At 42.2% G+C, this 72089-nt stretch overlaps 1 protein-coding gene across 1 annotated transcript; it reads right to left on the bottom strand.

The window, feature by feature from the left end:
* Positions 1–37138: 37138 nt before the first annotated feature.
* SYPL1 (synaptophysin like 1) lies at positions 37139–62720 on the bottom strand. Its single transcript, XM_067745959.1, has 5 exons — positions 62530–62720; positions 46588–46712; positions 45067–45274; positions 40156–40344; positions 37139–38579 (listed from the first exon to the last, which is right to left on the bottom strand). The coding sequence occupies exons 1-5, from the start codon at positions 62596–62598 to the stop codon at positions 38445–38447; spliced, it is 726 nt and encodes a 241-aa protein (XP_067602060.1). The 5' UTR covers positions 62599–62720; the 3' UTR covers positions 37139–38444.
* Between the last annotated feature and the right edge of the window lie 9369 nt (positions 62721–72089).

Raw genomic sequence — 72089 nt, 5'->3', positions numbered from 1 at the left:
GAGGTGATAATTCCCAATGATACTGCACATTTGGATCCAGCCAGGACTGAAGTCAATTCCATCCTTAGATTTTTCAATTACGTGAGCCATCCAATTCCTTTGTAAGTTAATTTGAGTTCAGTCTCTGTCACTTAAAACCAAAAGGGCCCTGACTAATACCATAGTGCACGTTCAAATACTAGAGTTTTTGGCAAGGCTTCAAATGGATTAAATTACATCCCCACTTATCAGATCATTCACTTGATTACTCTTCAAGCCTGTGTTTTCGTTTGAGGATAACTGTTATGGCCCCAATTGTGCTCTCTTCTGTACTCACGAGACCAAGTTTGCACACATCCTAGGAAACACGTGGTTCCTTTGTACATGCTTGTCATTATACTCTACCTCTGCCATCCAATGTGCCCGTTTAGGATTCTCCCATTCTACATGAAGCACTCCTCTCAACATTCTGTCTGAGGAACACTGTTGTAACAACATATATCCTCAGTTACAACAAAAGGTACATCCTCCAGCTTGAACACAATATGGTACCCACCTGTGAGGGTAGCTTCCAGCCCGTGTGCACAGGTATTTGGGTTCAGAACCACTGGTCCTGGAGCTCCCGCATCAGTGTGATTCAGTGACTGCAATCTTCACGCCCCTCTTCTAAGTGTATCTTCATGATTCTTGTCCTGCTACCAGCTGGCTCATTTTCTCTTTATTTCTAAAATCAATTCCCAAAGAGAGAAAGATATAATTTGATTGATCTCATCTGGGCAGGGTTGATTGAGCTGGACCACATCAGACAATACCAGTCAGCCCATACGTGGAGGTCCTGCGCAAGGCATCCGCCTCTGTCCAAACACTGGCCAAAGGAGGGTGCAGGTCATGTGGTCAAAACGCAGCAAAGTTTGGATGAGCAACAGCTTGGGGACGCTTCTCTCCTTGGGAGCTATGACTAGGGCAGTTTTCTTAGTCAGAAATGGTGTGTTTGATAGCTTCCATGTTCAATGTGTCTGGTACCTTCTCCTGTCCTATAAATAATAGAATAAAATCATGATGAAGTTAGGGATGGGGATGCTAATAATAATTGTGAAGAGCTGGCTTCAGGTTCAATACCTCCATTCTTCCTGCGTCACACTTACTGGATGTCTCTGAAAGTTGTCAGTTTTTATTTTCCTATAAGCCAAAGGATTAACTGGGTTTATGTTCTTTGAGGGTCTCTGACGAGACAGCATGGCTTTAAATACCACTTTGTGAGCTTCCCTGGTGGCACAGTGGTTAAGAATCCACCTGCCGATGCAGGGGACAGGGGTTTGAGCCCTGGTCCAGGAAGATCCCACATGCCACGGAGCAACTAAGCCCGTGCGCCACAACTACTGAGTCCATGTGCCTAGAGCCCATGCTCTGCAACTAGAGAAGCCACTGCAATGAGAAGCCCGCGCACCACAGCGAAGAGTAGTCCCCGCCCGCCGCAACTAGAGAAAGCTCGCGTGCAGCAACAAAGACCCAGCGCAGCCAAAAATTAAAAAATAAAAACCAACCAAACAAAAAACACCACTTTTCCCTGACACAGAGTACCCAGCTGCCACCCTCACTGTGGGTCAACTGCCTTTAGAGGCGGGAACATTCTCAACTGCTTTCCCTAAGCCTGATGAGAGCCTATTTCCCCTGTCACTGGGAGAGGGCTGTGAATATCCACATGCTGGCATCCAGCTTATTCCTAGTTTATTCTGTGGTATTGCATCAACCCTCTAAGGTCAACTCCAGAACCTCCAGCTTTAAGCCAAAGTACTTTCAACATAACAAGAAGTTCATACCTGGGAGGCCTGTCTCGGGCCAGCCACACACAAGGGGTGTTGGAAGCTCTACCATTAACTCATTGTGCAAGTTTTCAGTGAATTGAAAGATACTAGGATGCCTCCCCTGTTAGTAAAATAACCATAACCAACAGGGTTGGCAGTGGGAAGGAATCTGGTGAGGAGGGTGGGCTGTACCAGAAGCCCACACTTCAACTTGGAGTTTCCCCCGGTCAGGCACTGACCCTGGTTGGGCCAGGATGTTAAACTGGGGATGCACCCTCTCCCCCTGGGCTGACTCCTTCAAGGTCTAGAATGCCATCAGTAAAGTCTAATTCTCTTTTGTATTTGAAGGCGCCTAGAATCCTAAAGATAAAACTTCTCAAAACTCAGTAGCTAATTTCTCCAAAGTTGTGGGACCTTTGTTCAGGTTTATATATTTAATTCACCTCCTGAGGACTCTTTGGACTTTTGCTGCCAGACAGTGTCTCAAGACAAAAAATCGTCTCTAGTCTACGTGGACAAACCAAGGTGACCTGTTCCTGTTCTCGAGGTGACGTGGCTCAGTGGTTAAGGGTGTGGACTCTGATATTAAATACACTTGGGGTCAAATATTTGTGACCTTGAGTAAGTTATTTAACATCTTTGTGCTTTGTTTCCTACCGTGTAAAATGGGGATGATGATGACATAAGTCTGCCCCATGGTGAAGTGTGTATGTTAAATGAGATCATGTACATGTAAGTGGTAAACACCCACTGTTTTTTTTCCAGCTAAGTGGGATTTCCCAGGGACCCATCAGAACTTTCCCTTAGAAACCTGCTGGGGCTGCCTGCACTTTGGAGCCCTTCCAGGTGAGGGCGACAGAAACATCATAGCGGGCATATGGGGTCCTCCTCCCAGCTCTGTTCCTCCTGCCTCTCTGGGGGCAATGTCACTGGTTCCAGAGAAGACGGCCAAGGCTACAGCTGACATGGAACCTGCAAGTCTGGACTGGGGCCTCTCACTGCATGGAAAGTGTGTTGAGCACTGATGGGCGTGAGTGACCCACCACTCTTCGGTGCTAGATGTCCTTTTAGGCATATTGCTGCTAGATGTCACTGGGCCTATACTTCAGGTCAGAGGATGGGCGTGGGTGAGAAGCCCCAGCCCCTGCCAGCCTCCTGGTCTGTGAAGGTCACATGGCTCTTTGAAAGTGGCTCCACCGGACAGGCCCTCAAGTCCTGGCTCCAAGAAACCTAACCTGGGCTCAGCCAGGCTTTTGTTAAATCGCTGATCTAAGAGGCTGGCAAATCCATTAAGAACAGTAACTGAGGGACTTCCCTGGTGGCGCAGTGGCTAAGACTCTGCGCTCCCAATTCAAGGGGCCCAGGTTTGATTCCGGGGCAGACTTATGTGATCAGGGAACTAGATCCCACGTGCATGCCTCAACTAAGGAGCCCAGGTGCTGCAACTAAGGAGCCCAGGAGCCGCAACTAAGGAGCCCGCCTGCCACAGCTAAGACCTGGCACAACCAAATAAATCAATAAATATTTAAAAAAAAAAAAAGAACAGTATCTAGGAGGATTCCTGGACCAAGCAGGGCTCACAGACTCATCTTCACTAGAAGGGCTGGTGTGCCCAGTGCTTTTCAGTTTCCAGGAGCTTTCATGCACCTCGTGCCAGTCGCAGAACAATCCTGTGGGTTAGGCAGAGTTTAGAGGAGAGAAAACTCCCCATGGAGTCTTAAACCTGCAAATAGCTTTGAGGTCAGCTTCTTCAACCCCTTTGCCATGCAGATAAGGAGAGGAAAGTCCAGAGAGGGCTGGGTGACCGAGCTAATAGGAGCAGGGCCAGACCCACTGCCTGGGACCTCTGTCCCTCTCCCACACCAAGCTGCACCTGAGGCCAGGGAGCCCTTGCTTGGCTGGGAAGACAGCCTCCCTGAAAGCCCAGGCTGAGATTTAGGCTGCTTTGTGCCTGAGCCCAGGTCCCTGTCATTAGCACAGCTTCAGCAACAGTCCTTGGTCGGGGAGAGGGGACAAAGCCAGCCTGGGTGACTGCTCCAGCTTTCGGCTGCCCTAAGGAGCTTCTGTGAGTCTTTACAAGTCCCAGATTGGGAATGTCAGACCTCAGGCAAGAATTCTTCAACATGAGGATGAGTCAACCCGGGCTCAGGGAGCATTCCTTGGCCTGTCCTGCTGTTCCCAGAATCCCCTAAAGTGCTGGAACTTAGGATGGAACTTGAATGATTGACCCCTGGTTTTAGTCCATCAGAGTTGCTGAGCACAGACTATTTTCCCAGCACTGGACTGGTAGGTGCCACTCGAGGTCAGGGGCTGTCCCTCCCTCATTGAAGGACCCCGGAGTCCTCAGCACAGAGAGGAGTGGAGGGGGGAGGACAGGAGGGAGGAGGAGACTTCACGGAGGCGGCTGGGTGCCATTTACACTTTCAATTCCCCCAGAGAGGCAGCTGTGGGCACTCTCCTCCAGGGCCCCAGAGGCTGGCCGAGTCTGTGGTCTGTCTAGGCGAAGGGGGTGAGGTTACCCATACAAGCACATTTCCTCAGAAACATCTGCTCCACCGCAGGAAAAACAGCAACTCTGCTGACTTATTTAGCGTCCATTAAGTTCATATTCAAATGAACATGCAGGGAAGGAGAGGGGCGGGGTCACAGCAGCACAGAGGCTGGGAGAGGCATTTAAAACGTATGGAGATCTGTGTACCAGATGTTCGTTTCACCTCAAGAAAATAAAATGACGGAACAACACAGAACAAAACATCTCAACCAAACGTCTGACTCTGAGAGCAGCAAGGGAAAGTCTGCTCTGTCTCCTGTCCTGCCTTCTCCGGGTCTACTCCACGTTCACATGGAGAGGCTTCCAGTCACAGGGTTTCAGCTCTTGGTGTGAACGACACAGTTACGGCTGAGACCACTAGTGCACACGCAAAATCTTGAACAACACAGACCCTCTTTGCACATGGAGGGTCTCAGACAGTGGGCTGGTGTCCAGTGGGCTGTGCCAGAGGCCCATCTGAATGCTAATGAGCATGCAGCTGCCCCCGGGGTCGCAGGGCAAAGGGCAGGAGCATCGGAATGGGTCCCTGGAAGCTCTCTCTGCATCACTGGGATGGTCAGCTAGCTGGGACCAGGTCCCCTCTCCCTGCAGGAGGGGCTGCACCCAAGCTCATGTTCCTGCAGACCAAGGCTTTCTCCCCTGCCCCCATCGGTGCCCAGGGAACATTGCAACACCCCAGGTAATGCCTGCACATCTCCTTTGCCTGGAGCCCAGTAGCCTGTGTGTTCCTCCAGCAACCTGGGGGAGGGTCCTCCAGAGACATGAAAACCTACCCTGTGGGCCCACTCACCCTGACCCCAGGAATGATGACAGGATGGGGGATGCATGTCCGTCTGTGTCTTGGGGCTCTCCTTTGGCCTTGTGTGTTCCCCCCCACCCCGCCCCGGTTTCCTTAACCCATGCTGTGTGATGTTATAGAATTGCCTCATATCTCATATCTGGTTCCTGAGGGGAGGAATTCAGATAGGACCACATGGCAGGACACCTGGATAAGGTATCTAGTCACTCTGCAGAGCTGCTTCCATCGCACTTAGAAACACAAAGGCCCAACACAAAGGAACAGCACTTAAATGCCACCACCAAGCCTAGAGGCACAAAGCAAGGGAAGGGCAGGGTCCTCCAAGGAGCTCTGGGAAGGAACTTCTGTAAGCGTGACTGCACAAGGGAAAGGGCTGCGGCAGCTTCTGCCGATGCTCCTGGGACGGTCCTCCTCATCTGTCCCTTCTAAGAGCCCAGCCCTGCTTGATCTCAACACCCAGCCCATCACTGCCTGCTTTATGACTCTCAAAGTCTCCTGGAAATGGACGGCTCTGCAGGGTTGCTGGGATCTTTCTGAAGCCTTTGTAATAACCGGCATTTCTCACTGAATAAGGTGGATGGCGCTGTCTTCAGGCCAACCTGAGCTTGTGGCCCTGGGGAAATAAGCCTCTTTGCTCCCTGACAAACGGGGAGAAGAATGCTCTGCCCAAAACCGACCAAGCCCTGATGCGCAGTCTGTGTAAGCTCGGGCGGGAGGGGTAGCTGCGAGAAGAGCCACTGAGGTCACTTTCACTGAGTTTCTTTCGGTTCCACAATGCCCTGTGCTTCCTCACATCTCAGAGCGCTCGGCCCTGCAACCCTGCTGTCTGGATTCAGTCACTCATTCATTCAACACACATCTGCGGAGATTCTCGTACACACCAGCCACTGTCTCCAAGGTGCGGGGTGAACAAGCAGCTGGTGTGGTGGGCTGTGGAAATGACAGCGAGGTGTGGCCTGTGCCTTTGTCATCTCTAGTACCCCGTGTGTCAAAGCATCACGGTGAGGTTATCTGACCTGTGGTTCTCAGGGTTGATCAACAAAGAAACCCACAGGGACACATGGGTTGAAAGAGAAATGCCAGCCTCTGAGGGTGATCCAGGAGGGCTGGAAATTCAACCCCTCTTTTTCCCCAATATTCATCAAGGCAAGTTCTCAACTTTTTGACCATGATCCACTAGGAGAACCATCTCTAACATTACAACCCAGTATACACATACGTATATGTGTATGCATATGAATATATACACAGCTGCAAAATGTTATATTATCAAACTTGACTATGTATGATGAATTCTGATATATTTTTTATTCATTCTTATCTTATCCTATCCTATCCTACTCTACTCAACTCTATTCTATCCAAAATGCTGGTCATGAATTTTGCAGCCCACTAAAGGATGACAAATGTCAGTTTAAAAAACACCAAAGTAGGGAAAGGAAGGAAGGCAACACTTCGTGTCAGGAAGAAGTTACAATCAAATCTTATTTTAAATGCCTTCAAGGAACCTTAGCCTTAGATTCTTCTATAAATCAAATCAATCTACTCTTAATTTGCATTGATGAGGACCCAACCTTCTGCTTTGGGGTTTGCTTAAAGCAAAGTATGGCCTACCAGCCAGATCCAGCCCTCTGCCTGTTTTTGTAGACCCATGAGCTAAGAATCATTTTAAATGGAAAAAAAAAAAAAGAAGAAAATCAAAAGAAGAAAAATTTCCTGACACATGAAAATTACATGAAATTCAAATTTCAGTGTCTGTATTTGTTGGATCTCAGCCATACTCATTCGTTTGCATATCGTCTGTGGTGGCTTTTGCACTACAATGGCAGACTTGAGCGTGGCCTGCAAAGCCTAAAATATTTACTATGTGGCCCTGACCCCTGGCTTAAAGCATGGTATTTCTCATGCTAGGGATGGGATTACCCCTAAAGAAATGGTATTGCTGGCGTGGGGCCTTTAAAGGAGCAGCTGAATGAGACAAATTTGGCTTTGTTGAGGCTGCCTTCTCTGATCCTCTCCTTGGCCAGCAGGAGCATCGTCTTAACCCCAGGACTGACTGATGGGTGAACCGCCATCCAGCAGCTGCCCAGAGGCCCCAGCTGCCCTCAGGCACTGCATGGCCTGGCCCAGGGGGATGGGGCCAGGCTCAGGAAGGACAGACAGCCTTTGAAAAAATCAGCCAGCATTAGATTCAGACCTCTCTCTCCACTTGACCTTTCTTTTCCCTCTTGTCTAGCTAGCAACACTTTTCTCTGGTCCTTTTCTATTTTTCTTTGGGCTTACATGGACTCTGGGTCACACCTGCCCAGCAAAGTATATGGCAAAGTCGATTTTTTGAAATATTAATAAACACCTTCTTCCCCCCCGGTCTTTTCTTTTTTAAATATCTCCTCTCCTCAAACTCCCTGCCACTCCCAAGAGCCAGGCTGTTCTGCGCTCCTGTCTTGAGGCAGCTGGGGTAAGGGGGACAGGAAGCATCTTTGGCTTTAACTTCAGGGCAGGGAGGCCTTAAGAGCTCTCAGCCACAACTGTTTCAGGGGAACATTAAGGTAGAGATCGGGGCTTCCCCCACCATGTTCTCTGGGGTGAAGGGGGTGGAAATAGAGGGGGAGGCTCTGTGCAGAAAAATCAGTGGGGTGAGGAAGGGAGACATAGCCCCTGAAAATGCAGAGTCCAGCACTCAAGAATTGTCAGCAGACACCTTGACCATCAGCCTTCACTCAGGGCCACTGGCTGGCCTTCCCTCGTCTTGGTGGGAGTTTCTTCTACGGCAACCAGCATGTCCCCACAGGGCATGATACCATCCTAGCCTCCAGCTGTGGCTCTGTCCCCATCTGCCATCTGATCTGCCCTAGGAATTCATGCCCTGCAAGTTCCCGGGATCTGATTTAATCCCAGAGGGAGAGAGGGAGAGAGACTTGACATTTAGTGGATGGACCCACCTGAGATTCCTCTCTGACCTGGGACAAGCTTGGTGTGTCAAAGTGACTGATATAACAGTATTCACCACGGGGTGTGTGTGTGGGTGTGGCTGTGTGTGTGTGTGTGGCTGGGTGTGTGTGTGTCTTCCTGAACACTCATGAAAGTTAGTGTGTCTATGAGGGTGTGTAATGGGATTTGGGACTTAGTGGAGGTTGAGAATGAATGGATGGAGAGCAAAATAGCCAGACACATGTTGGGATGTTCAGAAGCAATTCCTGCTCTCCACAAGAGGCTGGGCCCCATGCTGCCACCCTGACTTTGGACTTTGGGACAGAGTCTCTGCTTTTTCTGCTCCATTCCTAATTTTTTTTCTTCCCGGGATGATCCCACAGTGGAGGGAGGAGTAGAGTAAGAAGAGGTTGAATTTTCTCATCTCCCCACATCTCTGACCCAACCCGGGACCAGTGGTAGCTTTGCCTAATTTCAGAGATGGAGACGCTTTCTCCAGCCCCTCTCTTGCTAATGGACAGCAGCAAACTTCCTTCCTCTCATCTGCCAGGGTTTGAAAGCTTGACCTTTCACAGAAGTCAGCTTGAGTTCATTTACAGTAGATTGCCTGATCTCATTTATTTTTTCCTGTATACTTGAAGTTAGGACAGCTATAATTTGAAATGGAAATTTATGCAAATACTATGTAAATCAGGTCATTCCCAGATTAACTGGGGGAAAAAAATCTGGTCGCCTTAGCAGGTACCATCTGTTCCCTCCTCATTCTTTCCATATCTGAACCCCAGCCCCCTCTTCCCAATCTACTTTGAAACTTGTTTTCCTGTGGCTGAGAAAAGCGATCTTTCAAGGGAAGGACACAAATCACCCATCAGTGTCCCAGGTAGGCCGTTCTAATGTCCATTCAGTTGTGGGAAGAAGTTCAGGTGAGGGGCCAGGATGAGGTTTAGGGTTAGCCGCAGGCTAATGGTGCTTCCTTGAAGGAGAGAGTCTCTAGGGCTGGCTGTGCTGGACTGCTCTGAGCTGTCTTGGAGAGACCTGCCACACACCACAGGTCCGTCATGTTCCCCCTCGTTCCTCTCTTTCCTCCTGGCCTCTGTTTTCCTTATGATTCTTCTTTCATCCTTCTCATTGCCTTTGCCCGAAGCCCTCTTATAGCACCCAGAAGCTCTCTTACTCAGTACTGTGGTAGTTGGAGAAGAAATGTTTAGGAGTTGTGCAATCTTGGGCACTTGTGGGTCCAGGTGTATGTTGGTTGGCAGTGCCAGGGGGGTGCTTCAGTGCCCAGGCCTCTGGTCCCTCCCCGTGGCTGCAGCCCATTCCTGCTTTGTGGCAGTGACAGCTTCAGTCCTGCTCTGGGAAGGCAGAGCCTAGTATCCCTATAGCCAGAGGAAGAAGTTTCTATTCCACAACTCTTAGCCCTCCTTTTCTCATAAAGGCTGTTAATGTGGGGGAAAAGGAGGGCTCCTGGCTCCTTTGTTCAGTGTCACTTTCGCCTTGAAGGGGGTAAAAGTGAGAGACTGCCTGGCAGGTCATTAGCTCCTCCAATCTGCAATGAAGAAGGCTTGTGGAGCAAAGCCACAGCTGACACCCAGCAAATAGGTAACTTCAATGTAAAGACTTTTGTGGCTATTAGCCACCGAGATTTTGAGGTTGTTATTGCAGCAAAACTTAATGAGAGCTGACCAATATACCCTCCATAATCTTCACTGACCTTTCCCCAAAACCTCCTCAAATTTCAAAAAAAAAAGTGCTCGTGATATTTTCTCCGTCTGAGGTCAAATGAGAATAAAAGCGTCTTCATAGTGATTTGCTTTTTCTTGATTCGTTATACCACATTTGCATAATTAGTTTCAAAAGCACACCTCCAGGCAGCGGGAACAGTCAGTGCAAAGGCCCTGAGGCCAGAATATAAAGAGCCCAGTGTGGTAGGATCAGAATAGTAGGAAATGTGGTCAGAGAGTTGGGGGTGGACAGTGGGAGGCTTGAGCTTGGCCCCAGAGGAGGTGCAATTTTAGAACAGAAGCACAAGGTGGCACCATGACATTCCTCACAGTCACGGTTGACCACACATGCTGGTAGCAGAGGAGGCGGACGCCCCCCAGAAAGGTTCCGCCAGGGAATCAAAGTCCAGTGGGCACTAAGTAATCATAAAAGAATCTTAGAAATGGAAAAGCTTTTGAGATCTCCCCATCCAATCGATTGCCGTGTGGGGTCCATGATGCCTATGGAGGGGCTCCAGGATTCTGGGAATCCCTTGAATTGCAAAATTCACTATACAGGGGAAACTTCCAAAGCTTTCATGCCAAGGGGTCTATAACCCAAAGAAGGTAAAGGACCTCTGGCTCCAACCAATGTTCCTTCCAGGGTCGGACTTGATGAGAACTTACTCAGCTGCACTCAGCCTGGGCCAAATCCACATGTTACCAGGTGCCCTGGACCCAGACCTGGGCTGTAAGCCCTGTTCTTTCTTAGTGGAGGAACCCAGAGAACGCCCTGAAGCTCCAGGCCTGAGGATACCAGGGCCCCTTCAAGAAACTAGGGCTTTTGTGAGGCGGCTGCAGACTCTCCACTGACTTTCCACTGAACAAACAACAAACCCTGTACACCTAGGCACTGGTGGTTTTCAGAGGTGCCTAGATGTTCTTTGGATAAATGTCACTAAATGTGGTTACTGAATTCATAGTCGCTGTGATCATCAGAGTTTCTCACCTACTGGATGTTCTCTCTCTACATATCTTACAAGTCTAATATAAGTCTAATATATATTGTATTCCACATGAGTCTATTATAATGGGGGGGTTGTCTGCCAAATATTTTGAGCTAAATGGGAATCTTTACACTCAAATGGCCCGTGGAAAGAGAGTGGAGACCCTGTGTGGGAAAGTCTGATGACTGGGGGGTGGCTAGGGCATGGACGCCCCAGTGGGAAGTCGTTGTGGGCGGCAGGCAGAGCGTGGAGGCAGAAGTGAGTCCTGAGCCATGGGACTGCTCAAATGGAACCACAGATGGAGACCAAGGCTCGCCCCTCTGACAGGGAAGATGCAAATTTTTAATTCAGCAGCTTGTTTAAAAAAAAAAAAATCCCCTGATACTACTGTATTTTCTATCGGTGTCTTAAAACACCAATTTAAATACCACATTTACTGGTGTCCCTTCTCAAAGCCCGACTTCCCCCTCCTTGCCTGAGAGCGGGGCTCAGAAAACCCAAACATCTACCTCGGGTGGTTAGACCTGCAGGTGGGCAGTTCCCCGGGGACCCTTCCAAACCAAACCCAGAACAGAAAGAAGAGCTGAGGATTGGGGTTCCTTTCAAGGGCTCCAATCATCTTTTCTCCCCTTCACTGCCTAAGCATGTCCTCCAGATGTGGGCCCAGGGGCCAGAGCGACTGAATATTTATCAAGGGCCTTCTGGCGGACGTGAAGACTGAGAACAGGAAAATCAGGCCCTGGTGGGTGTCTACGGAGCCTGCCTGGGTGCTGGTCAGACTTGGCCAGGTTCAAGTTGCCCAGGTGACTGCTGAGTCACGCCCTGCCCCACTGCCCACCTTGAGAGGCACGCTGTGGACTTGGCCGCTGCCAGAGTTTGCCTCTTGTTGCCATTCCCTACACTGACCACACTGCTCGCCCAGACCCCACTATGGCTCCATTGTCCACGGTGGCCTGGGCTGACCAGCTCAGCCTGGAGCCCTGCCCTGGGAAGATGCAGGCTACCACGGCGTCACAAAGCACTGCTTTGTGGCCCTGACAGGAGGAATTTGTCTTTAGCTGTGAGATGGCCCCTGGCAGATCCTGGCATGTGGTGAGCAGACAGCCCTGTGTTGGTCACAGTATTTTGAGAAGCCCCAGTCGGATGTGATGCCTCCACCTCCACGTGGACTCCTACAGCCTCGGGTCCACTGGCACCTTTTGTGCTGACCCAGAGTAGGGGTAGGGCTGGCACAAGAGCACGCAGTTTGTGCCCAGTGCCTCTCGCTGTGCAGGTTTGACAGCAACGGCGCCATGAAGATTGTGCCCTGAAATGCTGGTCCTCCTGGCATCAAGGCATGCTCGGAGCCCGTCCATCCCCCATGGGGCCTGGGCCCGGCTTCCTCAACAGTGGCAGCGTCCCGCGGGTGCCATATGCGACCAGAAGAGAATGGAAGCAGGTATTGTGGCGTAGGGAAGAATTTCTTAACCGAGACACACACACACACAAAATCACAAACGACAAAATTAAAGATGAATAATTTCAACTACTGTAAATTTGAGAACCTCAGTTCATCACAGGTGCTTTAAAGAAACTCAAAAGATAAGCCACAAACCAGGAAAACATATGCACACGTAAGTGACAAAGGATTCGAATATAGAATATATCAAGAGTCTGGTCCTCCTCGCGGGGTGGAGGCCGTAGGGAAGGGTCTAACAGTTCAGTAGAAAAATAGGCAAAAATGATGGGCATTCTACAGAAGAGGAAACACATAGGGCTAAGTAAACATGGAGATGCCAACCTTGTCAGGATCCAGGAAAACGCAAACCAAGACCGTGATGAGGTCTGGCTCCTCGGCTGAGGCACGAAGGGCTCCCGGCCTGGAAAGCTCTCTTCAGAGGGGTCTCAGCGACCCTGGGGCTTTCCCTCGGAGGGAGGCCTGGCCTGCGGGGCCCTGCAGAGTGTCTGCTTTGACCTTCCCCCAAGTACCTTCCCACCCAGAGCGTGAGTGGGACCCCTGTCCTTTCCCTTCCTGTCCCCACCAGTGGGGGTATGGGGGTGAAGATCCCCCAGTCTCAGGCAGATCCCTCCAGCCCCCATTCTCGGCATCTTCCCTTGGCTCTCCTCCCAGGTCTCAGCCTGGCCACCTGGGCTGCAAAAACATCTTTTCAGTCTGAAATTCAGACAGACAATCTGTGCACGTCACCTCACAAGCCCATGGGGAACTCAGGGCAGACTATTTATGACAATGTAAACATGCTGACGATGAGCACCTTCTAGGCTAAGTCCAGGTAAAAGAGGGCCTCCCTTGTAACCAAGCAAGGCCCTATGGGCCCTTCCTGGGGCACCCCCAGCCCACCCCATGTCCTCCGCCTGCCTCCTCTCTGTAGAAACACATGAGCCTCCTAGGCCTTCCCCAAGTTCCAAAGACTAAATTTAATCAGAGAAGTGAGAAAACGCAGAAAGAAGACCGTCAAGCAAGACAAAATGTAGCCATTAAACAAAGTCAAGGACCTTTAGTTCCTCCTCAAGGACTATAGATAATATTCTGAGCCATGTCCTTTGAGCTGCTCTGCAGATACTGAAACCCGCACCAGGTGGGAGAAGTTAACTGCAGGCTGCCCACAAGCACGTAGACCCCAGACTGACTGGAACCGGGCTGATGGTGTTGACTCCTGATTCCCTCAGCACTGAGCAATCAGAAGAACGTCCACGAGCTGGTCACGCACCCGGCAACCCTCTCCCTCATTCTGTCTTTTGAAAACCTTTCCCTGAAAGACCACTGGGGAGTTCAGGTCTTTTAAGTTCTAGCTGCCTGGACTCCTTGCTTGGTGCCCTGTAATTAACACTGCATTTTTCATCACCGCAACTCCGTGTCAGCAGATGGGCTTTACTGCGCGCAGGTGGGCAGACTGAGATTTGGCTGGGTGACACCCTCCGCTGTCGGTAACCCGCTCTCCTCCCTCGTGGGCAGCACTGCCCTGCTATTGGCTGAAGCAGAAGCCATGTGTGACAAGGAGCATGTGTGGACTTGGGCTGAATTTGAGGAGGCCCCACTCCTAACCACCGCTCCCTTGGTCTGCCCACTCCAGAATCTCACTTGCCCTTTTCATTTGGGGCTTGCCTGGCCAGCCTTTCCTGATCAGCCTTTAAGAACTAAACAGGCAGCTAAAAGCATATCCTGAAATCACAGGACCCGCGCCTGTATTGAGAACCAGATGCAGCTTAGCCTATAGAGGACTTTTGCATAATTATGTGTCCAACAAATAACCACTGAGCAGTGGCGGTTGAGTGCCACTTCCAAACTCAGTGCTCTTAGGAATGGTGAGACGTTTAGTCAGGTGTGACTGAGGGACTGTAATGGGTCGTGGGACTGCTCTTGGACATCTGGACCCCGGTTCCCCTCTCTCCCTCAGGGCCCGTGCCACGTGTATTCTGAGCCAGCCCAGGCCACCGTGGTTGCCATCCTTCGGCGTGGTCTTTACAAACACAGCAGGCAGGGTAGATCTTTGATCTGCAAAAGCTCCCCCTGAACAGAGCTTGTTAATTGTATTCCTAAGGAGATTTACTTCCTTCTTTTCCAGTCCCTCTTTTTCTTTTTTTTCTGTCTTTCACTCAACAAGCCAAGCTTTTATTAGGCACCAGATAGTCTTCTAGGCACTGAGGATACATGAGTGAACAACGTAATCACACAAATCCCTGCCCTCAAGAAAATGGTATCCCAATTCGGGAGACAGGACATAAAATGAAAAGCGAAACCCATGACATGTGAAGCGTGGTAAACAGCCCTGAGAAGGATTTCTACGTGCCCCGCACCACAGCCATGAGAAGAGTTCACTTCACTGGCCGTTGAGTGACAGTGAACATGGTTTGAGCGACCACTGTATACAGGTATAGCGCCCAGTGATTTCCATGCATTACCTCATTTAAATCCTGTAACAACCCACATGGTAGGTGCTATTACCGTCCCCACATGGGGAATCTGGCACACAGAGAGGTTCAGGGGCTACCTAAGACCACCCAGCTGCTAAGAAAGGGAGTCAGGATTTGAATCTAAACTCCGGGACTCTGCTTTCTTTGTTCTTATGCCTCCCAGCTCTGCCCTCACCCTATTCAGTGCTCACGCTGCAGCCTCTGGACGGCACCACAGTGAGGAGGACACCCCTGGACCACATCGCAGCTGGGAGGGGGTACATAGCCTCGGAACATGTAGGTGGGTCTCAAATGACCACTGTTTTCCTTCTGTGCCGAAGGCACTCATCCTGGCAGTGGCTGCCTGGCGGTGCCTTTAGAACCTGTGGGGTGTGTGGTCAGGCCCCCACCCACACCTGTCTGAGAGACAGCACAGGTCGGAGGTGCCTTCCGTGGCTTCTTAGCCCAGGACCTCAACAAAGCAGGCCCTGAGCGAGCCCCCGGGTCTGGGGACAGGCTGAATGTGCCCGGGGCAAGACTAAAGGTGTTCTCAGACTCCAGAGGTGCCACGAGGCCTGCAGCCCCTACATACTGGTTTCTTAAAGTGGGGTCTGTAGTATGGGGTCGGGAGTAACTTTCCATGTCCCTTCCCTGCCCATAGTGACAGGACGGTGAACCCAGGAAAGAAACAGAACGTGAGTGTACGCGTGTATGCAAAATGTCTTCCCAAACTCAACACACGAGGCTGAACAATGGCTCCCTCCTGCCTGGCCTGTGATAGGTGGAGCACTGAGTCTAGGGGGCATGAGTTCCAGTCCTTCCAGTAATAAGCTGTGTGACCTTGGCCAAGTTGCTCAACCTCTCTGGGACTCAATGCTTTTGTCTGTAAAATGGGGCAAAGGACTCCTTTCCTGCCTGCCTCGGGATTTGTGGTGACGATCACAGGAAACAGTGTACCCGAGTGTGCTGTGTAAAGTGACACGCACAACCATCTTCCTTGCAGCTGAAAGGACTGAAACACCGAATTCCACCAGAAGGAATCGCGGTGAGGCTTGTATAGGTTTAGGCCAATCAGGGGTTAAAATTCCTGCTCCCGGGAACAGGCCACACGTATTGAAAACCCTCCACTCTGTTCCAGAACCATTACTGGCAAGACTCATCCCTCCCCTTCCTCCTCAGGGCCAACAGGTGAGAAACTGGGGAGGCGGGAGGAGTGGGGGGCGTGGAGGGGGGAGCTGCGAGAGAGCAGAAGATGCCTAAGGACGGGGTTGCAGGGAGGCCCTTGTGCAGGGCGCCGGGCAACAGCCGCGGCATAAGGCCTCTCCGCAAGCTAAGTGCCAGCCCAGCAGATGTACCACGCGCTCTCCACGGTGTGACCCTAAAACCAAGAAGGTTCCTGCCCCGACAGGCTCAGCGGGCTTCACACCCTCCCTCTGGAGGTAAGGGAGCAAGGATTCCAGTCACTCAGAAAAAGAGAACTCTCATTTATCGGGCCCCCTCCTGCTTGCCACATGTTCCTTGGTTTAACGCACCCATCCGCTCTGGGAAGTATTAGCCACGCTTTACATCCGAGAAAGCTGAGCCCTGGAGAGGCGGAGACACCTCGGGCCTCACAGCTCCAAGTGCAACGGGGATTCGTGGCGCCCCGAGGCCCCCTCTGACAGGGCTCATTATTAATCAGGCAACGAATACTGCTTAAGTACCTGTTCGTCCGGGAACTGCTGAGGACGTGAACCTTGCAGGAGGCAAGATGCGGCCTCCTGGCGTGGGGCAAACCTAGGTAGGGGCAGCAGGGGTCCCGCAGGCGTGTTTCCCTGAGCCCAGGGCCGTGAGGGCCGTGAGGGCCGTGAGGGCCGCGAGGGCCGCGAGGGCCGCGAGGACCAGGGCGCTCAGGAGGCTCCGCTAGCAGGACGGTGTGAGTCCTCCGAGCCAAACCCCTCCGCGGCTGGAAGCTCCTCTTGGGCCCTGGGGACCCTGAGACACTAACTCGTGCTCCGGTGATGAAGCTCCTTAGCTGAGCCAGCACTTAAACTTCCAGCTCAGGGTTCTTTCTACACCCACCACTTGTGAGGTGAGGCTTGAGGCGCCGCTGTTTGAGGCGGCGCGGTGGGCGTGGCTGCGACCACTAAGGGACCAGAGCCTGGGGCTCCGCCTCCTGCCCTGGAGTCTGCGCAGATCTGCGCTGGCCAAGCCGGCTGTCCGGCTGAGCAGCTGTTTCCACTTAACGTGCGGCCAGGGTTCTGGGAGCCCCGCCAGCATTCAGAGCCGTTTCCCTCCCTTTCCTTTGTGTAAAATAGAAAACTGCTCAAGGCTGCCAGAGTAGGCAGCTTGCTCCCGGGGGGCCTTGCCCACCATTTGCCTGGACTGGAGAGGAGGCCTCTTGGGAGCCCCCTTTTTCTCTGGGGCTGGCCATCTGGGACCTTCCCATCCAGCAGCTGCTGGAATCCACTCTCCTGTAGCGCCTTCCCTCATGGGGCTCCCTTTTCCCAGTCTCAACCCCCTGCCCTTCGTTCTGAAATCAAGCAGTGTTACTGAACCAAACGTGAGTCCCATCACCTGCACACTGTAAAGCCAATCTCCTGATACCGGGTTGTGGTGAAGGAAAGGGCAGTGGTTTATTTTAAGGTGCCAGACAGGGAGTCCCAGGCATCTAGTGCTCAAAAAACCCCCAACTCCCAGATGGATGTCAGGGAAGCAGTTTTAAAGGCAAGGTGAGGGAGTGGGGGGTCGCAGGGCATGTGATCAGCTTATGCACAATTCTCTGGTTGATGGTGAGGTGACAGGGTGGTGTCACAGGGGTTAACATTACTCATCTTCAGGCTCCAGCCGGTCTGGGGGCTACATGCTCATGGTCATCGTGTAGTTAACTTCTTCCACTTGGTGGGGGTTTTAGCATCTGTAAAACAACTCAGGAAATGTGCATCAGATACTGTTATCTAAGTACTTCAGGGAGGAACTAAAGATTCTGTGACTGCAGTATGGCTGATACACTGTTTAAATTGTTACCAGTTCTCCTGGTTCAGTTGCTACTTTTGTCACTACATGTTCACATCCTTTCAATCATTAATTCTTGAGCCAGGTTTCTGTGACTCAGGGGAGGCCTGGGAGACTACAGCTTTTATACAAAGAAGAGGCAGGCAGAGGGCATGGGGGAAGGGGTCTGTCCCAGGAAGGGCCCATAGGGTTCTGCTCGGTTACAGCAGCTTGTTGTCAGTCTGACACCTCCAGTGGATGGGGATCCCCTTGGTGGAGTGTCCTGGAACAAGGTCTTGCTGGCCACGGTGACATGGGTGACTTAGAGGCAGCTTGACCTGGAACTCTGTGAGGTGTGTCTGAGAGCTGAGTCTGAAGCAAGGGGAGGGAAGCCTCATTCACCCTTGTCCCCCAGCCCCTTCCCCTTCCTCCAGGGCTGGCTGTTCCTATATGAAACCCAGTGTCCTGGGATGAGCAGGGCTCCTTTCCAGAATGATCTGTAGCTTGTTTTCTCACCCCACTGGAAGGCTTCTCCCAAACTCAAAGTTCCCCATGCCAACAGCAAATTATTCCACAAACACATGGAAGTTTCATTTACAAATCTCTTGTTTTCTTATGTGACTTTCTATGACTTTCCCTGGAGGCTTTTATCTACATAAGCTCTTTTTCTAGGTAAACAGGAAGGGAGATTGATTCACTATCCTCAGAAATTAGGAAGAATGCAATTATACAGGCTCTGACACTCCCGCTGACACTCCCATCAGTGCTCAGCCGCAACTGCCCTGCCCCAAGCTGGACTGTGCTCCCCAGCATCTTCCTGGCAGCCAGGCAGCTCCCTTGAGCCTCTCCCAGGCCCCAAGGACCCCAGCTTCCTTCATTCGTGACCTGGGACTAACCCCTGTCCCAGGGCCCCTCTGAGAGTTAAGTAGTGTGAGAGGAATTTCCATGCCTTTGAGTTGTTCCCCTTTGGTCTTGCAGATTTCTGGAAGTCACCACGAGACGCTGGTGTCACCTTAAGCTTTTTAACACTGGGCTACATGTGATTCTGGGTTGGTGTTAATTTAGCCTCAAGACCTATGATTATTTTCCATACAAGAAAGTTATTAAAGGCCGTGGAATTCCACAGAGTCATTTGAAAGATAACACTTTTTTTTTAGACCCTAGAGACAGTGTGAGCCAGGCTAGGATGTCTACTTGTGCTTACCCAGTCTCTAAAGCGCAGTATGCTGGAGGAGAAAAAGTCAAACTATCTGAGATCAAATTCTGACCCTGCAGTGTGACTTAGGGCGAGGTGATTAACCTCTCTGCACTTCTGTTTCCTCATCTGTCAAAGGGGAATGACAATACCTATCTCACTGTGTTGCTGTGAAGATTAAATAAGGAAACAGATGTAAACTCCCTCACACAATACCTGGCACAAAGCAAGGGCTTAGTCAATGAGAATTCTCTTTCTCTTCTGAAATCTGGGGTTGCCTGAGAAGGAGTCTAGCATTAGAGATCTCGCAACATTTCAGCAGAGTTGCTTGAGAGATCAGAAATGTCTGGGAAGGGGCTTAGAAGGGAAAAAGGGTCTATAAGAATGTCACGTGGTCACAAGGAATCAAGGATGTGAGAAGTTCTTTAGCAGAAATTAGGAGATGACCTCTTTCATTTGAATCCTAGTGATGGATGCTTTATGGATGTAAGTATGAGTATAATTACACAGAAATGAAAACCTTTTCCGTTGTGATATAGGAAAACCATCTCCCTGACTTAGGGCCACAGGCTGTAGGCAGCTCAATGCCACTCTCCGGGTACATGGGACCAATCATACATCGTGGTTCAATCTCCTTCATCTGCCCTGGTCTTTGGGAAGTATGTAAATGTCTTCATAAGTGCATGAGAATAACTGCTCAAGACCACTGGTGTGTTTCCCCCAAATCCTCTTGCTCATTAATAAAACAGAAACAACTGAGGTAAAGGGATATTACCCAGGGTCACTGGGAATTGAGTTCCCGTCCAGTGCTCCTCGGACCTGCCAATTGCCAAGGCTAATTTAGGCAGAGACCACCAGCAGCAAGTTCAAGGCCCTGTCAAGAAGGTTTTCTTTTAATAACACCCATCCATACACATGAAACACAGGCTTCCCTGGAATTGTTGAAAGAAAGTAGAGATAAAAATACTTGAACAAGAAAGTTCATTGCAGGGGACTTCCCTTGTGGTCCAGTGGTTAAGAATCCACCTTCCAATGCAGGGGACAAGGGTTCGATCCCTGGTCGGGGAACTAAGATCCCACATGTTGTGGGGCACCTAAGCCCGCATGCTCTAGAGACCGTGCGCCACAACAACTGAGCCCATGTGCTATGGAACCTGCATGCCACAACTAGAGAGAAGCCTGCGTGCTGCAAGGAAGAGCCTGCATGCTGCAACTAAGACCAGATGCAGGGACTTCCCTGGTGGCACAGCAGTTAAGAATCCACCTGCCAGTGCAGGGGACATGGGTTCGAGCCCTGGTCTGGGAAGATCCCACATGCTGCAGAGCAGCTAAGCCCGTGTGCCACAACTGCTGAGCCTGCACGCCTAGAGCCTGCAAGCCACAACTACTGAACCCGTGAGCCTAGAGCCCGTGCTCCGCAACAAGAGAAGCCACCACAATGACAAGCCCGTGCACCACAATGAAGAGTAGCCCCTGCTCACCGCAACTAGAGAAAGCCCACGTGCAGTAACAGAGACCCAACGCAGCCAAAAATAAATTAAAAAAACAAAAATCTGATGCAGCCAAATAAATAAATAAATTTTTTTTTAAAAAAGAAAGTTCATTCCAGCTTTATTCCAAACAACCCAAATGCCCATCAGCAGGAGAATGGTAAAAAATTGTGGTGTATTTATACAGTGGACTATTACACAGCTATAAAAAAGAGCAGATTTCTGAAGCACACCAAAGTGAACCATTATGCTGAAATAAGCTACATACAAAAAACATATACACTGTCTGATTTTATTTAAATGAAGTTCAAAAAAATCAGCAAAAATAATCTAAGATGACAAAATTGCAAAACAACTATACCACCCCCGCCCCCCCTCCCCCCCAAAAATCTAAGATGATAGAAGTCAGAACACTGGTTACCTTGGGGTGGGGATGGTTACCTTGGACTTGGAAGGGGCACAGAGAACTTCCTGGGGGACATGGGGATGCTCTGTATCTTGATTTGGGTGGTGGTTACATGGTTTATGCATAGGTACAAATTCATAGAGATGTCCACTCAAGATCTGTGCATTTTACTGCATGTAAATAAAAAACTGAAAATTTTAATTATATCAATAAAATATTGAAAAAGAAAAGAGGAATTGGAGAAGAGTGAATACGTCAAGTTAAATGGGGGCTATCCATGCTGGAGCTGGCCTCAGTCATCAGAAAGCCCAGTAACCTGCTTCTCCGTGCGTTTGTGAGCCTTAGGACTGAGGCTGAACCACATTCCGACCCTGGCACCAGCAACAGACTATTTGCTATTGAATTTATGTCAAACAATGCTTCCAGGCCTTTACTTCAGTTTTGCAGATAATATTAAGCCAAAAATTTTCCCTTTGAAATTCTCCCCATTTCTCCTGAACTCCCTGAACCATTTACCTAGTCACCCCAATAGCCATCTGTGACCCCTACTTGTTTGCACCCCATCAATCACCAAGTCCCATCAATTCTACATCCTTAATAGCTTTAACACTCATCCATTTTTTTCTCTACCTATAATGGCCTAAATCCAGACAGCGTCGTCATCCTAGATTACGCACCAACCTCTACCTGGTCTTCCAGCCTCCCATGGTCTTGTTCTCCTTCAGTGAGCTCCCCACACTGCTAAAGGGATCATTGCTCTAAAATGAGAATCACAAAATACTTGAAAGGATCTCTAAAGCTGCCAGATAGATAGGATGGTCATAAACAGGATGGTCAGGGAAGGTAATATATGAGCAGAAGCCTGAAGGAAGTCATTGCTTGCCACCTCACACTGCACCTGTATCCCATAGTCATTCTGATCTCCTGGCAATTCTGATCTCCTAGAATAGGCTGTGATCCCTCCAGCCTCAGGGCCTTTGCATATTCTGCTTCCTCTACCTGCAGTGCTCCAAGCTGTCAAGAACTGTGAAGGGCCTGCAATTTTACCCTACTCGTGGGCTCATAAGTTAACCTGCCACAATTCATGGATGTTGGTGGAAGACATGAGACTCCTGGGTCAGAGAAGGACACTTTATTATCCCTAGAAATAGTAGTAGCCAGAGTGTCAGCGTTTTTTCACTGTTTTTCTGACCCCCAGATGACCCATCAGTCATTGGGTCTGACCCCCAGATGACCCACCACCATTCAGTAAGACAGATGAGGTCTAAATAAATAAGTAAACTGTTATGCAAGGAACTGAGACCATAGCAATTAAGATGATAATAGTTGAGACAAGAATCTTTGGAACTGACTGCACTCTTCACAGATCTTTGGCATTGGCAGAGGCCTCCTTAGTAGGTGATGGAAGCCCCACCCTGAACAGTTGCTGCCCTTGAGAATCTGCTCAGGGCCTGGTGGGGAGACTGACATCTACAGATGAATTGCAAGGCTGTGCTCTTAAGCTCTGGTAGAGATGTGCACAAAGGAAGTGCACAGGATGGACAGGAGGAGGCCACTGGGGCTAAATCTTGACTGAGGGACAGGAATTCCTCCGAAGGACTTAAAAGACTGGTCTTGAAAACAGCACTGCTTATAGGAGGAGGGCAAGTGCGTTTCTCAGGCAGGAGCTCCTTAAGTCTCACATTTATGCAATAACTTTGAGTGTTTTTTGGTGGGGCAGGGGGATATGAAATTCTCTACAGATGTGCCCTTGGCTACCTGCCCAGATGAGGTGAAATTCCTCTCAGGTACTGCCTAGCAACCAATGAACGGGAAGAGGAAGCTGCAGGGCTGGGGGTGCAGGGGGGTGCTCTCTGGGGTGGGGTCGCTGTGGTGCTCACAATTCCAGAACAAATCCTCGGCGCCTCTGCAACAGCCAGAATTGAGTCTGGCTCCTCCGGTGAGAGGTGAACATGCCCTGGATTCCACCAGGCCTGTTCCTCACGCCCAGCTGGCAAGATTTCAGGACCAACGCTGCCACACACTACTCCCCGCTTGCAAGGCAACGTAGGACATCCTGGGGCCGGCCATGACCATCTTTGGTTTCTGGAGTCAGGATGAGCCTGACACATCCCAACCCCACCTGCACTGCCCTCGGGCTGGGCTCTGTCCCTCGACAGCAGAAGGCTCTGCAGAGGTGTGTGTGAAGGGAGCCGCAGACACATCAAGCCAGCAAGGCCTCAGCGTCGGTCCCCGTCCCCTGCAACTCCTTTATCTGGCAGGTGAAGAAATGGGCACCTGGGAGGGCAGGGGACCTGACCAGGGCGATGTGACTGCTTGGTAGGGAGCTCGCTCATCACCCCAATCCCGTGCTTTACTACCTCTCTTTCTAGCTTTCTCCCAGGTCCCCTGTCAGGGCCCAGCCTTTCACACTGAAGACACCCATGAACTTGTCTCCTTCTCCCTGGACTTCGAGCTCCCTGAGGGAAGAAACAGCACCTTTCCCATCGGGGCACACAGTGGGAGCCCAAGGAAAGCCTGGTGAGGGAGGGGTTAAGTGGACAGAGGCTACAGGCTGGGGGCTATTTTGGGTCATTGCTTTTTAGTCACAAACAAGGGTGTAGCTGGACCCAACTTCAGAAAAAGAAAAAGGGTTGTCTTTGTTTAAAAAGTAATGTTATCTGATTCACTTTGTTATAAAGCAGAAACCAACACACCATTGTAAAGCAACTATACTCTGGTAAAGATGTTAAAAAAAAAAAGTAACGTTATAAGTTTAACAAACTCCAATGTTTCCTTTCCAAATCTTTGAGTAGGATTGAGATGATGCCACTTTGATTCCGTGGCTCCTCTTATCCTTCCGTGGCAGCCCACTCCCCAGCTCCATCGTGGTCCTGTCCTCTGCATACTCCTACCCGTTTCAGAAGCAGGATTTGGGGAAGCTGGGCTGAGCGAGTGACTTAGTCACTGGCTGTTCCTCCTCTGTCTCTCTTTCCCTGCCTCTTGGTCAGAGTCAGTCTCTTTCTCTCTCAGCTCTTGGCTGGGCCTGTCCACTTGCTCTTGACGGAGGAGGTGCAAGTCAGACGCTGGGAGAAGGGCAGGGCACAGGACGCAGGGAAATCTCGTGCGTGTCCTGGCTCCCGGGAAGCCCTGCCCCGTGTGGTTCCTGAATGAGCTAGAACCCCCTGCTCTTTTCCACCCCTGAGGAAACAGCTCTCCCGGTGAGGGGGGTGTGAATGAAAAATGTGGCTGCCTTATCAGTAGACAAAGGACGTTACAGCCATCAAGCGGCTACAGCCACCTCTACAGTGCATCAGGACATCAGGATGGGAAACCACAGGATACTGGCCTTAGGTAGCAAAGGTGCACATCAAAGGAATGACTTCAGTGAACTCAGGCTCTTGCATCTTCCCATATGCAGAAAAGCACTAAATTCATTAACTTGAGATACTGGTTTTCTTTAATTAACAGTAATCTTCTGATGTTCCAGTTACCTGGTCTTTGTTGCAAAACTCCTATATATCCCGGCCCCTCCCTTACCTCATGGGAGCAGTCCCTTAGAACTATCTGAGAGGCTGCCTCCTGGGCTTGGAGTTCTCAGAAAGACCGCCAGGTAACACATAATTCTCAAATTTTAGGTTGTGCTTTTTTTTTTTTTTTTCTCAGCTGATGGGGAAGGCAGGAGAGGGCCAGATGGAAGGGGTCAAGGCCTTGCCACGTTGCCAGTCCCATCCCTTTTTCATGCCTGAACCCTCTGCTCTGAGCCCTGCCCTCAGCACTGCTGTGTTAACTTTACAGGAAACACGGTTGAGCAGACATCCCCTTAAGACTCCACAGAGTAGCGGGCTGTGCTGCTCCAGCTCCGTGCGTGAAGCCCAGGCTCTGCCAGGGTTCTTGCCCCAGAGACTCTCGGTGGTTGGTGGTTGATGGCCATTCGTCTCTTGTAGGAACCTTGTGTGTATTCTTCCCACCTCTTGGGAAATGACCTTTGTGGGCATTAAAAAGTAAAAGTACTTCCAGTTCCCTTCCTGAGCCTCTTAGGCAACATGTAGAAGCTAAATACCAGTTCTAGGGAGGGGTGCTGGTTTGGAGTTTGACCCACAAAGGGCAGGCCCTGTCATGCCCACCCAACTGGCGACATGAAGGTCCTGCCTGGAAAAAGGGAAGGATCAACCCTGGGCAGCTCTGGGCCTGCAGCAGGCATGGTGTTCAGGATCAAGTACAAAGGTAACAAGAGCATAGCAGTGGGTTAAAGAGATCGTTCATCTTCCTGTCGATGACAGACGTGAGCTTTGGCCCAGGGCCCAAACTCCTTATCCTTGAAAAACACATTTTACATATTGCTGGCAAAAGCAGCCAACCCAGATTAAGCCGCCAGACCTAACTATTTTCGATCTTCCTCCTATTCCTCTTGAAAAATATGAGATAAAGATTTTCTAGGCTGCTTCTTTCCTCTCTCCCCCCAAAGACAATGAGAACCACTAAAAGGCAGGCAGGGGCTCTGTTGGGGGTTTGCTCCCCACCAGAAAGCCCACTTCAGGCCAGTTCAATAAGGACGAGAGTATTTGCATTTCAGAAGGATTCTTCAGTTTCTAATAGGATTCCTTCAAAAGGCAGATTCCTAAGGACATTTAGGATTTATTTACAGATCGTTAACTTACTCATCAGAGAGGCTGAAGGGCAGAGAGACTCTGAGCTGACATTTTGGAGGTGCCACCTCAAAGTGTGATCAAGCAGAAAGAAAGATAAAGTGCTTTTGAAATGATAATGTGAAGTAATGGAGACAAGGATTTGTTTCATAGGCACCATTTTAGGAAAACATGTACGGTATAAAGTGAAGTCCAGATGGATTGCTTTACACCGACTATGTAATTAATATTTTAGTGAGGGGGCAACCCTCAGCTGTTGTTTTCTCGAAACCATCACATAAGTTGGAGCATCATAAAACAGGTTTCTGCCAAGTGGATTGTATTTTTTATCACGAGAACAAGGTTATAAACATGGAGTTACATTCCTGATTAGGGATTTGACATCAAACATATCAGATATGATTTGATGATTTCTGTCAGAAATGCAAACTGAGGGCTATAAGTTCTCAAGAAAATTTTAACCATGAATCACACAGAAGAAAAGTACAAAGCAGGTTACAATATAAACGTGACCTAAAACGCTGACACTTGCAATACACATTGACTTTGCAATACCCTGATTTGTTTTCTCTAGAATTTAAACGAGGCTTTTGGAACCAGATTTTTAAAACAAACTAAGCACGGTCCCTGAAGAGCCTCAGGTGACACCTTTTTTGTTTCTTTCCTAAAGTTCCCTGTCAAAGTTTTCCAAATCATTCCCCTGACCTTAGAGCTGCTGGAAGTGGCACAAGTGGCTTGACAGTTTGTTGACAAGAACAGCAGCACTTCACACTTCATTGGAAACCCACAGAGGCACGTTCCAGGTCATTAACTGACACTTTGAGGAGGAGTTGCTTGCTGCACTGGGGTAGTGGGATTACGGAAAATTTCTTTTACCGTTTTCACAGCCTTTTTTAAAAAATTTTTTTTAATGATTTAAAAAATAGATTACAAGTGCACAGAATGCAAATAATAGAAATTCTTGATTCATGGCACACTCTCAGCATTGTTCCTTGCACGGCTTTATTTTACTTTGTTATTTTTATTCGCTAATGAACACCTGCTGAAACCAATGCCCAACCAAGAACTAGACCATCACCACCATTTTCCCTTGACTTCAGGGCACCCTCTCTATCCCTGTCCTCTGCCTCTCACATAGGTTGCTCCTCTCCTAAATTTGGTGTTTGTCATTCTTTTGCTTTTTAAAATGAATCTTACCAAATACGCTTATACACCTAAATAATATATAATTGGGTTTGCTTGGTTAATAAAACGATTATCACATTGTATTTTGTTTTCTGTACCCTGTTCTTTTTACTCAACACTGATTCTGAGACATCCATGTGGTAACACCGTAGTTCATTATTTTCACCTCTGTGTTATAGTCCATTGTGTGAGTCTACCAAATTCTCTATATATTTTCTCCTGCCAACAGGTATTTGGGTCATTTCTATTTCTTTTTCTAAAACAAGCTTTCCTGCTATGAACATTCTCCTATCTATTTCATATTACACAGGTGCTAATGATTCTTCTGGGTATGTACCTAGATGTGGAATTACTGGGTCTTAACGCGTGAACTTTACAGGTCAATGACAAATTATTTTCCAAAGTGGTTGTATTAATTTACACTCCTACCAGCAATGTGATCACACTGATTCACATTCCCTTCAAACTTGACATGTCAGACTTCTTAACTTTTATCAATAGTTGTAAAATGGTATCTCTGTATGGTTTTCATTTACATTTCTCAAATGTTTCTTTGCTCTATTTCCTTTTCTGTGAGATGCCTGTTTGAATCTTTTGTGCAGTTTTCTATTAGGCTACTTTTCTTTTACTTCTTTGTCTGTAGAAATCTTTATATATTCTGCATGGTAATTCTTTTTGTAGTAATAACTTCTCCCAAGTTGTAGCTTTTATTTTCTTTAAAGTATCTTTTGATCACACGTTTTGATGGCTCATTTTAATGAATCTGAATTTGTTAATATCACCTTTTATGATTATTAAACTTGTCTTGTTTAGAAAATTATTCCTTAATATCAGAAAGACATTCACTTATATTTTCTTCTAAAAGTTAAAGTTTGCTTTGGACATTTAAGCTCTTAATGCTTCTAGATTGGATTTTTATATATGAAGTAAGAGCTGATTTCAATTTTTTGGCCCCATTTGTTTATTAGTGTTTCCTTTCCCACTACTTCCAGTGTGTCTATACCTCCAGTGTATAAATCTCCCGTATGCACAGGTTTGATTCTGGGCTCTCTGTTGCATCCATCTGTCAGTTTGTTGGTGCAGTCCTGTACCAGAACTACACTACCTTAATTACTATAACTTTATAATAAACCATTGTATCTTTGAGGATAAGCACCCCCCCATTATGTTCCTTCTTCAGTAATATCTTGCTTAACCTTGGTCTTTGGCTCTAAAATTTTATAATTTTCCTCTGTATAATATTTGCACAACTTTTGTTAGAGTTTTTCCCCTGGAATTTATAATTTTATGCTGATTGTAAATCAGTATTAATATTTAAAAGTAATATTTTGTTTGTGTCTGATATATAGAAATGAAATTGTATTTTTTGTATTCATCATATCGAAGTCTTCTATTAGTCTAATTTATTTTTAGATTCTTTGGGGGATTCCTATGTAGACATTTATCTGTAAATAATGAGTTTTATTTCCTTTTCAACCATTATGTGTTTAAATTTATTTTTCTTGACTTATTGTGCTGTAGAGGGTGTCTATAAAGTACTGAAGTGATGAGAGCACTTTTTTCCTGATTTTCAAAAGAAAACTTCCAATGTTTTCCTACTTAGCATGATTTTTGTTGTAGTAGTTTTATTTAAGATTGGATTCTAGTGAAATATTTGCCGTTTCACACAACATTCTGTTTTCACTCAGTTTGCGAGAACTTAGCCATCAAGCTACTCATAGCTGCAAGAGAGCTGGGAAATACAGTCTTTTAGCTGGTGGCAAAGGGCAAAAGGAGTTCTGTTCATTTGATATAGCAAGTCAGAATGGATATTTGGTTGGTAATGAGTAGGCTCTACCATATCTTGGGGATATTGCCCAGAAACCAAGATGGGCAGTTTGGCTAGTATCACTTGGATATCTTGCAAGATTTTAAAATGTCTTAGGCCTTTCTGTGAAATTATAAAAACAAATAATAACATTGCAAAAAAGCTGCAAGTTACTTTCTTAACCCACAGGTCAACCTTGTGTACTTCCTGATCTCAGAGCTCCATTCTGGACCAAATCCAAGACTCTCCTCTTATCAGGGAGGGAAGAGTAGAAATCACATCACTGATCATTTGATTTAAGAGGCTCAAAGTGGAATTACCAGGACCAGAAGTATGAAAACATTCACGGTAGAATGCAAATTCGAAGTCTTAACCAGTTGTAATCGTCGGTGTCGTTTGTTACCCCTGCACTTTTACATAACTGACTCTAGAGTGAGAAAACAGTTTAACTTTTGTAATTTCAAGACTCTAGGTATATATCATGAAATAGCCCAGCAAATACGGGCTCCTGAACTGCAGGAACAGTATATCCATCATGTTTGTATCCCTGCATCTAGCAGAGGGCCCAGCACTCAGCAGATCAATATTTGTTGGATGAAACTGTTTTCCAGAAATGTTATTAGCCATTTGTGTTTCTACTTTAAATGTTGTGCATTTACTTTTTTTTTTTTTTTTTTGCGATACGCGGGCCTCTCACTGTTGTGGCCTCTCCTGTTGTGGAGCACAGGCTCCGGAAGCGCAGGCTCAGCAGCCATGGCTCACGGGCCCAGCCGCTCTGCGGCATGTGGGATCTTCCCAGACCAGGTCACGAACCCATGTCTCCTGCATCGGCAGGGGGACTCTCAACCACTGCGCCACCAGGGAAGCCCGCATTTACTTTTTTAATCAATTTGAAATTTATTTGGGGGAATAATATTGAGAATCTAACTTGCTTTTCCCCTAAATGTCCAATTTTCTCAATACCAATTAGTGAATGATGCTTCCATAATCCACTGATTTCTGACATCTCCTTTTATTCTAAGTCACTGTTTATAAGATGGTATATTTCAGGGCTAGCTATTATACTGATATGTCATTAATAAACTGCCTTAGTTATTCCTTTTAAAAGTCAAAATTACTCCTAGGCTCAAAACCTGCAAAGGGTCCTCGTTTAGTAAAACCAAAAGGAACAGTATCCAGAACATTATAAAACTAAAATAAATCAATAGGGTAAAAATAGAAACAACCAAAACCAGTAATTTCACAGAAAGAAGAATATGAACATTAAAAAGTGATGTTTAACCTCACTCATAATCAGGGATATTAAAACCAGGGCGAAATATTTCACACTCACCAAATTGGCAAAAATTAAACAGTGAAGCAACTCCAAGTGTTGGTAAGACAAACAACAGGCTCCTTCATCCACCACTGGAGGGGATGTAAACTGGTGTAACCATCTGAGAAATGGTCTAGCATTACCCAAATTGAACAGGCATATACACTACAGCTCAGCAACTCCACTGTATTATTCGTAATAGCAAAAACTCCAAACAATCAAAAAGTCCATCAATGGGATGGATACACGAACTGTGGTATATTTATACAATGAAACTACATCAGTGAGGATGAATAAACTACAGCTAAATTCATCAACATGGATACATTTCAAAAATGTCAAAGACAGTGAGCAAAAAATACCCCCATGATTTTATTTTTATAAATTTCAAAAGCAGACAATCAAAACCACAAATTATTTAAAATAGTAAAAGCTAAAGGAAGAGATTGGTGTAATATTTACAACTGCAGATCCAATCACAGAGGGGTAGACTTTGAGGAGCATTGGAATGTTCTGTTTCTAGGTTGGACAACTGTACATTTTCATATACTTTTGTATATGTGCTGTATTTCATAACGATTATTTTTGAATGGTACAGTAGGTTGAATATCAAATACTAATCCTTGGAGTTTATAAACGTTACCCTGGAAAAAGGGTCTTTGAAGTTGTGATTAAGAATCTTGAGATTACTCTGGATTTATCCAGTGGGCCCTAAATGCCATCGTTAAGTGTCCTTATGAGAGGAAGAGGGAGATTTCACACAGACACGCAAGAGAAGGCAATGTGAAGATGGAGACAGACATGGGAGTGACGTGGCCACAAGTCAAGGAAGCTGGCAACCACCAGAAGATGCAAGAGGCAAGGAGTGGATTCTTCCCCAGAGCCTCTAGAGGGCAGACACCTTTATTTCACAGATGAAAAGATTTTGGACTTCTGCCCTCCAGAACTGTGAGAGAATAAATTTTCGTGCCAAGCCATCATGTTTGTAGTAATTTGTTATAGAAGCCTCAGGAAATGCATACAAATGGTGAAGAATGGGAGAGCTGCCTAAGAAGGGTTGCTAAGGAGACCTAGTAAAATTCCAGACATTTATAGTAAGATCAATCTGCACAGCTGAATGGTTTTGTCCAGCAATATTCTGCAGTCTTAATGTAGGAACAGAGAAAGCTGAAAGAATGATCTGTGGTTGGGCTTCTGCTAGGCAAGGAAGTAGAGGATGCTGGCATGAGAGTGGAGTAGCTAGATAGGGAAGAAAGTGAAACCAGAAAAGGTGGCCAGAAAGTCAGGAGACTGACCAGCAATTCTGATAAGATCAAAGAACAGATGCAATAGGAATTAGAATGAGCGAACTAGAAAGATGGCTGGTTTGGTAAGAAAGATTTCAGAGGAGGGGCAATTAGGGTAAAGAGATCTAGTGTGTGGTTATGGAGCTACGAGAATCAAGTGTAATGGAGTCAAGGAAAAGCAGAGCACCGCCCAGGCACTTGAGAATGATACTGTGATTAAGGCCCTATTCATTCATCTGAGATCTCTACCACGGTCATATACCTCCCTTCTCAGTTCTGATGATACACCAACACATAGTGTAAAAAGACTTTAACTTAATGTAAATCAATTTCTCTAGTTCTTAAAACAATCTGGTAATGGTCAGGACAGACTTTACATTCCCCATGTGGGATAATGGCTTGAGACTCCTTTCTGTAAATTATTGCCAAATCTAGTTTTTCAGCTCTGTCCAGAAGGTACTTTTTGTCAATAGGAAGCGATACTACTCAAACTTTAATATACATACAAAATCACTGGAGGAATTTGTTAAAGTGCAGATTCTGGTTCAGTAGATCTGAAGTGTGGCCTGAAATTCTCCATTTCTTCAGGCTCCAAATTGATGCTGATGGCTGCTAAACAGTGGCCAAATCAGATTAAATATTTCCCTCTCTAAAAAGGTGATCCTTAAAAGCATGGCCCATTTGGAAGTGATCTTCCCATCAAGGAAATAAAGCTTCAGCAGAACCAATGATGAATCTGTCACTTCAATCTCCTGGGGTTATGATGATGGTTAATGGGGTACTGTGAATACCCAAAGACTATCAGTGTGTGACAGGGAATCAAAGCTATCCCTTGGAAACACACGAGATAGTTCATATCCATTAGAATAAGTGAATTTAGCAAGGCTGCAGCATATAAGATCAATATACAAAAGTAAATTATATTTCTATATAAAAATATTGATTATAATGGCATCAAAAATATTAACTTCTTAGGGATAAATCTGACAAAACACGTACAGAATCTGTACACTGAAAACTACAAAACACTCCTGAGAGAAATTAAAGACCCATATAAATGGAGAGCTGTATTATGTGCATGAGTTGAAAGACTCAGTATTAAGATACCAATTCTTCCCACATTGATCTACAGAATCGACACAATTTCAATGAAATCCCCATGAGGCCTTTTTTGTAGAAACTGACAAGACGATTCTAAAATTCATATGGGAGCTTCCCTGGTGGCGCAGTGGTTAAGAATCCGCCTGCCAATTCAGGGGACACGGGTTCACATGCTGCGGAGCAACTAAGCCTGTGAGCCACAACTACTGAGCCCGTGTGCTGCAACTACTGAGGCCCATGCGCCTACAGCCCGTGTTCTGCAACCATAGAAGCCACCGCAATGAGAAGCCCGCACACTGCAACGAGGACCCAATACAGCCAAAAATAAATTTATTTATTAAAAAATAAATAAAATAAAATTCATATGGAAATGTAAAAGACCTCAAATAGCCAAACAACTGGAAAAAGAAAAACAAAGTTGCAGGGCTAGGCCTACCTGATTTCAAGACTTATTATAAAAGCTACAATAATCAAGACTGTGGTATTTGTATCAAGATATGGGTCAGTGGAACATAGTGCAAAATGACCCATATGTATATGAACAACTAATTATTTTACAAACATACAAAGGCAATTTGGTGGAGAAAGTATAGCTTTTCAACAAATGGTGCCAGTACCATCAGATACCCATAGGCCAAAAAAAAAAGGAACTTTGGTCAATATCTTGCATCACGTACAAAAATCAACTCAAAATGAACCATAGTCCAAAATGTAAAACCAAAAACAATAAAACTACTAGAGAAAAAAATAGAAGATATTTATGACCTTGGGTTATACAAAGATTTCATAGATACAACACCAAGAGCACAATCTACACATGATCAATTTGAATTCATCAATATTTAAAACTGCCCTTCGAATAAGAATGAAATGACAAGTCCAATAATGGATTTGTATCTAGACTGTATTCTTTTAAAGAACTCTCAAAGCTCAATAAAAAACAAATAAAAGTAGGCGAAAGTTTTGAATAGGTACTTCACCAAAGATATACAAATGGCAAATAAGCACATTAACCATTACAGAAATGCAAATTAGGATCACAAAGATATACACACCTATTAGAATGACTAAAATGAAAAAGACTGACCATACCAAGTGTTGACGAAGATGTGAAGTAACTGAACGTTCACACTGCTGGTGGGAATTTAAAATGGCACAACACTGCAGCAGTTTCTTAAAAAGTTAAACACTTCAACCATATGATTCTGCAATCCCACCCACTCCTAGCTGTTTACCAAGAGAAGCATATGTTCATACAAAGACTTTTATATAAATGTTCGTAACAACCTTATTTGTATTAGCCCCAAACTGGCAACAGCCCAAATATCTACCAGCAGGTGAAGGTATAAACCATATGTGGTATATCCACACAGTGGAATAACAGCTATAAAAAGAATGAGTTGTTGATATACACAACATGGATCTAAAATAATTATGCTTAGTGACAGAAGTCCAACAAGAAGAATACATGTTGTATGAATCCATTTACATACAACTCTAGAAGATGCAAACTAACAGTTAAAGATCTTTGGTTGCTGGGAAATACGTGGGATGGGTGGGTGAGAGGGATTATCAAGGAGAATGAGAAAATATTGAATGGTGATAGATAATAGGTTCATTACCTTCATGTGGTGACAGTTTCATATATACATGTATATTTAAATAAAATAATACACATATACATATTGGGTTGGCCAAAAAGTTCATTTCGGGTTTTTCTGTAAGGTTACAGGAAAACCCGAATGAACTTTTTGGCCAATCCAATACTTATTGAATTGTGTTCTTTAGATATGCGTTTACTGTGTATCAATTATATCTGAATAAAACTGTTTTTAAAGCTCTAAAGAGCTGGGGACTTCCCTGGTGGTCCAGTGGTTAAGACTCAGTGCTTCCACTGGAGGGGGCATGGGTTTGATCCCTGGTCAGGGAATCAAGATTCTGCATGCCACATGGTGCAGCCAAAAACAAAAAAAATCTAAACAGCTGTATTTTTCAAATTTGACTAGCAAGCAAGGCTTCACTTGTAATTATTATTCTTATACACGTAAAATCCAAATTGTAACAGTTAAGAAATAGACTCTGTATGACAATATTATAAAATACATTAGTATTATCTTAATCAGTTTAACTGATAAGTATTTTCCATCTATTTGTCCATTCCACCACACAAGAATTGTTGATATTGATCAAATTTTACATATCACTAGAATGACCAATATACAATATGGTGTAAATTTGCAGTTTTGTGGTTAAGTTTACTACACTGAAACAAAATGGCAGCTATTATATTTTCAAGTGACTATATAGTTTTCTTTTTCATGGATTCCAATCACAAGTATAATGTAACTATAATTAGAGAAAGATAATAGGAGAAAAATGACTTACTCTAACTTCCAAACACAATGAAGAAACAAAACAATCACTGTTTGCAGATGATATAATTATCCACAGAAAAAGTAGGAGTATATACAAATTATTAAAATTACCAAGAGGTATAGAAAGACTGCCTTGTAGAAAATCAATAGATAATAGAAAAATCCTGTACACCAGCAGTAAAAATTACAATTTAATTTAGAATATAACTTAAGTGTTACTATGTATAATAGTAACCAAGACACAAAGTAAATCTAGGTCTTTATGCAGAAAATTATAACTTTATTGAAGGACATAAAAGACATAAATGGAGAGATATACTTTGCTCATAAGTACAAAGCCTTGGCATTATAAATATGACAATTATCCCAAATTGATCTATAAATTCAATGCAATTCTTTTCAACTGAAACCCCAAAGGTTTTTAGGAACTTGCCCAGCTGATCCTAAAATTTCTATGAAAGGGTATAGGGCTCATGACAGCCAAGACCACTGTCAATAACAATAATGATGGTGCTGTGGTGCTTATCCTCTCAGATGGTAATTCTTTCCATAAAGTAACATAATTAAAGGGTGATAGAGCTGATATGATATTGGTATAGAACATAAAGAGCTACAAATAATATGGAAACGATAAATGAAAGAGGGAACAAAAAGAACTTTAAAAATTTTTTTTTCTTTTTTAGGTAAGAAGTGGGTTTATTTAGAGAGAAACACTCCACAGACAGAGTGTGGGCCATCTCAGAAGGTGAGAAAGGCCCAAAAGATGAACTTTTAAATAAAGGGTACTATGAAAGCTGGGTATGAATATTAAAAATTATAAAAATTAGATCCCTACCTCAAACTATATACAAAAATATACTCCCAATGGCTTAAAAACCTAAAAACTAACATTTTCAGAAGAAAACAGGGGTGGATATCTTTGTGATGGTGAGAAGAGGACTTCTTAAGACACAAAAAGCACAAACTATGAAGACAGTGAAATCAGTATTACGATAAACTTTTGTATGACAAAAATCACAAAGTGAAAATACAAGCTATGGACAGGAAGAAGACATCTGCAAAGGATTAGTATCCAGAATAAAGAGCAACTCACATCAATACGAAAATGACAACCACAACAGAAAAATTGGCAAAGGATATGAATAGGCAGTGCAGAGTCGGGCAATCCTAAGTGTCCAATAAATACAGAAAGGGACCACCAAACTCAAATAGCAATCTAAGAAATACAAATTTAAAAACATCAAAGACACTATCTCAAATCCATCATACTGGCAACAGTACAATAACATCAAGCATGGACAAGAATACAGGGCCACAGGGACTCTTACATATTGTTAGTGGGAGACTAAGCTGATACGATACATGCACCTTATTGATCAATTCTGTAATACCTAGGTTACAACTGAAAATGTGAATACCTCACATTCCAACAGTTCTACTTCTAGTGATATGTCCTAGAGAAGCCTTCACACGTTTTGCAAAAGTATTTATTTCAGTGCTATTTGTGCTATTTCTAATAGTGAAAGGTGAGAAAAATCTACTTCAGTAAGGAAAAGGCTGTATCTGTAATGTTTTATTTCCTTAAAAAGACAAAACCAAATCTGACATAAATAAAACAAAATGTTAACATCTGTTTTCTTTAGTGGTGGAGACTTGGTTATATACTATTTCTTATACTTACCCATCTTAAATGCTACACAATTTTAAATTTTTAAATTAAGTGTGAAACATAAAGTACATAACAAGCAACTGACCTTAACATTTACAGTAGACTAAAAATTAAGTATTTTTATCCAAGTGACTTCAATTCACAAAAACATCAGTAATAACGCTGTTTACAAAAAATTCTTTGCAACCTATCACCTAGTAAGTCAAAGCTTTTATTGCTTCTGTCCTGGAAATTATCCTATAAATCACTTAACCCTGTAATGTTGACTCAAAATCAGAGGGTGAAAGGCAACAGAATCGACTCTTTCCTAGATCTACTGTGATCTCATTAGCTATTAACATTTAATGTCATTAACTTTACGTACATCTAACATCAACAGAAAAATATACATCAAAACATCTAGGACTCTGAGGAATATAAAGGGAGACTCATGTAATCCTGAAGCTCATCCTACCTCTCTGCCCAAGACCACCACCCTCCCCCCACCTTAGCCCTGTGGACTCAAGAATCTCTATCTTACATGCTATCAGAATTTAGTAGTCATAGGCAAAATTTATAAAGTAATGCTAAACACTGTTCCAAGGACTTTATATTTATTAACTCACTTCAACCTCATAAATACTCTGTGAGGTTAGCATTCTTATTCCTGTTTTTCAGATAAGCAAACTGAGGCATACAGAGGGTAAGTAATTTGCCTGAAGTTAATGAGCTAGTAAGTGGTGAAGCCAAGATTCAAATTCAGGCAGTTTGGCTCCAGAGCATACACTCTTAATCAAGAATCTTTGCTGCCAACTGGACAGTCAATTAGAAAAGGTTTATCAGTAAAACTTAATCTGAAAGTTACAAATAAGCATTTTAAAAATGAGATTGAAAGAAAAAAGGATAGAACCAGTGTCTCCAAAGCATTTTTTCTTTTATTTGTTGCCAAATATTAAAAAAAAAACTATTGTGATATTCTATTTCTTGCTTTGTAAATCCATTCCATTTTGCATTGCTCATGCCTTTAAGAGGAAAGTTCCTTTGTAATATAACAATCAGTGCACTCTTTCCTTTAACTTCTTTATTAAGCTGGTTGCATAAAAGATATACATTCTCATATTGACAATGCTTGTCATGAACAAAAGCAACAAAAATAAGGCAATAGAAAGATGTGCTTCACATATAAACAATTATGTGGTAGTAGGAAATCTGGGCCTGTACAGCAAAAATATTAGGTAGCAAAATGTGAATAAGCCCTATATTCAGAAGACACCCAAATGTGTGAGCAAAGACAGCACACCCATAATAGAGCCCCCTTAGGTTCCCTGTTTATTATGTATAATTCCTTAATTATCCATTTGTGAAATAAGAATAACATTAAGAAACATGAGATCCAAATTGCATTCATTTTCACAATACCAATACTAAACTCAAAATAGCAACTTCATTGAATATAAATGTTAAATGTTTCAAAAGTAAAAGGCAACCTTCATTTTTTGTAACCCTATGAATAGTCTGCAAAAAAAGGTAGATTATTTTACTGTACTTACAAGGAGATGAGGCCTCAGCCTGCACTGAAGGAGTATGAGCAACAAAGGACAGCAAACAAATATCACTAGGAGTAATGCCCATACATATCAAAACATCTCGGTGAACCATGTTCTACTTATATAGCCAATCTATTAAATAACCAACATAATGGAAGCTTATACCTCATGCAAGAGAATTACTAAATTAACTATACATCAATAGAAATTTCTAAACCCCACTCCCAAAACAACTTTAGTACACCTGTCAAGTACTGTAGGTCATTTAGAAAAACAGAAATAAAACATACATGCAGCCTTTGTATTAAAAATTTTTCATAACATATAAACAATGTTCAGATATAAACTGTGAACTAAATGTTTTTTCTAAATATGATTTACGTAATCAAGACTTTCTTAAACAAAGACAGGTCTTAGGAATATGATCTGTACAAACTTACAGTAGTGTATATTCCAATAGAGATTTTCTTCCTATTATGATATAACAATATAACTCTTTTCTCAGTGAAGATGTATGTTAAGGCTTAAGGTGTAAACACTTTGGAAGGCAAACAACTTAGTGAAGAAATTATTGTTCATTTAAAAATGTGTATCATCTCATAATAGGCCCCAGAATTTTCAAATTCACATGTGAGAATACATTTACATCTTAAATTTCTAGGAAAGGCACAAGCTTTATGTAAAAAAGCAGCAAAATTTTAAACCCACCAATTTATTGAAAAAGCCATTACTTTTATTAGAAACAAAAAATGCTTCTCAAGATGTTGGCAACAGGTCATAGTATAGACATCTACTTCAAACAGTGTACTGTACTTCTCCCTTCAATTATATTCCAGTTGGAGGAGGAATACCTCCTTGGCTATGGGAAGTAGAAGTATTTGAGGGACTGTGTAAGCTGGTCTCCTTGTACACAAACCATGCATTTCCTCCCCAAAGTATCATATTCAGAAAGCCAAAGATCTAAGAAAGAGAAAAATAAACATGAAAATCTAGTATATAATTAAAATTTCATAACTTTGTTTTCCTGTAAATATTAAATATCTACAGGCTGTCTACCATTATTTCATTTAAAGTTTGAACTACACATAAAGTGGAATTAAAAAAGGAAGACTTTGCATTTCAATGCCAGATTTGGATACATAATGACTTATTCCCAATGAAATCTCTAAATTTGTAACATATAAAATCATGACTAAAAGATACCTTATTTTTGCATGCTCATTATTACAAGATGGGATTAAATTTGAGAAAAGTAACTAAAACCTTCCTTTTATTACTTTATATTTAGACTTCAGTGCTTCCAGGTGAAGAGGAACACAGGAATCCATGGTTCCTTCTTTGGGAGGGCTTTTACTTTTCTCCCATCTGAATGGTTATAAACATCCTTTGTGCATCTTTTCCTATTTCCCTACTTTATCCCCCTACCACCATCTCCCTTACTTCCACAGCTGCAGCCAGAAGAGAAAAGGAGTCACAGAAGAACTTTACTTCACATCCTGCATTAGTCAACCTAAAATAAATTAGCCTTCCTAGGTATAAATCTGAGAAGATTAAAGTCTCAGAGATGAACAAACTGAAGATACCCTATTTTCGGTTTTTTATAAATACAAGAATAATAGTGACTTATGAGGTAAGAGTGAGGTAAAAAGCTTGAGCACTATCATATTACTGAAGGCCAACTGCTTTCTATCTTTTTGTATATTTGGATATAAAAACAACATTTCTGAAACTGTCCATCTCAGATCACTGTCAATATATATATATAAAGACTTTTAGATTACAAAGTTATAAAACAGAAGTTTGATCAAATTGCTTTATAAGGCAGGACTGACTTTATCCACTGGAAAAATATTTTCCTGAAAAGACATGAGACCTCCCTAAAAATAATACCCTTGTTATATTAATAATGTATCTGTATTTGGATAAAATAACAGACAAAATAATATTGAAATTTAAATAGACCAAAATTTTAGGATTTTTTAAGGAACTCTAAAAGTATTTTTTCATACACCCAAAGCAAATCAGATTAGAGAAGGGGCTTGCTTTAAAGTCAGATCTGGTTCAAACCTTGGCTTTGCCAACTTACTAGTTGCATCACCTTGGGTGAATTAACATATGAGCTACGTCTTTTCCCAGTTGTAAAATGAAGACAGTAATACCACTTTCCACATTCCTCTCAGAATTGTTGGATAACTTAAATAAGATATGAGTGTAATGACCTTAGCACACAGCCTTAGTAAATGTTAGTGACTATTATTAGTGCCTTTTGGGTCAAAGTCTTGCCTAATCAATGTTAATGAAAAGAAAGACTCAACCACGATCTTGTTCAAACCTGTTTACAAGTAATAATTTTCTTTAAAAACTTTTTTTTGTTGTTATAAAGGTAAAGACTATATGATAACTCGGATTCTGATAAGGCTGGTAAAAATAAAATACATTCATCCAGAGATTTATTAAAAACTACTGTTTTCTTGAATCACTAATAAGGTTTTTCTAATAAGTGAAATAACATATTTTATAAACACTGCATACTTACCACAGATACATTTAGGGATCCCATACTAGTCACAGAGCCAAAATGACATATCACTCTCTGTTGATTACAAGGCAGAAGTTCCTGGACAATATTGCGACCGGTAGCTGTTTTAATATCTGTAAGAGCTTTAGCCCAGGCTGAAGTGCTCACCAACCACAAAAAAGTGGCAACAAGAGTAACAACAAAGTCCTAAAGCAAAAATAAGTATGAATTAATGATGAACAGTTAATTTAAAGATACTAAATTTCAAATCCATGATGAAGGAATTGAGATCACAATGAACCCTATGGTACTGAGAAATGGCCTTCATGACATACTTCATCAAAAAGGCCACAGTCAACACAGCAAACACTGCTGTTTACTATTGCCAGCCCAGTGCCTGAGATACAACAGTAAACAAGACTTAGTTATCTCCTGAGGAGTCAGATTTTCACATGGAGAAATCAAAGTTTTACACAGCCCTCACCACAACTTATCTAAGCCTCTCCCTCTCAGGATCATATATTGGATCCTGTTATCACTAATAACTGTATACCTCCATCATCTCTGTTTTAATCACCCCCTCTCCAATATCACCTCTCTCTTTCTAGCTTACTCCCTCTGACACCCCAACCTCAAAAATCCTTTGACCTCACTGAGACCTACAATCTCATCTTATTTCCCTCTTTAATTTATATTCTGAGGTCATTCATTATAATCTCTTACATATACTCTCAATTCCCTTACCCTTCACCTGCTTCCTCATACTGCTCTGGCAAACCTCTAACTTTAGTTAAATCTACCTCTAATAATGAAATCGTGAAAAGCACACATCCTGGATAACTAGTCTCTTTTTAAATTCATGACCACAAAATTTTAAGAAGACGCATTATATTAAGAAAGGGACAACAAAAAAAATCTCTCTCAAGATACCTTGTCACTATGTTTTCTAAGAAAGTGTTTGCCACTTATTACATTCCAAGAATAGGACTGAAGTTTTTAATATTTTGGATAATCTTTTACTGAACTAATAAGATAAAGAAAAAAATTTATTTTCCTTAATCTATTCTGCTGGGGAACTAGAATTCTGTCAACGAGTACTGGCTACAAAGATCTAAGTAACACTTTTTTAAAGTCTGCATTTGGATAGTGTAAAGTGTAAGTTCCACCTCATTTGGTCTTCCTTTAAATTAACAACCAAAGTGGGAACAATATAAAATTTGTATCTTTTAATGTTATGTATTCTAAGCATTCAGATATGCTCAAGACTATGAGTTCTTACATATCTGCAGCAAAAATCTTTCCAAGCTCAGAAATGGGTTTTGGAGCTTATCACAGAATTGTTTTGTTTTTTAAATAAATCTGGTTAGTTTTAAATTACTTTTGCCAACGAACTTTTAGTCATTTATGTCGAATAAATACCAGTGGTCATGTATGAGATATAGAAACTGTGATATATATAGCTTGTCCACCGCGTCAAGATGGCACTGAAATAAACGTCTTGTAATTAGAGAACCAAAACAATGACTAATTTTACAAGCATGGTGGTACAATGTATTTGCATTTTGCATTTGAGCTCCCCACTGCTACTGGCCCTCTTAAAAAATGTATATCAAAGAGAAAATAGAAACATTATAGCTTAAATATTTTGCACTGGGGGAGTACTCCCTTTCTTGCTGCGGTACTCTGCTGTACTTTGTGCTGCAGGTAAACATTTTCTAAGCACTTGCTAGAAATACAATGCCTTTTGAAGAACTAATAATTAGTATGAGGTTATCACATGTTAAACAAGTTCTCTTTGGGCTAAAGTTCATAGTTTTGACCAACAGATGTCAAATCCTCTTAATTTTTAGGTTTCTTCCTTCCAAATTCCTAATTAAAAATACACTGTTTTTTTCTGATTATGCTCTTTATGTCCACGTCGTTGATGGCTTAAGGCATGACATTCTTGTATTTCAAAAGCAGGTACTTTTCTGAAAATGATGCACGAAGTAATCTTAGGGTGAGGGGAAGTGGGAGAAATGTGGGCCTCTGAAGACAGTCTGTGCGACTCAGGACTCTAGTCTCGCACAACCTGCCTGTGACAGCCCTAGTACTACCAATAAGTTAGGATATGACTCATAACAGGTCTTTATGATTTGGGACACCCTATCTTTGTTTAGTTTCACTTTATGCTATTTCCGACCCTCCACATGGCCTAGAACCCTTACGCTCCTCCTACTTACCATAAAAAAGTGCTACATTTACTTAAAAACTGAAGTTGATTTTTAAATGTCACAGTTGAAATTCTCCTAGAAATACCTTAGCAGAGAATTGAGAACATTGATAAAAGAGCATACCCTCATTAACAAATAGCACTTAAAAAAAAAAAATCCATGTCGTATTTGGCTATAGTTAAAAATTTAGTTATCACACAAAAAATTTTTTTACATTTATACAGTTAAATTAAAAGTAGAATCCAAAATTTAATTTAGAGGCTGGACTTTTACAAATAAGAAGTATCCACCATACATTATACCAACAAAAAAACCACTTACGGAACTAATTCTGGATTATTCCTCTATATGACCACTAATTGATTACTCTGAGGTGAAAAGTTACTTTTGACGCTCTGAATGATACAACTAGATCAGTTTTATAGTTTTATTAGACAGAAAAACCCTCTACAAAAATAGACCTGAATGCTGCTTTAAAAAGTGTCATATTTTTAGGGCTTCCCTGATGGCACAGGGGTTAAGAATCCACCTGCCAATTCAGGGGACACGCGTTCGGGCCCTGGTTCGGGAAGATCCCACAAGCTGCGGAGCAACGAAGCCCGTGTGCCACAACTACTGAGCCTGTGCTCTAGAGCCCGCGTACCACAACTACTGAGCTTGTATGCCATGACTACTGAAGCCCGCGTGCCTAGAGCCCGTGCTCCGCAAGAGGAGAAGCCACTGCAATGAGAAGCCTGCGCACCGCAACGAAGAGTAGCCCCCGCTCACCACAACTAAAGAAAGCCCACGTGCAGCAACAAAGACCCAAGGCAGTCAAAATAAATAAACTAATTAATTAATTAATTTTTCTTGAAGTGTCATATTTTTAAAGCTTACTAATCAAAATACAAGAAATAAAAAGCTCATTGCTAGATTTAACTTAAATTTGTTGGGATAATGACAAACTGGCAAGAAATGTCTTCATTTGGAATTTAAACTATAAAGAATTTTAACAAAATATAATAACTATATGATCACCATAGTTTTTTTAAAATAAGTCTTGTAAAGTTCACAGAAGTTATAAATTACTGATACATAATTTCTGTTGATTAGGTACTGCAAAGTAAAAAAGTTGATGTCGGGGCTTCCCTGGTGGCGCAGTGGTTGAGAATCCGCCTGCCAATGTAGGGGACACGGGTTCGAGCCCTGGTCCAGGAATATCCCACATGCCACAGAGCAACTAAGCCCGTGCGCCACAACTACTGAAGACTGCGCACCTAGAGCCCGTGCTCCACAACAAGAGAAGCCACCGCAATAAGAAGCCCGCGCACCGCAACAAAGAGTAGCCCCTGCTCGCAACTAAAGAAAGCCCGCACACAGCAACAAAGACCCAATGCAGCCAAAAATAAAATAAATTAAAAAAAAAAGGTGATGTCTATCTTTTTGAAAGGCACCTAACAACCAAGAAATATTTTATGAAAATGTCAGGTTTGAGAATTTCTTCTCAGATATATGAAATGGAATAAATATGAAGGGTAAAATATTGTTTTATTCCTTACTTACCATCTGCATTCTTATGATCCAGGCAGCAAAAATTAAAAATAAGTAAATAAATAAAACCTGTTATTTAATAATTTGGCCTACCCTTTCAAGTAACTTCACAAATAATAAGCAGATGTCAGTGGTCAGTGTTTTCTCAGGATATATAAATGACCAGTATCACGAAAACACCTCTGTTGTCCCTTCAAGTCAGTAACACTAACACTGACTTTGTAGTTATTCTTTGGTAGTGGAGGTCCAGTTTAAAACCACAGCTTATCTCTGGATTGGCCACCAATAATCCAGGGCAATTTTACTAACTAAGTCTCAGAGATTATTTTTATATCTAGCTCAGTAGACCCTGAAGCCAAAAAAGGTATCAGGACTTCAAATCCAAATCCTTTGTTGCCATTTTAAAGATTCAAAATTAGCTCATGAATGCCACTAATGCCAAATTTTATAATTCTTATAGAATTACCTGGGTCAGATTGTAAATTAAAGAATTTAAGAACACAGACCAGGAGTCAGCAAACTTTTCCTGAAAAGGGCTAGACAGTGAATATTTTTGATCTCTGTCACAATGACTTAACTCTGACACTATAGCATGAAAGCAGTCATAGACTATCTGTAAATTATTTGGGTATAGCTCTGTTCCCAAAACCCTTTATTTGAAAAAAAAAAACCAAAAACAGTGAGTCAGATTTAACTTGCGTGCCATAGTTTGTGGATTTCTGATATAGACTATTAAGTTGTATTAAGGCATAAAGGGGGTCTCTTTGAGAAGAGAGAAAAAAGATAAGAAATAGGAACACAGTTATGGGACTACTAGCATGGTCAGCAATTCTTCGAATCAAAGGCATTAATTTCTACTTAATTTCTCTGCTACTTGCAACCTAATATGCTCTATCACATATTTGAGTTCTTTCCAGGTTAAAACAGAGTTAGAAACAAACAAAAAAACCTCTGTACTCTAGAGAGTACAGAGAAAGTGCTGCAAACAGGCTACAAGAATTGGGTTAAACATGACAAGGAGAGCAAGCTCAACCTCTTGGCAAGCACAGGTCAAAACACAATGAAACTTGGTTTATGCCAAGAACTTTTTTTTCCAGTGTAAGAAAATCCATATTTAAATTCAAATATAATGTATACTTGTATCTTATATAAATTATTTTTTTATAAAAAGAAAGTGATTACTTACAATCATGGGAAGTTTTCGACTATCACGATACAGGTTCGTGTAACCAACATATAGCAGAAGAGCAGCAATGCAGTACAGGAAGATAAAGACTGCAAAAGTAACATAGAATTCTGCAGCAGAAGAGTAATCTCCAATAAGGACATGACTTTTCCAATCTACATCACACACATTTACACCTTGAGGTGTCTGAAATGATGCTTCATTCAACCTATTAAAAAAAAAGTCTCAAATAAATTTATGAATTACTTGGACTCTTCCAACAGAGACAGAAATACATCTTCTGTATTTCTAATACAGAAGTATTAGAAAGGCAGAATATTGAAATAACATTTCACAAAAATACTCCCCAAATATATTAAAACATTCTTTTAAAAAAATGAAAAATTCAAATATTTAAGTAAATTAAAATTTTCATAAGAAATGTACATAAATCATAAATTATACCTCATAATTGGTTATGATAGACTGAATATAGACTGAATTAAACACTTTCACACCCAGATACTATCTTACTGTAATAAAAACTTAGCAGATTAACAGCGTTGTTACAAAATGGTTTACAATTTGAGACATGATATTCCATTCTAGGAGGGAGAGTCTGTGTTACTAGCACCAGGAGAATCAGTTGTAATGATTCACATTTTAACTCTGCATTAATTAGCTGCTAACTCCACCAAGTCTTTAATTTTCCCTATCCATAAATTACAAAAGCACTTATCACCAAAGAGGCTGTAACTGTTCCTTGTAATGGAATTTTATAAGAGAAGGATTGAGAGATGGAGAGGAAATGACTGATTACCAAGCACTTGCTATTTGACATATCTTTAATGTAAGATTTTATTTAATCATCAAAGCAACCTTAGAAGATTTAAATTTATTGAACAGAAAAATTGAGTCCTGGAGAGGTCAAGTAAGTAGTTAGTAAGTGGAAGAGGATTCACACCCTGACTTAAACACAGGACACACCTAATAAACCTTTTAATGAATACTGAGGTCAAACAGAACTTACAAACAAAATAGTCATAAAATAAATATTCAGAAAATAAAGTTTTATGCTAGTGAAAGAAACACAAGGAGCTCTTCACTTTATATAAATACATGTCTTAAAGCTATATAATGCACATTATTATTTAGTAATTGCAAATACATGAGAAATTTGGATTTTTCATAAGTTGTGTTTGCTTCCACAACATGGCCTCTCAAACTAAGGTGATAGAGCAAGCTTGTTTTGTTTTGAAATTTCCAGTCCACTGTGGCATGACAGAATAAAAGTGTCAAGGCAACATCATATGAAAGTTTCTTAATGTTTACTGTCATTTTCTGTATTTATTTCATCACAGTCCAGGAAAATAGTCTGCAGACAGGTACTGGTCCCACGCACCACACTTTCAATAGCAATGATCACTACTTACAAATGAGCATGCAACTAAAAAATTTCTACCCCCCAAGATCAGTAAGTTGTTGGAAATTTTAATGAGTCAAAAAGAGTTGTTAAACCATAAAAACAAACAAATAACTCACCTGAATGGATAACCAAAAGTAGCTGTAATCGTTTTATTGTCAGATTTATTAGTTAGACAAGCCACTTGAATTTCTGTTTTGCCCTTAAAACCTCCACAGGTGGCAAAAGCAAAGATAGAAGCAATCTACACAAAGTGAGACCAAAAAAGAAAAGAAGCATTACTGTACCCAAACATAGGTCATTAAAATTTTAAATATAGTGATTATTAAAAATTGGCTCGCTAACATTCTTAGAATTCTTATTTACAAATTAAGATTGTACAAATTATTTAAAAATTTATTTGTAACTCTCAACAAATATGATTTTATTTTCCCGAGTATAACATAGAAACTGGTATAACAGCCCATATAACAATACATTTTAACACACCATTGTAAAGCAATTATACTCCAATAAAGAAGTTAAAAAAAATACATTTGCTCAAATTACAGTGTACCCACTAAATATTAGTATGAAATTCAGAGGAAGTCTTATTTATTAGTATCAAAATCAAAAGGGGGTAAATTGGAGGTATTTTATTTGGAACCTAAGGGTAACTACAAGCAAAGAAGAGATCTTATTTCATGAGCTTATAAGCCTCACTTGTGGGTATTTCGAGGTCTCAAAAAGTAGTTGGAAATTTGTTTTCCTGGTCATAAATATGCTTAAAGAAATGTAATGGTGTTTTCTCAAATTCTATTCAAACAGGAAAAAAACTGAAAGCATCCTAAATATTGACAGGGAATCAAATATACTGTAATTCAATTCCACAAGGGAACATTATGCAGTCATTAAAATGTTGGGAAATACCTAACGATAAAGAAAATGGTTCAATACATATAAAGTTTGTTTAAGCAATGCGTTGTGCATGAGTCTACATCTATGCATACACACACAACAAAAATTAAAAAGTCTATGCATTAAAATTTTAAGTGGTCACCTCTGAACAGAAGACAAAAGATAATTCCTTTTTCTATTTGTATCTTACGAATTTTCTACAAAACAAAACAAACAAAAAGCCCAGATATAGTGTAGTGACCAAGAGCTCAATCCTTCAGCAAATGCTGATGGCTCTATTTATAAAATATATTTGGAATTTGATCACTTTTTACCACCACCATCACAACATCCTAATCAAAACTATCACCTCTTGCCTGAATTATATGGTGACAGCCTTTGAAACTGATGCTCCCTACTTCTGTCCCTGCCCCTGCTTCAGTCTACTGTCAACACATCAGCCAGCGTCATCTTTTAAAAATATAAGGCAGAAGGGCTTCCCTGGTGGCGCAGTGGTTGAGAGTCCGCCTGCTGATGCAGGGGACACGGGTTCGTGCCCTGTTCCAGGAAGATCCCACATGCCGCGGAGCAGCTGGGCCCATGAGCCATGGACGCTGAGCCTGCACGTCCAGAGCCTGTGCTCCGCAACGGGAGAGGCCACAACAGTAAGAGGCCCGCGTACCGCAAAAAAAAAAAAAAAAAAAATATATATATATATATATATATATATATATGGCAGAAAACTTTATTGTCTGCTCAAAACTCTCCAATGGCTTCTGAGTTCTCTCCAAATAAAATCAATGTTCATATAATGGTCTACAAGATCCTTTCCTCCTTTAACATTTCTCATCTCACGTTGCTACTTTTTCCCCTGCCAAATCTCTTTACTATTCATTAAAGACATGGGATAAACTCCTTCAGAACCTTTGCACTGAACTATTCCCTCTGCCTGGAACACATGGCTAACTTCCTACTTCACAGCTTCCTGTTCCAATGTGACCTTATCAGAGAGCCCAGGCCTTTCCCTAACCTCACTATGTTAAATAACAGTGCCCCTCCCACCCCACACTATCTATTCTCTTTATTTGTACTGCTCTATTTTTCCTCCATTGTAATTACCAGTGCCTGACAGTACTTCATTATTTGTTTGCCCACTTTTCTCTAGGATGTAAACTCAAAGAGGGCAGGAACTTTGTTTTGCTCAAGGTCACAGACATCCAGCAAATAGATACAATTCAGTACAGGTCTGGTATCAAAGCCGATACTGTTGAACACTGATATAATGCCTCTCATGGATTCATCCAGGACCTTGAATCAGGCCATAATCAGGATCATAACCATCCACGAAATTTTTTTTCCATGAAGAAGAGATATATGAAAAGGAATCTGGTTATAGATATGAAGAGTTTGGTATAATGTCAGCACATAGTTTGGAATCTTCAGTTAAAAGAGTTAAAAAATAAAGAAAGAAGAATAGATACCCTCTTAGCATAAATGTGCATGAATACACAGAGTGAAAACAGAAGGCCAGAAATGAGTCTTGGGTATGTACCCACGTTTAGAATTAGAAAAAAGAAACAGGATACACAAATTGAATCAATGGAATAAAGAGGCCAGAAACAGATCTGTGCGTATAGACAAATTATAGCTAACAGAGCTGGCATTGTAGGGCACTAAGGAAAAGAGAATGGTGGTTTTAAAGATGTCACCACAAACTCCTTGATACTCCTCCCCTCAAGAGGTGGAGATTAATTTTCCCCCCTTAAATGTGGATAGGACACAGTGACTTGCTTCTAGTGAACAGAATATGGTAGAAGGACTGGGATGTCCTTTCTGAGGTAAGGTAATAGAGATTACAGCTTCTGTCTTCATTTCTCACTCCCTTGAATCACCTGCTCTGGGGGAAGCCAGCTGCCATGTTGGGAGGATACTCAGGCAACTCACAGACTCATGTGGTAAGGAACCGAGGACTACCATCAACCATGTGAGGGACCTTGAAAGTATACTGTCTGAGGCTTGCCAACAGTCATATTAGTTAACTAGAGGGGGGCGTGAGATGACTGCAACCCCAGCCAACCTCCTGGGAGACCCTGAGCTGCAACAACTCAGCTAAGCCACTGCCAGATTCCTGACCCACAGAAACTGTGAGATGATAAACTGTCTATAGTTTTAAGTGCTAAGCTTGGGGTAATTTGTTATTTGAAATCGATAACTAACACAAGGAAGGACGGTCCAGATGGGCTAAAGTCTTAACTGTAAAAAGTGAGTCTAAAAATTATGAAGACAACATAAAAGAAAACTTGTGATCACAAAGAAGGGAAGAATTTCTTAAGAAAAAAAAAAAGCTAACCATAGAGTAAATTCAACTACAGAAAAAGAGGGTCTTTTAAAAATCAAGTCAGCTTCTGAATGTAAAACAAGCTATAAACTAGGAGAAAGTATTTGCGGTAATGTCACAAACGATTAGTATCTATGTTTACAGACCTAACAGAGACTCTTGCTCATGCGTACTACATCATGTGCACAAGAATGTTCACAGTAACATTGTTTATAATATCAAAATATGGGGAGGGGAAGCAACAGGAAAGTAGATAAACTATATTGACATACAGTACTTACAATGGGAAGTTACATAGCAATGAAAATGTACAAACTACAGCTACCTACTTCAACAAGGATGAATTGTAGAAACCTAACGCTGAGTGGGAAAGAAAAAAAGTTGCCTAAGACTACACAGGGGGTATTCCCTGGTGGCGCAGTGGTTAAGAATCCACCTGCCAATGCAGGGGACACGGGTTTGAGCCCTGGTCTGAGGAGATCCCACATGCCGCGGAGCAACTAAGCCCGTGCACCACAACTACGGAGCCTGCACTCTAGAGTTCACGAGCCACAACTACTGAGTCCACGTGCCACAACTACTGAAGCCCGCGTGCCACAACTACCGAAGCCCGCGCGCCTAGAGCCCGAGCTCTGCAACAAGAGAAGCCACGCAATGAGAAGCCTGCGCACCGCAATTAAAGAGTAGCCCCTCCTCGCTGCAACTAGAGAATGCCTGCGCACAGCAATGAAGATCCAACACAGCCCAAAATAAATAAATAAATAAATTTCTATTAAAAAAAAAAGAATTAAAAAAAAAAGATTACACAGGGTATAATGCCATTCTTTTAAAAGCTCTGTTTACTTGTCTACATCACTCCTGCCACTGTCTTTGTTCAGGCCCGCACCATTTTTCCCTGGGACTAACCCAACAGACTCCTCCTTTCACTTTTAAACTCATTCCCAACACCATTCATCTTTTACTGTGGGCTTTAGAGCTGCAGTGTCCAGTAAGGTGCCATAAGCCACATGTGGCCACTGAGCACTTTAAAAATGGCTAGTCTGAAATGAGATGGCTGTAAGTGTAAAATATACCATGGTTTATGAAGACTTAGTATGAAAAAAGAATGCAAAATATCTCATCAATAATTGTTTATATTACTTGTTGAAACAATAATATTTTGGATATACTGGGTTAAGTAAAATGTATTATTAAAATTAATTTCACCTGTTTCTTTTCACTCTTTTAATGTGGCTAGTAAGATGCTTAAAGTTACTGTATGGCTGGCATTTGTAGTTTGCACTGTGTTTCTATCGGACAGAGCTGTTTAGAGTGATGTCACACTGATATGAAATAAAAATCTGGTCATGTCACCCCCCTGTTTGAAGAGATTTCCTCAATGGCTTTCCAGATCTTTTTAGGCCCAAACTTCTTTTTTTTTTTTAAGAAGATGTTGGGGGTAGGAGTTTATTAGTTAATTATTTTTTTTTTTTTTGCTGTGTTGGGTCTTCGTTTCTGTGCGAGGGCTTTCTCTAGTTGGGGCAAGTGGGGGCCGCCCTTCATCGCGGTGCACGGGCCTCTCACTATCGCAGCCTCTCTTGTTGCGGAGCACAGGCTCCAGACACGCAGGCTCAGTAGTTGTGGCACACGGGCCTAGTTGCTCCGCAGCATGTGGGATCCTCCCAGACCACGGCTCGAACCCGTGTCCCCTGCATTAGCAGGCAGATTCTCAACCACCGCGCCACCAGGGAAGTCCATAGGCCCAAACTTCTTAATTTGGCATAAGAGGCAGAGCTGAGGTAGCCTCAACTTTATCCTTCTAGATTTATATGCTATACTCCCTGCCAGGTCCTGTACAACTCTGTCACACTGCACTATATACTGTACTTACTGTTCCTGAAACACACCAAGTATTTATGTCTTGGATATGCGTGTTTATTCTGCCAAGATTCCCCACCTCTGCCCCCACCCTGGTTCTCCAACAAGCTCATCCTTTAAGGTCCTGCCCAGTTCCTTGTGGTGGTACTGTTCTGTCTCCTGGGCTGAATAGATGGACTTGAGTTCACTACCTCTATTATAGGCATTTTTCTTGTGTATCTTGCCTTATTAGAAAAACAAAACAAAACAAAAACCCAAAAGCAAAAATGATAAAAACTAGTTTCCCATTTAATACAAAAATTAGTATATAAATGGCACACTGTACCACAGCTTATTGCTTTTAAGACTACTGCCTTTATCTCTCCCTTGGCAGACTGTCATGTCTTTGCATTTGCTTTTATTCAGGATTTTCAGTGCCTACCTAGTAGGCCTGACATACACCAAATGCTCACTAAATAACTGCTTAATTAAAGGAAAAAAAATCAATTGCCAATAATGTACAAATAAAACCATATTTCAAGTCTTAAATACTCATTATTTCAAGCTTGTCTTTTTGTTATGAGGATAAATAAATGTCATGTTTGCCATTTTGGTCTTTATCTTATGGGAAAAAAGGGATAAGGTACACACTTTTTACTAAATGAAGTACAAACAATCTGAGAGTAAACTATCCAACCATCTCACCTCTCCCTATATTGCACTAGTACTCTGATTTCGATCAGAAGTTATATACTGGCAGCCCATGGGTGAAACCTGGCCAGAAGATAGATTGTGGTTTTCCCAGTATTCATGAAAAATGTGAATTTGTTGTCAATATTTTCATATCAGCATGCTGCACATAAAAATTTGGATTTCCTGTGTGGGTGTGGATAAAGATATGCCAGTATCAGACCTATATCCCCATAAAGCAACAATCACATGGAAATGCATGACAGATGACACCTAAGACAGGGTATGTGCTTTCCAGACTGCTGTCACTCTCTATTGTCTCTACAACCCTCAGAATGCGTGTTAGTTACCAGTAATCGATGAACTTCCACTATTCTTTTTTCTCCCAAACACTTGTTTCACTCATTTACTTTATGAGGGGTTCCTAGCAGCACTTTCGTTTGTACTTCTAGTCTAAAATGAGGTGTTCTAGTATGCTGATTTATATTTCCTTGCCACTTATGAAACTAATTCCCCCTTCTCTCTCTATCCCATAAAGAATGACTGAAACTGCTGATATGAAATTCCACCTGTACAGTAACTAGTAAGAATCCAGGGACAGGATGACAGCAAGCTTCTATTCAGGTCAAAAGGTTCCATATTCATTATGACAGTCTCAAGTTCTACTTATCTCTCTGCCCACTGGACCCACATTAGTGACACAAGACATGCCTCACTAATTTAGATATCTAGAATATCTATATTCTGTATCTAATATCTGGTCCTCTAGAATACTACTCTCTAAAATAGACTGGAGTACTCATCTAACTGGTGTACAAGAAGAAAATATGCCTATTTATATCTACTTTTAGACTTAAACAAGGAAATAAAGCTTTATTAAAATTAACATACTGCTGAAACCCATGCTGGGTCTGTATGTCAGAGAGTCAGATGTCGGGGCAGTATGCTGGGTATCCTGAAGGTAAGGAAGTCCTATAACAGGGAAGGACAGACAGTGATACCTTCACCTATTCTTCCACTTTTAGAGTTCATTTAATAATGTCAGTGTGCCTGGCTAAGTGTCTTTATGGAATAAATTATTTACTTTTAACCAAACTAACCTTCACAAAATGGACTGGTGGCTTAAAAATGTCTTCACAGGGGCTTCCCTGGTGGCGCAGTGGTTGAGAGTCCACCTGCAGATGCAGGGGACACGGGTTCATGCCCCGGTCCGGGAAGATCCCACATGCCGCGGAGCAGCTAGGCCCATGAGCCATGGCTGCTGAGCCTGCGCGTCCGGAGCCTGTGCTCCACAACAGAAGAGGCCACAACAGTGAGAGGCCCACGTACCGCAAAAAAAAAAAAAAAAAAAAAAAAAAAAAAAAAGTCTTTACAGAAACTACTGAGTGATAATACAAAACCTCATGTCCAAAAGAGAAAGTAGAAGCATTAATACCCTCTATGAGCTGCATTCATGAGTCACATTACCAGGTAAAAACAAATTCTACTTAATCAGATCAGAAGTTGGCAAAAAAAAAAAAAAAGAAGAAAGAAAAAGAAGAGAAAAAGAAATTATTAGACAAATATCTGAAATAAGGATTTTTTAAAATTTGAAATATGAATGAAATTTACCCTGAGTGTATATAAATAATATGCCTTAAGATAATGACATAGTAAAACATGCATCTAAATTATAGATGCATACTAGGGCTTTGTGTATAAAATCTTACAATGACAGAGTCAGCCAGAGTTCCTAGTTCCTATTCTCAGACCCTGCTCAGCTCACAGAGGGTTCTACTGGGGAACACTGGTACTCATCTAATTTATGGGTATCTTTCACGTTTCTAGTTGCAGGGTCCTCACTGCTATTTAATTTCATGATTAATCTGTTCAGGAAAATGATGTAATTGAAATCTTCAGAAATATTAATAGATCGAAAAGTATATTGTATATGAGGGTTTATGTGCCAAATCAAATGCATGCTGTTTTACTAAATCAAATGATCATTCAGTACTTAAATGAACTATCATAGCATGTTTGCCTTTACAATCAGTCAGATTAGAATGCCTAGAGCCAAGGTATTGATTTTTCTAAATCAAAGTCTGAAGCATTTACCAAAGATATTCATTTTAAAAAACATTTTGTTATTGATGTTAATATTTCAGTTTACTCCCACTGTGCACTGAGCAGTGAAGTCAGTTTCAAAGTTCTTCAATTTCACTCTTCTATTATTTCCCTCTGCTTGGAAAGTACAATCATAGAAAGCTCTAAATAGCCTTCTAGTACAGTTCCAAAACCCTTAAGAATTTGGATCATGAGAAGTAAACTTGAGTTCCTGCTGAAATAAATAGCTAGAAGATTTTTGCTAGCTCAATTATTACTGTTGAAAACATCTTTATGTCACCTTTATTCTTAAACAATTGTTAACCTGAGTATGGAACTAGAAATCTCTGAGGAACCTAAATATACTTATTTTAAAATCATTTCAGACAGTTCTATTATTTTTATGTCTTTTGGAGCGAATCAATATTCTGATTGTTGATCTGGATGGCTATCTTGAAGTGAGTCTGTCACTTCACGGAAAACTGATAGTATTTGTTGCCACTGATATAATTTGAGCTTTTAAGCAAACATTAGTTTTCTTCATGTATTTTTTTTAGGATATTTGATGTAAGCTCAACTTGAGAGTATGTTATTCCCCGCTTCCCCATCCTGGTCTAGTGGTTTTATAAGTCATCTCCCTCCCAGTAGTTTTTTGGTCATTTCTACCAGGCCTTCTTAATCCCCTACTCCAGCAGTCCCCAAGCTTTTTGGCACCAGGGACCGGTTTCGTGGCAGACAATTTTTCCCTGGACGGGGGTGGTGTGTGTGTGGGGGTGGGATGATGGCTCAGGTGGCAATGCAAGCGACGGGGAGTGGAAGATGAAGCTTCGCTCGCCCGCCCACCGCTCACCTCCTGCTGGGGTTGGGGACCCCTGCCCTACTCCACAAATACCTTATCCTATAATGGGACCGCAAACTACCAACATAGGAGAATATTGCAGTTAACACAAATCCAGACCTTAAGCAGGTAGGTTGATTCAGGTCTTTGTTAGGGGGCCATTTCTCTCTCTCTCTACTTCTTTAAGTACTCCACTCCATGGAAGTTATAAAGCCAAACAATAGGTTGAAGCTTTTTCTCAGATTTATTTCCCAGATCCGGGAACAGTCCTTCTCCCACCCATATTTCCATTCCATTGCTGGTCGCCAATGATGTTTATCCTGTATTAGAAAAGCAATTCTCAATGTGTGGTCTGTGGACCCCAGGGAATACCCAAGACTCTTTCAAGGAGTCCATGAGGTCAAAAATATTTTTACAATATTATTACAACATTTTTTGCTTTTTATACTACATTGACATTTGCGCTGATTTGCGCAAAAGCATTGGTGGGTAAAACTGCTGGGCTTTAGTAAGAATCAGCAAAAGCATCAAACTGTTATTTCACTGCCATGCATTTGCAGTTAAAGAAAAAAAGCCAGTTTTACTTAAGAATGCCTTCGATGAAGCAGAAAAATTGTTATTTTTATTAAATCCTGATATTTGAGTCTTCTTAATATTCTGTGTGATGAAGTAGGATGTGCAAATACTTTTATTACTGAAAAGACAACCTACAGACTGGGAGAAAATATTTGCAAACGATGCAACCGACAAGGGCTTAATTTCCAAAATATACAAACAGCTCATACAACAAAACAACAAACAACCCAATCAAAAAATGGGCAGAAGACCTAAATAGACACTTCTCCAAGGAAGACATACAGATGGCTGATAGGCACATGACAAGATGCTCATGCTAATTATCAGGGAACCTCAAATCAAAAGGACAATGACGTATCACCTCACACCAGTCAGAACAACAGTCATCAAAAAGTCTACAAATAATAAATGCTGGGGAGGATGTGGAGAAAAGGGAACCCTCCTACATTGTTGTGGGAATGTAGACTGGTACAGCCACTATAGAAAACAGTATGGAGGTTCCTTAAAAAACTAAAAATAGGGCTTCCCTGGTGGCGCAGTGTTTGGGAATCTACCTGCCAATGCAGGGGACGCGGGTTTGTGCCCCGGTCCGGGAGGATCCCACATGCTGCGGAGCGGCTGGGCCCGTGGGCCACGGCTGCTGACCCTGCGCGTCTGGAGCCTGTGCTCCGCAGCAGGAGAGGCCGCGACGGTGAGAGGCCCGCGGAAAAAAAAAAAAAAAAACTAAAAATAGAGTTGCCATATGATCTAGCAAATCCACTCCGAACAAAAAACCCCACTTTTACGGCATACCTAAATACAATGGTGGTCTGCAGGGAAAGCATTTAAACAACTGAGTTCTTTGCTGAACTAGTCACTTTTTTCGTTAAATACTATTTTTACTTGAAAAAATAAGTAATAAACAAAATATAGGTATTCAGACTTGCATATTTGTCAGATCTTTTTCTTGAAAAAGATGAGGCTTTCACTTCAAGGAAAACCAGCAGCATTTGTTGCCATTGATGTAATCAAACTTTCAAGTGATTAATTATCGTTATTTAAAAAAAAATTTTTTTTTAATGTCTCAGCTTAAATTTCTAACATGGTAAGTATCAATCGATACAACCCCATAAACAAAAGCTCTTTGAGGCTTTTAGGAGTATATATATTTAGGAGTATAAAGGAGTATAAAGGGGTTCTCAGACCAAAGTGTTTTGAGAACCACTGTATTAAAGCACTGCTGTTATCTTAATTTTCCCTTTAATGTTTTATAAGAGATTGCTATTTGTATGTGTGAAGTGAGTGTGTATGTGTATATATGTACATTCTAAAACCACTGACAACATATATATATATATAGTCTATGAAAAAAACATCTAGTATATCCCATGAGAGGGTTCAAGGCAAACACTAAGAGGATTCCGGGTAGAAGAAACAGAGCAAAGGCATAGTGGTAAGTCAGTAAGTCTATTACAAGTTTTACATGTATATAGAGTCCTGGAAGGCACAAAATGCCATTTGAAATCCTTTTTTCCCTTTCTACAATAGGGGAAAAAAGTGAACACAAATGGCAAGGTTAAGAGAAAGGTAAGTTTCTTAAAAGGTAGTCTGTGCCATAGACTGATAGCCTAAAAATATAAGTATTAAGCAAATGGATGAAAAAAGTATCGTTCTGAGTATGCCTCATCCCCTATACTCTGTAATATCATTTGTATTTTCTAGGCTGTTCCTCTGTGCTATGTTATAACCACAAAATTAGAATAAAACATGGTCCCTGTTTGTAAAAATCCTATAATCTACTTGGGATGACTAAACTTTTAGAGTATTTTAGATAAACTAGTACGTATTTCTGAAAGTTTGTTTTTTAAACAAATTGATATATGTAATGCTCAAACGGTTATGGGTTTTCTTTCTCATCGTTTTTCACACTAATTTTCCTGGATAATAATTTACCCCAAAGTAATGTTTTTAAATGTTCTTTTGAATTTGCTCATTAATTATAAGTATAAAATCAGAAAAAAATTCAAACTTGATAAATGAATCAAGAAAACCCTACTTGTTTTTAACTCCTCCTAAGATCCTGTTATAAACATGCATGTAACAAGAAAAAAATTACTTCAGGTACCTTATGTTTTTGTTTCTTAAGCCTGAAATTTTGGGTAATCTCTTCATTAATTTATTAAAAGACCAATCAGAAACACAAAGGTAAGTTACTGAAAAGACTAAGAACAGACTGTTTGAGTCCAGGATGTAGTAATCACAATCATGGGATCTGAGTACATTACTTAATTTCTCTAAGCCTCAGTAACATGGAGATGACAACGGTAACATGTAATATAGAGATAACAACCCTCATAGGTTGTCAGAAAATTAAATGAGAAAATACAGGTAAAGCCCTAGAACATATATTGAACTCAATAAATATCTCCTGTTAACACTGAGAGTAAACTTGGCCAGCACAAAAATATTCATAATTCTAAAATTCAACTTAATTAGTCTATAATTCCTTTATATACTCCCAAACAGTATCTCTTCCACAATTTTGTGTGTGTAGAATTAGGAAAGCATATTACTTAGACTTATTTAGAGCTAAACATTTGACCAGTGTTCACCCTAAGTAGCAAAAAAGTCCAAAACACAGTGTTCAATATTAAAAGGAGATAGTCATTTTAATGAAAAACTTTAATCTAAATACTAGTGATAACTGACTACAAAGTAAGATCCAAATTAAAATTTACTAGAAAAATATTAAATAATTGAAAAAGCTGCTTTGATAACATTAACCCTTGCCTTTTACTTCCATGTTCAACTCCTACACATGGGGCATCTAATCTCACCTAAATTTTATCTTATTACCTTGACAGGCTGCTAAAAGCAGGAAAACACGCAAACAAATGAAAAGTCTACAATAACCATTTCTAAAGTTTAAAATATGTAAACGAGAACTTAGTGATCTTGAAGGACCGGAAGATATGTTAGTCATATAGGGCTCAAATTGTATCCACTGTCTGGATCTAGTCTTCCTAGAAACATAGCATTTCAGTTCTGAAGAACCTACTAAGACCTGTTCAAATACATTATCATTAGTCACATATTTATAACTCAGTCATTCCAACAGCCCTGTGAAGTATTGCTATTCCCATATAAGTACAACAAAAATTCAACCTTTACTGAGTACTTATTACACAAACAGAACTAAGGCAATGTCACTGCCAGGCACTGTAACTAAGGGCCAGAAGTAGATTAAAGTAGATTCATATATATATATATAGAGAGAGAGAGAGAGAGAAAGAGAGAGAGAGAGAGAGAGAGAGAGAGAGGCATGGTGGCTACAGTTCAGAAGCAAAATAGAAATGCTTCTGCTTTGGTGACTGTATTTTTATTTTGTCAATAAATATTTACTGGGTACTTGCCTTCAAGTCTATGAGGCCTTCATATTTGTGACCCCTTGAAAGTTACATATTATCAGGTTATATCTTAGTCTAACATCTTCTAGAACATTGCTAAAGGTAAGCTGATTTGGGGAATTATTCTTCTAGTTATATGGATAGTAAGTAGCCTTTATCTAGATTTTAGATTTGTTTGTAAATGTATTTATTGACTATTTTTAGAGGTAATCTCAATCAACACCTTATGAAACTTGACCAATTCATTCAAAACACATTTAAAAATTCCTACTATGAGCCTTTATCCTCTAGAGCCTTGTCTTATGCCTCTCTGCCTCTGTTTTAGACCTTCTATTCACAAGTCTCTTCTCTACAGCGCACACACACATTCACTCATTCCCATCTTTAAAACAGGTTACCACCCAATCTCTCCCATCTTCACAGTCAAATAGTGGTTTACTCTCACTGTCTTCTCTTTCTTACCATACATCCATTCAGCCTACTACCATCTGGTTTCTGATTTTACCGAAACTGCTCTTACTAAAGCCTCTTGATTACCCAAATCAAGGGATGCATTTTAGTAATTATTTTTCTTAACCTATTGCACCTAATATTGCTGAGTACTCTCTTCTTGAAATATCTCTAATAGTGATGCTAAGATGTTATTTCTCTCCAACTTCCTAACAATACCTTTTTCCTTTGCTGCCAAATACCTGCTGAATCTCCAGTCCATACTTGTCTTCTAAACTCTAGATCCATGTATCTAACTGCCTACAGGATACCTCCACTTATATGCTTTAAAGAGACCACAAACTCAATCATTCAAAACTTACTGACCTTCCACCAAACATCTGCTGCTTCTCCTTAGTGATCTGTCTTAGACAGATGTGCCACTACTAATCCGAGTCAGAAATATGGCAGTCATCTTACAGCCCTCTCTTTTCTTCACCCTACAAATATATTCAAATTTCTAAACCTCTCTTTTCTAGTCCCACTGCAATTAGTTTTAGGCCTTCATTATGTTTCAAATAACAGATTTCCCTTTCTTCAATTATGACCTTTCCTCTCCAATTCATTCCGCACACTGCTGACAAAATAAAAACTTCTAAAAGGCAAATATAATTATATTACTCACTTGTTTATTTACTCTTGAATGAGTGAATCCACCCTACACGGTAGGAATTCTGGGCTTAGATGGAAGCTGTACGATAAACAACCCCAAATTCTGTACCTGCACATATGCATTTTCTTAAGGAACGGGCCCAGATTATCAAAGGTTAACCCAAAGGATTAAGAACCACTGGCCCATAGGATAAACTCCAAACTATTCTGCAAGCCCTTTGAAACCTTTCAGAATCATCTCAAACCACACCCTCCCTCCCGGTATACGTTCCAGTCAACCCCAATTACTTTTAAATTCGCAAATAGGGTTATGCTGCTTCAACTTTTCACACCACTGAACGTAAGATTCTCTTTGCCTGGAAAGCCACTCCCCAACCATTCCCCAAGTGAACAAGTACTCATCCTTCAAGTGTTCTTTCATCTGAAATTCTCTCTAGCACCTCCAAGCAATCGATTTCTCCTTCCTTTCACCTACTACACTTTGCCTATACCTTTATTATAGTATTGGCCATATGGCATATTCATATTTGTTTTCATGTTTTTCTTATTAGGTCATGAGGAAAAGACCATGTTTTATTCACATGGTCTAGTGCTAGTGCTTAGCTCAGCACCTGTATATAATACACATTCAAATATTTGAATAAATATTCTCTACACCATGAACAACGAATACTCTTTTCATAAAAGATTCTCTTGTGTGATAGTAAGTTGTTCAAACTGAAAGTAGTATTTCCTTAAGCTTAAAAAGGACATTTTTCAAAATATGTCAGACCTACGATCACTAATAAACTTATCACTGTTTTAAAATATTAAGAAAAAAATTAAGTCTACATTTAAAAAAACTGACGAATAATATAAGCATAAATATAAACAACTGCCTCCTCATTTATTTAAGTGAAATTTTAAGTTAATTATAAATTTAATTATAATCCTCAATGATATTAAACTACTAGGTATAAAAGACTTTTTCTTAAACCTGATATTTGATTAGCTCAGTTAAATGTGTTTTTCATCCTGCAATTTAAAATTTTTATATACTCAAATAAGAATCTTCTTTATATTTAAATCTGGGCTTAGGCTTAACAGAACCCTAAATATATACATTTAGGTGTCTTTAAAGTAAACATTTGTGTGAAATTAGCACTATTTCAGCTTTCAGAAAACACCAAGTAAAACTTTGGGGGAAACGTAGGAACCCTTGGGTGCAGGAAGGAAATCAGGACTGAGCACCCATTAGAGAATGTGAGCTTCTGTGTTACTTTTAAAACATCCTCGTAGGTTATTTAAAACAGAAAATCCTAAGTTCTTACTCTTCACCACTTTATCACTAACATACGGGGTTGAAGAGTTACGGATGTAAATGCTGCTGGCTAAACAAGCAACTTGCCTGCACGCTGGACAGATGCCAGCTGCCTATTAATACGGGCCTGAAAACCACCACTGGAATATGTCCTAGGCCACGAACTCCGAAGGCACTGTGCAGTGCCTGGTGTATTCACCAACTCCTCCAAAGTGACTGATCATCACCAAGGTCGAAGTAATAAATCTGCTTTGATGCTAATGACTGAGAGTGTTCCCAGGGAAGGACTAAGAGCTGACTGCAGGATGTTGCTGGGAAATACCTAAAACAAACTGGATGGCGATTCCTAACTTGTGTTTCAGTCGACCGGACTAACAACGCATTTTGCTTAGACCTTCTCCCCTACTCCGCCCACCCCCGCCCGCTTCCCTGACCCACAGTTTATTTTTATCCATTTTTAACTTGGGGCCAATCTTAAAAGCAAATTAAGACCCGAGAGCTCGTCAGATCACTTAGGGAAGGCACACCAGCTTTCGACGGAGCGCGGCCTCCAGTCCGCACGGGGCAGAAATGCACGGGCTCTACCGGAGGCGCAGAGGCAGCGCCGGCCGGGGTGCTACTCCGGCCCGCCGGGTTTCGGTTAGACCGCAAGAGGAAGTTTTCTCTTCCCTTGCGGAAAGCAGTGAAGCCAAAGGGAAATTTAAACCACCACTCCCCGAGGGATACCCAGAGGTGAGCTTCGGTGTGGCAGGGCGGCTCCGCCTGGGACGGAGGCAGCCGAGGGACCCGTGATTCGACGCCGACTGCGGCGTCCCCGCCCCGCGCAGGCCCAGGCCGCGGCCTCCTGTCCCCTCCCCGCGCTTCCAGTCCCGTCCGGTCCCGTCTCGGGGACAACGGCGGCTTCGCTCCCCCGCGCGGAGCGAGCCGCACCCCGTCTCCCGGAGCCCCCAGCCGCCCCGCCGAGGACGCCGGCCGGGCCGGAACCGGAGCGGGAACGGCGGCGCGATTCCCCGCCCGGAGGTCGCAGGCTGTACTCACCCACTCGAGGACCTTGATGAAGCCGAGCGGCTCCTTGAGCGGGTTGAGGTTGAGCTGGAAGGAGGACATCCTCTGAGGGAAGGAGGGAAAGAGAATCAGGACAGCGGGGCGGAAGAGGAGGGGGACCGACAAGACAGAACTGCCCTGCCGCGAGAAAGGGCAAGCGGGGAGGGCTCCGGGAGGCGGGCCTGGGAGGCCGCGGGGCGGGGCGGGGCGGTGGCTGTTGAGCCGCACGCCGAGGCGCTGGGGCGGAGACGGAGAGGGGCGGCCGCTGGAGGCAAGGGCGGGCAGAGGCAGGGAAGGGGAGGTGTCTTCCCGGGCCACACCTGGCCCAGCCGGCTGATCCGCTGGCGAACTAAGTAGATGTTGGACGCCATGCTGCGTGCTCCGCGCCCCCTTCCCTCAAATCCAGCCCGCGGCGCTCGGGTTCCTGTCGCGCATGCGCATGCCCAGTTCCAACCCTGCGTAGCGGGGGCCGCTGACCAGCGCGAAACCCCAGGATTCAGTTAGGTCTCGTCACGCCTCTCCGGGCAACAGCTGTCTTCCCCTGGCTTCCCTTCACAGTTCCCAACTTTTACCTGGATTTATAAAATATTAATACAGATGAAGCCATGATTCAAGGCTGGTGTTAGGGACCTTTTATTAAAATGGTGGAAAGTTATTGCAGAACAACGGACTTTGAGCGACCTTGCCGTAGGGTCTCTCTCAGAACCGTGATTCACCAAACATTCTTACAGAAATTAAATTTATTGTCAGAATTATCATTGGAGTCAGGGTTGGAGGAGGTACAAGGAAGGTTATACCTAACGGAAAAAGGCTTCGCCGGACAGGCGTCTCCTGTTACCCAGCTCTCCTACCCAGTCGGTCCAGTTGTCTCCGTGGGGCGCTCTTGGAGTCTTTCTACAGAAGGCTAATGCCTGCTCCCCCTTCGAGAGTCGCCTTAGGTGACGCCTCCCTTCTGGCACCCAGTTATCAGAGCCCCGAAGAAGTGATCTTCTTACTGGCTTCCCCAGTATCCTGGAAGTTATTGGAGAGTTGGAATGCTGGCCTTCTGGCGTGTTTGATAAGGGGGTTGACACTACGTAACACTAAGTAAATAAGGAAGAAAGGCGTTTAGCAATGGAATCTCAATATACCAACTTCGAAGTACCTACCTATATATACTAACTGATTTTCAAAGCACTTACCTATGAATTAAGTTCCTTGTCATTGAAGTTATTCGTTACTGACCATCTTTTTAGGAAGCTAACCCTTTCTCATTTGAGACCTATTTACCTCCTTGTTTGCTTCCCAGAGAGTACAAAGAGCATATTTCAATTTCCTGGTCCACAGAGACAACCTTATCCTTTTGATCCTGACTTCCATTCCTCCATCCCCAGCACAGTGCCTTATGTTCAGTGGGCACCTGCTGAATGACTGCAGATTCCTCTTACTTAAAAAGAAGGCATCAGAAACAGCTCTCAGGGCAGAATCAGTGGAAGGTGACCATGCATTGGTATCCAGTGCATCTGAGACCAGTGTAAGTGATACTTCAGGTCCTTCTGCTTCCCCCGCTTTTTAAAAATTTTCTACTTTGTTTCTGCACCTTTTCTCCTGGCACCCAGTTATGGGAGCCCCAAGGTAGTGATTTCCTTACTACTCTTCTCGTTGTATTCTCTTTAGTCCATTTTTCTCCCATTCTGTTGAGGCTTTTGGGTTGGCACTGGAGTTGGGTTGTGGATAGCAATGCTATTTGGCTTGGCCTTCATATTCACCAAGATTCAAATTAGACTCGCATGTTATATCCAAATGAGATGTACGCTGACAAATCAGAACGATGCTCACTTTGCAGCTTATACTGTAATGTAGTAACCCAGTTTGGGCATTTCTCCTTTTTTTTTTTTCTTTTCATTTTTTGAAGGTCTCAGAAATCGGAATTGGCCCGGCCCTTTCTCAACTTCTGAGAAGCTTAACTTTCTGTTTCCTCTCTTCTGCCTCTTTTTGCTTTCTCTCCTGCTTCTGGTTCACGCCCACCAGTGGAAAGCATGGTTGTTTCTCTTCAGGAAACCCTTAGTGCCAGAGTATGCACCTTGAACATTAAGAAGTTCTCTCCTCCTTGGCCATGTGCCACTAGTTTGGAAAAGATAGAGATCACTTAAGGTAGCAGAAGAGTAGTGTCTGGTCACTTATCAGAACTCATTTACGGGCTCTGACTGGGCAAAACCAAGCAGGAGTGAGCTACTGCTGTTACCCTCAGTGATGTATAGCCCAGCACTGCTTGTGCCAGTCGGGTGAACTCAGAGGAGCTCCTACTTTCCTGAGAAGGAGCTGGTACTGGCTGGCAGAGCAAGTGAGATCTGATTAGGCCACCTGATAGTTGTGAATTTTTTGAATGCTGCAAAAACAAGAGTGTTTAAACAATAGCATCTCACTGAAGGCACAACTGTTCAAAATCTGGGAAGAATGTTCAGATGACTCTATAACATTGACTACAACACTGGTCATAGTCTGATTTGTTCTTCAAATCTGAGGAAAGAGACAGAAGTTCTGGGCACAGCATCTTCCACCCTCTACCAGGGCCATAATGGAAAATAATACTTGTAATGCAAAATTTCCTTGGCTGAGGTAGTATTATTGAGAATTATCTCTGGTAGTATAATTATGGCTAAGTTACCTCCATAATTTGTTATTATTTTACTCTCTCTTTGCTGTTTATAAAACATGTGCCAGTTTATGATATTGGGATTTAAGGATGTGCCAGAGGTCAGGAGGAAGCTGTGTTTAGGGAAATCATATCATTGGCTAACTATAACATTCTTTTGTGTTTCTCAATGGCAATACAGTGTTCTGATCATTTTATTGGGAAAATGAGACAGTAACTCATTCTCAACCAATGTTTATCCTTTTTTTTTCCTGAAAAGATAGTGTTTAATACCAATGAGTTCAAAATCTGAGTTTTGCCTTTAAACACAGTTCTTTTCACTGATGAATTCAACAATCATTTTTAGAAAATTCCAGAAATCACTCTAAATTTGTTTAAATTGTACAAGCGACTGTAGACTGACTCAATGGACCCAGTAAATTAATCTCAAAATAATTAAACTGAAGTCTTTTAAATTTTAAATGTAATTTTAGATTTAAATATAATTTTAGATCTAAAATATAATTTTAGATCTAAGTCTAGATTTAGATTTTAGATTTATAATTTTAGATTTAGATTTAGTTGCAAAATACAAAGGGTTCCTGTATACACTTCAGCCAGTTTTCCCTAATGCTAACACCTTCTATAACCAAGATACATTTGTCAAAACAAAGAAATTAACATTGGTATATTACTGTTCGCTGAACTACAGAATTTTTCAAACGTCACCAATTGCCCACTAATGTCTTTTTACTGCTTCAGGATCTGATCCGGGATACCACACTTAATCTAATGAGCTCTTTTTGAAGGGGTATTCAGGAGTGGAGGGAAGTGTGTGAAACAAAATCATTTTACATTCTGTTGAAAATTGAACAAAATGGATGAGAAGGTTTCAGTATATGACAAATTGCATTGAGTCCAGTAGCCCCCTGCTCTGTGGCTGCTGCCTGGGTGTCAGCATCTGCCCCACTTTGACTCTCTTAGGTGATGGTGTCCAAATTTGTGGCCGTGACCTACTGCAGCATATGACTGATTCAGGCGCATGCCTAAAGCATGGCGTCTGCTCTCATAGCCCTGGGCCTCACCACCCATTGTACTAAGTGTAAGTTTCTGGAGAGCAAAGGAGCCCTCCCATTGCTCTGCAGTCCCTCGGAGATGTGGTAAAACTCAATGGTTAGCAGCAGGGCTGTGTTCTCAGATGCCTGGCTTTAAACCCTACCTCTACTTTGTGACTTTCAGCAGGGGGTTTAACTTACCTAAGTTTCCATTTTCTCATTCTTTTTTTTTCCCCCTATTTTTTTCATTTTTATTTTACAAAGAGGAAATGAAAGTTGTAGTGAGGTTTAAATTTTACAATCTTTAGAGATCATATAGACGAGTACAGAGTAAGCACTTAGTAAGTGTTACCTGTTATAATCACTGTGTTCCAGAAATAGTGGGTGGATCAATCTCCCAGCTGGGTGGTTAAGAAGCAAAAAAGACTCAATGCGAGAGGCGAAAGTCATTTAAGGAAATCAAACTTTTATTTATTGGCGAGAAGAGAATTAGAGTTCTAAGGAAGACTATTTTTTTTTAACATCTTTATTGGAGTATAATTGCTTTACAGGGGTGTGTTAGTTTCTGCTTTATAACAAAGTGAATCAGTTATACATATACATATTTTCCCATATCTCTTCCCTCTTGTGTCTCCCTCCCTCCCACCCTCCCCATCCCACCCCTCTAGGTGGTCACAAAGCACCCAGCTTAAGGAAGACTATTGCATTAATGAAAGAAATATGAAACTTGGGAATAGAATTCCAGAAAACAAAGAAAATGCAATTTTTCACTACTGCAAATCGTGGGGCAAAGGTCATGCTAATCCTCTCTGTACGGGTCCAGTTTTAATCTATTTGTAGCTGAAGTAAGCACAGTTCTCATCACGATTTTAAGTTTAGCTCACATTTAAGCAATGAAAAACGAGAAACATATTCTACTTTGTAGAGGCTAATTTCATGCTAATCATCACAAGTACTGTAATTAGGTTTCTAAAGAAAAAAGGCTTATTGTATAATAACTTTTATAATAACCTGGAGTTTATATAGTGTTCTGTGTTTTTCAGAGACCGTTCATAGTCATTTTTTTCACGTGATCCTGGAATGAAGGGAGGGTATAGGAATTATGATCCACATTTTGCTGAGAGGGAAGCTCACGGGGAAGAGAGCCTATCAGGAAAGGCCTCATAGAAGAAGTGAAGCTTGAGAGATGTGAAGGGAGTTCCACAGGTAGATGAGGGGGTTCCCTACAGAGGTGCAGCAGAAGGTAGGGCATGGTGGCAGAGGAGAGGGGAGTATATTGAGGCACCAGATACCTCAATACGGGTAAGGGGAGCAGTGTGGAGGCAGGGCTTTATATGCCAGGCTAGGAGTTTGGACTTTATTCTCTGTCAGTGAGTTGCTCTGAGGCAAAGGAGAGAAACATGGTCAGATTTCAGTTTAGGAAAGTCACTACAGCAGTAGTGTAGAAGATAAACTCGAAAGATCTTTAGCAGATAGGTTCAAGAGAGCTGATATTTTCCAACTCTATTGGTCATGAGATCTCAGGTCCCAGATGTGGTGACTATGAGGAAGAGCAGACAGCAGGTTTGCACCAACAGCGCTATACTGCCTGCAGCAAGAGCGCGAGATTTAGATGCCCGGACCACTGGTTCCTGCCCTGGCTTTGTCAGATCTACAGATTTTCCTGGAGCATTACCATTTGATTTCCTTTGGCTTACTTCTGTTTGATGGGAGTATTTGTAAGGCACCAACTCTGCATATGTTGATAATATCAAAGGAGTACTTCTTTTTATTTTTCTTAACATTTTTATTGGAGTATAATTGCTTTACAATGGTGTGTTAGTTTCTGCTTTATAACAAAGTGAATCAGTTATACCTATACATATGTCCTCATATCTCTTCCCTCTTGCGTCTCCCTTCCTCCCACCCTCCCTATCCCACCCCTCTAGGTGGTCACAAAGCACCGAGCTGATCTCCCTGTGCTATGCAACTGCTTCCCACTAGCTAGCTATTTTACATTTGGTAGTGTATATCTGTCCATATATACACTACCACTCTCTCACTTTGTCCCAGCTTACCCTTCCCCCTCCCCGCATCCTCAGGTCCATTCTCTAGTAGGTCTGTGTTTTTATTCCCATCTTGCCCCTAGGTTCTTCATGATCTTTTTTTTTTTAGATTCCATATATATGTGTTAGCATATGGTATTTGTTTTTCTCTTTCTGACTTATTTCACTCTGTATGAAAGACTCTACGTCTATCCACCTCACTACAAATAACTCAATTTCGTTTCTTTTTATGGCTGAGTAATATTCCATTGTATATATGTGCCACATCTTCTTTATCCATTCATCTGTTGATGGACACTTAAGTTGCTTCCATGTCCTGGCTATTGTAAATAGAGCTGCAATGAACATTGTGGTACATGACTCTTTTTGAATTATGGTTTTCTCAGGGTATATGCCCAGTAGTGGGATTGCTGGGTCGTATGGTAGTTCTATTTTTAGTCTTTTAAGGAACCTCCATACTGTTCTCCGTAGTGGCTGTATCAACTTACATTCCCACCAACAGTGTATGAGGGTTCCCTTTTCCAAAGGAGTACTTCTGGCAATAATTAGGACTTGGGAATGAAGCCAAACGTGAAGATATCACAGGCTGGTCTCAGAATCATATCCAGGGATGGAGGGGTAGAGGCAGCCTAGGCTATGTAGCATGGTGGATATGGAGATTTTAGAGTCCAATTCTGAGCCGTTTTTAGCATAATTAGTTATTTTTCCATATTTTATTGTCTCCCTGGAAAGCAGAGTGCCCCCTAAGTTTTACACAGAGATTTTAAGTTTAGTATTGTATTTTACTCCCTTGAAATCAGGTGGGAAACAAAACCCAGAATGTCCACTAGTTCTGTATGGATGGTTTGTTTATTCTGTTTGAAGTGCAGAGAGCTGACTTCCTGCCAGGGAAAGAGCAGGGCTTGATAGATGTGGAAGAGTAAAGTGAGCAGATGGAATGCTTTGCTTTTAGCAAGCTGGACGGGCTCGCCTCAGGATCTGAACTTCCTGTACCTAACATAGGAAACCCAAAGGAATGCACGGGAACCCTTCCCTCGTGATTCTTGCCCTGTCGATTTTGTGTCAGGACCACCATGATCTTCTGAGTGACACTGTAGCATTTATTAAGAGAGAACAGATCACCAAAATGACCACTTTCAGTGTTGACCAGTCACATGCCCAGGAAGTCTGTCATCTTATCAACAACAAAAACCAATCTTCTAATGTGATACAAAAGGGTAAAGAAAGGCCCAAGCAGGGACTGGCCAGGAAACATCTGACGCTGATAGAATGATGGCAATGGAAGTTTGTTTATAATTTCTCTAGGAGGCAGAAAGAAGTGTTTTATACAGTAACTTGTTTTCTAGAAAGTCAACTGTAAATGTAATTTTTGTAAATGTAATTTTACTTTAAATACACTTCAAGAGTTGGCCATTTAAAGTATTCTTTTGGAGAACCTCCTTGTGATCATTCTTTTTTTTTTTTTTTCTTGTGATCATTCTTTATGCTTCATAGGTTTGTATTTTTTATGCTCTCCACCCATCCCAATTTTTTTAAAGCAACAATCACTTGTAGTTTTCTTACAAGGTAAATAAATTGGTCTTTCCTTTCTGAAACAATTTCTTTGATTATTGTTGTTATTTTTCTTGAGGGAAAAGCAAAGTTTGTTGTTAAATTCTTCTGATTTCTTATTTGTCTTCATTTTTATTTCATTTCCTAGAATGACTAAATGTTGAGAAGCCTAGGACTTTATTGACTTTGACTTTGTTATCAAGGCATAACCCTAAGAGAATGAGGAAAGCGCCAGCCACCACCCGCCCCCCAACACTGGAGAATTATTGCATTAAATAATCTATTACAGCATAGCACTTTAATGGAAAATTATCTGATTATTTTTTTCTCCTGGCAGTGAGAAAAATGGGAGTTTTAAAGGGAGTGTAGGAAAGAAGGACTAATCTTAGAATCTGGGGCACCATCCCAGGAGGACAGTCTTAAATAAAGAAGAGGATCCAGGCTGCCAAGGAATTGCAAAAGGGATTCTGAATGCCTGGGAAGTATGGTGGAGAAGCGGCTCAGTGTTGAAGAAAAGGAAAATGAGAAAGCAGAAATAAAGCAAACTTGGATTCCTGCATAATTTAGTTTAGGGAAGACTGAATTTTTTTAGCATATGTAATTTCAATGGTTGCCAATCATTTGAGAAGGAGACCTGAAGAGATACCTATTCCTTCCAATATTTATTGATCACCGATACGGACCAGGCACTTTGCTCATTTTCAGTCATAGAAAGTGGAACAAGATAGTCTTGTCCTCAAAGAGTTTACTTTCTAAAAGGAAAGATAGGCTGAAAGAAAAAAGTGGTAAACAAAAATATTTTTTCAAGTTGTGGTATGTGCAATGAAGAACACAAAACATATACTTTTTATATTTCTTGTTTTCTGTTCTTCAATTTTACTGCCCTGCAAAATTTGTGGTAAAACAGAAATAAGTTGGCAATGACTGCCATCTTCATAATTTACATAATCAACTACCGTTGGCTTAGATCCTCTGTAAGTTAGGGCCTATGTAAGAAATTCCATGTAGGATTTCCAGGGATAACATGATGACACTCGCAGAATCTTTTGATATTCTGTAGACTTAACATTTTAAGCACTGAGGGGCTCCTCAGAGCCAATTCTAATAATTAAGTCGGTGAGGATGACTGCTGCCTGTGAGGTTTATATTAAGACCAACTTTCAGGGACTTCCCTGGTGAGCCAGTGGTTAAGACTTTGTGCTTCCAATGCAAGGGACGTGGGTTTGATCCCTGGCTGGGTAACTAAGATTCCACATACCGTGCAGTGCGGCCAAAAAATAAAAATAAATTTAAAAAAAAAAACTTAAAAAAAAAAAAGACCTACTTTCTGTTTGCTAGCCCCACCACCAACAATGCCCATCCTTTGGCCAATTTCCAGAAATTTCAGGGTTGAGAATTCTAAGACTGTCCTGAAGGAGAGGAAAACAGAGAGGTGTTTAGTCATATGCTGGTAACAAGAAAGAGAGAGAGGAATAAGGAATATACCCAGAGCCTCACAAAAAAGAAAACTGACTGAAACTGTTCCATGTAGGAGAGTGAACTCACAACAGTTCCAGAGGAGTAACCAAGGTAAAGAGAAGAGGCAGAGTGGAGAAGAGAATTCCTCCTAAACTGAAGGGTAGAGTGTGGGGAGCCACTTGCGGTCCCCGCTCGCTCAGCTGTTAGAGGGGACTGAAATATATACTATGGTAGGCTGCAGGCACAGTCCTAAACATCCTTTTATGCATGTGATTACTAAAGCTATTAGAAATAGGAAGATGACTTATGTTATTTTTATATTGGAAGGATAATTGTGCTGTAGTTGATAGAATGCCGAGGGACAGCATCCTTTTGGGAGAACACATCCTCCACCCTCATTCCAAAGTATTCCTGGTCAGGTGGTTTGACCCAAGGATGGCTATGTGATCCAGGCTCAGTCAATCAGAGTATTTTATCTCCCTAGTCACCGTGATTGGCTCATGAAAGAGTATGTGATATAAGTTGTACCAGTCAGAAGTCTTTCTGGATATTTCACCAGCTATCCAGAAAAATACCCTTCTCTAGGATCACAGGCTCTAAGAACTCTAGAGGTCTGGGACAGCCAGTAGTTCATCTTTCGGCCACATGGAGTCAACATGAGGATGAAGCCCAGCAGAGGCAAACAATGGATAGGGAGTGGGGGAAGAGAGGTCCTAACTGATACTATTGATATATCCATTCTAAGAGATTCTTGTGTGGGTGAAGCTGAGTAGAAGGCCAGGTTTCTAGCAGTCTCTGAGGATGGGGCAATCAGGGCTGTGGCTCACTATA

The sequence above is a fragment of the Pseudorca crassidens genome, chromosome 8, assembly GCF_039906515.1.
Source record: "Pseudorca crassidens isolate mPseCra1 chromosome 8, mPseCra1.hap1, whole genome shotgun sequence".
NCBI classification, from domain to species: Eukaryota; Metazoa; Chordata; class Mammalia; order Artiodactyla; family Delphinidae; genus Pseudorca; species Pseudorca crassidens.
The sequence above is the reverse complement of the archived record's forward strand: the minus strand, read 5'-3'. Positions and strand labels throughout refer to the sequence as shown.

What these genes read in the sequence shown, in the direction of transcription:
- SYPL1 (XM_067745959.1), bottom strand. Translation starts at nt 62,598, where the DNA reads ATGTCCTCCTTCCAGCTCAACCTCAACCCGCTCAAGGAGCCGCTCGGC. An exon ending in TCATCAAGGTCCTCGAGTGG is followed by an intron (nt 46,713 to 62,529) that starts GTGAGTACAGCC and finishes CACTTTGTGTAG; the next exon opens with ATTGCTTCTATCTTTGCTTT. An exon ending in GTCGAAAACTTCCCATGATT is followed by an intron (nt 40,345 to 45,066) that starts GTAAGTAATCAC and finishes TTTTTGCTTTAG; the next exon opens with GACTTTGTTGTTACTCTTGT.